Raw genomic sequence first — 72,089 nt, forward strand, 5'->3', positions numbered from 1 at the left:
ATTGGCAGTCGAAGAAAAGCATTTATAAGAGGCAGGGAAGCACACACATATATTGGCACACAGAGGAAAAGACCCTCTACAAGGAAGATTGGAGGCTAGGAAAACCAGAAACTCCTTAAGGGCTGGGGTTTTCAAGCCCCAACAAGTTGTCCTCCCCTCATTTAGGGTTGATCAGCTTGAAGAAAGCCAGAAAGGATTGGCCCACAACTGTTGTGTGACACACCCTGAGCAGGCCTTTAACTTGTTGAGCCAGTCCATTGGGTGAAATAGGGGGCAGCTAGTGAGACACAAAAGCCCACAAGACCAATGTTTTAAGCTGCTAGGCTTTTGTCCCAAGTCAGGAGGGTGCAGAAGATGCTGGCGATCTTGAAAATGTATTCCTTTATTACCTAGCCATGGCCCCCCTCTCCCTACCTATCTGACTACCAAAGATACTGTTTAACACCTCCTCTCTCAGCATGGACACCTTCTTGTGACAATAGTTTTGCATCTTGATTCAGTGTCACCCACAGGTACACCCCTAGGAGGAGAAGCCTGCTGTAATAGTATGCACTCCCTCACACCTCTACTAGTTTTCTGGTTGACAGTATTGTATTGTTTTGGAGGAAGCTTCACCCCAGACCCTAGCATCCATATACTCAAAGAGGATGGAATATTCTGGTATAAGTTCCACCCAAGCCCTCCTTCCCTATCTCTCTCTCCAAACTCTGCTGCATCTCAGAAAGCCCAACAAATGATGACCCCTCCCCTACAAATGCCCAAGACCACAGGGCATTTGTGTTCCCTAGAAAAGAGATGCATGGTTTTCCAGCAGAGAGGCTTATCAGGGTGCAGAAACTTTTCCAGTACAATGTACCAATGTAAAGTCACAGCTATTCATGCATTTAAAGTACAGTTAGACAATACCTGGGTAAGCTGCTCAAAGTGCATATAGCCCTTCTCTGCACTACTGTCTTTCCTAACATATTGCCAGGGAGACACAAGGAGCTACTTTGGGAAACTCTGCTCTAGCCAGTTATCTCTCTAGGAAATCAACTCTTTTTAACTTGCTAAATTAAGTACAAGTTAAGCTGAAAGGAAGGTAAAAATGAATGAAATTGGAGAAATGCAGAGCAAAGTATACATCTGGATGGTAAAAATAACATCTAAGCAGATGGGAGCAATGGTGGTTTCAAACTGCCTCTGAGTACTCACAAGGAGACCTTGGGCAATGACAGACAGCCTAGAAACCCCTATGAAAGTGAAGGTTTATTCAATGGTAATTTCCTAATGAGGTAGAAAATTATCTAGTAACTACTTATGTTTTGAGCCCTCAGACACTGCCAGGGAGGGAGCAGGAACTCCAATCTCCTCCTGTGAATTATTCCTGAAATGGCTTTGGGATTGCACTGTCCATCTGCAAGGCTGACACTGCAGGAAAGGCTGCCGGCATTGGTCTGGACTAGGGCTGCAGGGGACACCTCAGAGAAGTCCCAGATTAGCACTCCTCAGCCATAAAATGGGAAAGCACTAGCCCCTCAAAACAGCCAGAAATCATATGAATCACTCTTAGGGATTTACAGAGATTAGCAGATACACCAGACAAGTTTTTCTCCTTAAAGGGTGTGAATTGGTTTTATATTTAGACTGTTTAAGAAGACAGGGGAAAGAAATGTAAACAAAGTTCATGGGAGGCTTAACATACCCTGCAATACAGGAAGGCTGGAGACCATCCTGTGATGATTTTTCTCAGCTGCACTGTTGATCTCATTCAGAAAAAATCCATTATTTAATATGTGGCAGAGTCCATTCATGAGAAATAACCATAACATGAATGGTTTACTTAATGCAATATGTAATTATTTCTATTTATAATATGTAGCTCAAACTGTACTTCTCAAACTTTACTATGAATTAACACTATATTTCTGAATAAATAAAAAGAAATAGCAAATAAATCTAGTTTATCAACATGGAAGAAGCTGTTTTTGCTATTATTCCTATCATATGTAACATTTTTAGAGTCTCAGTAGAACACAGCACTTTCTACAGAGCCCCAGTAGTGAAGATTTGAATGTCCTTTATTTCTAAGAATGGCCAGCTAAATTCCTTCATGGGTCACAGTAACTGGGAGTGTTCATTATTGCAGTGCAAACAAAAGTTGCTGTTTTCAATTTTGATCTCACTGGAACCTCCCTAATACAATAAATCAAAAGAAAAAAATAAGAGGGATCCACAGTGCACTATTCAGTCCTCATCACAGATGTTTCTGCTTAAAAGCAAAACAGAACAAAAAAAAACATTTGCTTTTACTGTTATCTGTGTTTTGCCTGCAAGGACGTACATATACCATGTGTGTACAGTCCCCTTAGAGGACAGAGAGAGTATTGGATCCCCTAAAACAGGAGTAACAGACACTTGTGAGACAGTATATGTGTGCTGGGAATCAAATTTGAGTCCTCAGCAAGAGCAACAAGTGCCCTTCAATGCTAAGGTATCTCTCCAGTCCCAGGTGACAATTAGTGCAGATATCCACAACTGGTCAATCAGTAGAGAATAAGAGATATCTGTGTACTCAGCCCTAAACAGAAAATTGATACTGCACCCTCACCCTCAAGGCTTAGAGATCTATATGGAAGAGGGACCAGAAAGGGCATAGGAACCAGAGGTGGTAGATGCTTTCACACAGGGCAGATGTATATACCAACTCATAGAAACCTGGACAGCATGCACAAGACCTCCACACACTCAAACCAGACAAAATCCCAACATGGAAGAGAGGAACTGGGCATGAAGACCCATCCCTGACTGAAGAGTTATTGGTATTTGATTGCTGCTGGGAGCAGGAGACTCAGTTTTTGTTGATGGTGTGACCCTTGGTATATTAACAACATCCCAGGTTCAGGCCTTATTGTGGGATATCCACCAGAGAAGACTGCTCAGATATGAGTTTAAGCCCACAGAAGTCTCTATTAGCCAGCTAGCATCTACAATGGGTGTTTATGATCTCAGTGAAGTCCTGAGCCTTTCTCAGGGTGCATTTTAAAGCATGAAACCATATTTCAGTTAATAAGAACAGTTATCCAAAAGTGTAACTATAGGAGCCAAAAAGCAAAGCTAGTATGTTTAGAGACTTTCCTAGAACTATGGACTTTAATGGATTGGGTCTTTGTTTTCATTTTGGCAGGAGGTATTGTTTATGTGTTGAATTTTATGACCTAAATGGTGTACTTCCATCATGGAGTCAGTTGTGCTAAGTTCTGGTGACCTACTAACATCTGTAGCCCTATTATAGCCCCAGATGCAGATAGCCAATAAATGAGATTCAGTAGGAGAGAGAAAGTGAGACGCAGACAAAGACAGAGTGACAGAGAGAAAATGAAGTTGGGTGGGTAAGACGATGAGGAAGAATCTGTGTGAAGATGGGGAAGACATTGAATTCCTTTCAGAACTAATAAAAACATTATAAAAAGATAAATAGGTTCTATCTTAGTCAGTGTTATATTACTATAAAGAGACACCATGACCAAGACATATCTTATAAAAGAAATTATTTAAATGGGGACTTGCTGACAGTTTCAGAATTTAGTTCATTATTGTCATGGTAAGGAGCATAGTGGCACATGGGGAGACATAGTGCTGGAGAAATTGAGAGGTCTATATTTATCTATATCTATATAGAATATAAGTATTCTATATCAGTGGAAAAAGAGAGATACTGCACCTCAACAGACCCAGCAAGTCCAGCAGCAGGCAGTCCAAAATAGAAATCACAATGCAAAGAAAAAGAAGATGGCTGACAAAATCCTATCTCAAAGGATTAGGGAATTTGTACCAGAATCACAGGCCTGTGTGGATTTCCTGGCTTTTGAAAGGAAACTGGACCAGATTATTATGAGGAAATGGCTAGATATCCAGGAGGCCTTAAAACATCCATCAAGCAAAAAACGGAAGCTGCTAATTTTCATTTCTAACACTTTCAATCCGGCTAAGTCAGATACAGAGGATGGGGAAGGGACTGTGGCTTCCTGGGAGCTCAGGGTAGAAGGATGTCTCCTGGAGGATTCAGCCTTGTCCAAATACAATGCTACCAAGCAAAAGAGAAAGTTCTCTTCCTTTTTTAAGTCTTTGGTGATCTAACTGGACAAAGACCTCTATGGGCCAGACAACCACCTGGTAGAAGGCACAGGACCGTCACTATCCAGGAGATCGATGGCTTCCAGGTGAAGTGACCAGGAGATGTGAATGTGTGGTGCACTGTCCTGCTGATGCTGGATTACCAGCCCCACCAGTTTAAATTAGACCCTTGCCTGGCTTGACTCTAGGGCATCCATACCGAGACACGTCCAGTGATCATCCAAGCACTGTGGCAATATAAAAACACACAAGCTCAGGGACCCTCATGAGTGAGAGTTTGTTATCTGTGACAAGTACCTCCAGCAGGTCTTTGAATCTCAACAGATGAAGTTTTCAGAGACACCTCAGCAGCTCCATGCCTTGCTTATGCCACCAGAACCCATCATTATTAATCACATCATCAGTGTTGACCCTGAGAGAACAGGTCACCAAGAGGACATTACAATTCTAATCATATATGCCCTCAACACAGATGCAGACAATTTCATAAAACAACTACATATTTACCTAATCATAACAGCCATGGACAGCTTCAAAACCCCACTATCATTCCCTTATAAGTCTTCCTAATGAAAACAAAACAGGAAGATATGTGAATTAAATGATATCATAGAAAAATGAACGAAACCAACACTTACAGAACATTCCACCCAAACATCACATGTCCTTCTCATCAGCCCATATAACATTCTCGAAAATAGTAACATATTAGGATGCAAAGTTTTAAAAAAGAAAACATTGAGATAATTTTTTTCTATCTGATAACAATGGAATAGAATTATAATTCAACAGCAAGAATAACATACACAAACTCACTGAGATTAAATAACACCCTATTGAATGACTAATAGATCATTGAGAAACTCAAGAAGGAACCCTCAAAGTTACTAGAATTCAATGATCATGAAAACATACATATCAAAATCTGTGGGATACAAAGAGCTCTGGTTTCATTTCTGCTTCTATGATAAAATAGCCAAGGCCAGGTGTGATGGAACATGTCTTCAATTCCAGTACTCAGGAGGCAGAAGCAAATAGATTGCTGTGACTTTGAGGTCAGTAACAAATATAAAAAGAAAGAAAGCAGAGAAACAATACCATTCATAGTTGTAAATCAATAAATAAATACACAAATTAACCCTAAACAGGGAAATGAAAAACCTTAAAACATTTAAGAAATAAACTGAAGAAGACATGAGAAGATGGAAAGACATTTCCTGTTCATGGACTAGAAGAATCAACATTGTTAAAATGCCTATCTTGGAGTCATTGTACTTCTCAATCAAATTCCAATACCATTCTTCACAGAAACGGAAAAAAAAAAACAACTTCAAGCATGGAAACACTGAAGACTCAACCACCCAGAGCATTCCTGAGGAGAAATGAAGATAGAGTATCATCACACTTGATTTCAATGGGACACAATAGGAGATCCAGAGAAATCCCTGTAGCCACAGGCACCTGGATTGTGACAAAAAATGCAAATAATAGTCTCTTGAGTGAAGATAGCCTCTGCCACAATTGACAGCAGAAAAATTGTATATCTATATGTACAAGAATGAAACTTGATCCTAATTATGTTGTACAAAACATAATTCCAAATGGTTCAAAGAACTGGATATAAAAACTGAAACTCATTTCTGCAGGTGGTGACCAGCACAAAGATAACAGTATAAAGACCCCAGACACACTTCAGGAATACAAAATAGTGGGGTGATGCCTACTCCCCTAGAAGTGTGACATGGCTCTGTTGCATGGTTTTTCATACCTGACCATGTGCCACCAAGTCCTGCTTCTGACATTTCCTGTTGCAGCTGAAGAAGATGAAGGAGAGGTCTGCGTTGGGGAGGAGAGGCAGGATGCTGGCATGTGCCTTCAATCTCAACAGTTTATAAAGAGATGGGAAAATCTCTGTGAGACTGAGACTAGCAATCTTCAATACTGCAACCTGACCGTGTCACATGGCCACGCAGTGATATTAGGTTATGGACAGCTGGCACTACACATATGCGCACTCCATACAGAACATGATGGTAGAAGATATGAGCCAGCAGGTGCTGCAGGCCAGTTGCCAAGCATTTTCACAATTCCAAAAGCTCCCACTGCCCCCTGTGTCTGCAGTGGTAGCACAGCCATGTTTCACCACCAAAACGTCTGACATCTTCTTTCAGATGTGGCCCTAGGCCACCAAATAAACTCCTCAAGAGAAAAACAAGATTTGAAACTCTTGCTAGAACAAGTATGAATAACACTCCAAGATCAAGGCACAGGTGAGAACTCTCCAAACAGAAATCCAGTCATCCAGGAAATAAGGCAACACCTGATAAATAGGACCTCATGAAATTAAACTTTCTTTGCAGCAAAGAACAAAGTTAGTGAGTGAGGAGACAGCCTACAGAACAGAAGAAAATATGTGCCACTGCCACATCCCATCAGAGAAGTCACATATAATATGTATAAAAGACCAAAAGTCTAAACATCAAAAAAAATAGCACAATTTTTAAAAAATGAGTTGTGGAACTATACAGAGAATTTTCCAAAGAAAGACAAATAACCATGAAATATTTTCTAATGTGTTCAGCATTCCTATCAGAGAAATACAAATCAAAACTATATTGAGATTGCATCTTTTCCCCCTTTTAAAATTTAAATTAGAAACAAGCTTGTTTTACATGTCAATCCCAGTTCCCTCTCCCTCCCCTCCTCCCCTGCTCCCCACTGACCCCCCCATCCCATCCCCTTTCTGCTCCCCAGGGAGGATGAGGCCTTCCATGGGGAAATCTTCAAAATCTGTCATATCATTTGGAGCAGGGCCTAGACCCTCCCCTCTGTGCCTCTGTGTCTAGGCTGAGAGAGTATCCCTCTAAGTGGAGTGGGCTCCCAAATTATGCTAGGGATAAATACTGATCCACTGCCAGAGGCCCCATAGAATAACTAGACCTCCAAACTGACATCCTCGTTCAGGGGGTCTAGGTTGGGCCTATGCTGGTTTCCCAGCTATCAGTCTGGGGTTCATGTGTTCCCCCTGATTCATGTCAGCTGTTTCTGAGGATTTCTCTACCCTGGTCTTGACTCTTTTGTTCATCACTCCTCCCTCTCTGTAACTGGATACTAGAGTTCAGCTCAGTGTTTTAGCTGTCGGTGTATGCTTCTGCTTCCATCAGCTACTGGATGAAGGCTCTAGGATGGCATTAATGAGTCATGAATCTCATTATCAGAGAAGAGCATTTAAGGTAGCCTCTTGACTATTGCTTAGATTGTTAGTTCGAGCCAACCTTGTAGATATCTGGACATTTCCCTAATGCCAAATTTCTCTTTAAACCTATAATGACTCCCTCTATTATGGTATCTCTTTTCTTGTTCTCCTCTATTCTTCCCCTGACTCGATCTTCCTGCTCCCACATGTCCTTCTCTCCCAAGTCTATCATTGAGAAAAAAGATGCTAGTGAGAATATGGAGAAGGGAGAAACTTGTTCACTGTTTCTGGTATGTAAACTGGTCCAAAGACTATGAAGATCAGAAGGTAGGTTCCTCCAAACAGTGAAAATAGAATTATACCACTTCAGAGCATGTATCCAAAGGACTCTATATATCATAGTTTAAAAAAAAAAGTAGTGCATGCGAGAAAGCTACCTTGTGACAGAGCTTGGGTAGAGAAGGCTTTTTGGGGGGAGAGAGCGAATGGGAAAATGGAGAAGGGAGATGGGCATCTGGGGACAGGAGAGGCAGAGGGGTTTGTAGAGAAGGAGAGACAGAGAGACAGACAGAGAAGCAGTGAGAGGAAGAAAGAGAGAAAAGTGGGAGGTGGGCAGAGCTCCTTTAAAAGGGAACATAGTGAATGTACACAGCAGGTGCTCTTAGTGGCTACAGCTAAGGGCATATCCTATGAGAGGCTCAAGGACAGGCCAGATGTCTAAATACTAAAATCCCTCCCTTTTTATTTATTATAAAATGGTGAGGAGTTGAGGAAACCAGCAGATCCAGGTAAAGAAGGCCCCGCATCCTGGCGTGACTTCCAGTGACTGGGGATGGCCACAGAGCTTCCCATTCTGGTAGGAGCACCCCAGATCCCAAGTATTCTCTTCCACCAAAGGGACCATGGGACCAGGGGACCAGGTGGGAGGCTAAGCACCCCAGATTCCTGGTCTCCTTCTCCACACACGGGGCCAGAACTAGGATGAGGAATAGAAGAACTACGAGAGTATTCGACTTGCTAGCACCCAACGAAAGGTAACTCTGGTCCCCTAACTACCAGACCAGTAAGGGGCTCTTTCTAGACCCACTACAAGAAGAGATGGGAGAGAGACAATACAAAAACACACTCAGCAACAGAAAAAAAAATGACACTGCCAGATTCAAGAGACTCCACACTAGTAAGACACCAACAATCCAATGCAAATGACACAGAAGAGAATGACCTTAAAAAGAACATGAAAATGATAGAGGCTCTAAAAGAGAATATAGGAAAATCTCTCAAAGAAATGGATGAGAAAACAAACCAAAAAAGGAAGGAAATGGGAGAAAAAACAAACCAAAAATGCAAGAAATGGAAGAAAAAACAAACCAAAAAAATACAAGAAATGGAAGAAAAAGCAAACCAAAAAATGCAAGAAATGAAAGAAAGTATAAACAAAAAATTCATTAAAATGGAAAAATGGATGAAAAGATAAAACAAAAATTGCAAGAAACAATTCAAAGAGTGCGAGGGTAGAAAAATGAAATAGAGACATTAAAAAAACACAATCTGAAGAAAGGCTGGAAATACAAAAGCTGGGCAAATGGTCAGGTACTACCGATACAAGCATTACCAACAGAACACAAGAGATGGAAGAAAGAATCTCAGGTGTTGGAGGTACACTAGGAGAAATGGATTTATCAACCAAAGAAAATCTTAAGTCCAACAAATCCTTAACACAAAACATCCAGGAAATATGGGACACTATGAAAAGACCAAACCTAAGAATAATAGGTATAGAAGGTGAAGAAAACTACCTCAAAGGGGCAGACAACATATTCAACAAATTCATAAAAGAAAACTTTCCAAACCTAAAGAAAGACGTGCCAATGAAGGTACAAGAAGCTTACAGAATACCAAAGAGAGTGGATCACAAAAATGTCCCCTCGCCACATAATAATCAAGACCCCAAATATACAGAATAAGGAAAGAATATTAAGAGCAGCTAAGGAAAAAGAGCAACTAACATATAAAGGCAAACCTATCAGAATTACACCTGACTTCTCCATGGAAACTCTGAAAGCCAGAAGGTCCTGGATAGATATTCTACCAACACTAAGAGACCATGGATGCCAGCCCAGACTAATATACCTGGCAAAGCTCTCAATCACTATAGATGGAGAAAACAAGAGATTCCATGACAAAACTAGATTCACGCAATACGTATCCACTAACCCAGCCCTACAGAAAGTTCTGGAAGGAAAACTCCAACCCAAGGAAGTTAATTACAACCAGAGAAACATAGGCATTAGAGAATCCCACTCTACCCACAGCCAAAAGAACAAAGGGGTGGAATTCCACACATAATTCCACGACCACCAACCATTCCTAATCAAAGAAAAATGAGCAATCAATGGCCATTCATATCCCTCAACATTAATGGCCTTAACTCACCCATAAAAAGACACAGGCTAACAGAATGGATTCAAAGACAGAACCCATCCTTGTGCTGCATTCAAGAAACACACCTCACCCTCAAAGACAGACATTACCTGAGAGTTAAAGGTTGGGAAAAGATTTTCCAATCAAATGGACCCAAGAAACAAGCAGGGGTAGCAATCCTAATATCTAACAAATTAGACTTTAAAATAAAATCAATCAAAAGAGATGAAGGAGATCATTACATACTCATCACAGGCTAAATCCACCAAGATGAAGTTTCTATCCTGAACACATATGCCCCAAATACAAAGGCATCCATGTTTGGTAAAAGAAATATTACTAAAACTTAAATCACATATAAAGCCCCACACACTTATAATGGGAGATTTCAACACACCACTCTCACTACTAGACAGGAATGCCAGACAGAAACTCAACAAAGAAGCAAAGGGTCTAATAGAAGTAATAACCAATGCTGGATTCCCAGGTATCAGCCTGGGATTCAAGAGTTAACCCTTGTCAGGTCAGCTGTTTCTGAGGGTTAAACCAGCCCAGTCTTAATCCCTTTGGTCATCAGTCCTCCCTCTCTGTTACTGGCTTTCTTGAGTTCAGCTCAGTGCTTAGCCGTGGGAGTCTGCCTCTTCTTCCATCAGCCACTGAATGAAGGTTCTGTATTCCAGACTCTCTGGCCATGGGATTGTAGGCTGGCACTCCCCAGATCTATGTCTAAATTCCATGTATGAGAGAGTACATGCCATGTTTCTCTTTTTGTGACTGAGTTACGTCACTCGGGATGGTTTCTTCTAGTGTCATCCATTTGCCTGCAAATCTCAGGATTCCATTGTGGGTTTTTTTTTTTTTTGCTGAATAGTACTCCATTGTGTAAATGTACCACATTTTCTCTATTCACTATTCAGTTGAGGGGCATCTAGGTTGCTTCCAGGTTCTGGCTATTACAAATAACGCTCCTATGAACATAGTGGAACAGACGTCCTTGTTTTATGAATGGGCATCTTTTGGATATATGCCTAAGAGTGGAGTTGCTGGGTCTTGTGGTAGGTTTATTCCCATTTTTCTGATGAATCTCCATACTGATTTCCAAAGTGGCTGTACAAGTTGGCACTTCCACCAGCAATGGAGGAGTGTTCCCCTTTTACCCCATCCTCTCCAGCATAAATTGTTGTTAGTGTTTTTGATTTTAGCCATTCTGACAGGAGATGGTCTCTCAGAGTTGTTTTGATTTGCATTTCCCTGATGGCTAAGGATGTTGAGCACTTTCTCAAGTGCCTCTCAGCCATTTTAGACTCCTCTATTGAAAATTCTCTATTTAATTCGGTATCCCACTTTTTAATTGGATCTTTTGGTGTTTTGGAGACTTGCATCTTGAGTTCTTTTAAATTTTGGAGATCAGCCCTCTGTCAGATGTGGGGTTAGTGAATATTTTTCCCATTCTGTGGGCTGCCTTTTTGTCTTGCTGACTGTGTCCTTTGCCTTATAGAAGCTTCTCAGTTTCAGGAGGTCCCATTTATTAATTGTTGATCTCACTGTCTGTGCTACTGGTGTTACGTTCAGGAAGCTGTTTCCTGTACCAGTTCGTTCAAGGGTACCACCCATTTTCACTTCTAACAGGTTCAGTGTGGCTGGATTTATGTTGAGGACTTTGATCCATTTGGACTTAAGTTTCCTGCATGGCGATAGACATGGATCGATCCGCATTCTTCTACATGCCAGCATCCAGTTATGCCAGCACCATTTATTGAAGATGCTTTCTTTTTTCCATTGTATATTTTTAGCTTCTTTGTCAAAGATCAGATGTTCATACATGTGTGGGTTAATGTCAGGGTTTTCATTTCGATTCCTTTGGTCTACCTGTCTATTTTTGTGCCAACACCAAGATGTTTTCAGGACTATAGCTCTATAACAGAGCTTGAAGTCAGGGATGGTGATGCCTCTAGATGTTGCCTTGTTGAACAGGGTTGTTTCGACTATTCTGGGTTTTTGTTTTTCCATACAAAATTGATTATTTTTCTTTCAAGGTCTGTGAAGAATTGTGCTGGTATTTTAATGGGGATTGCATTGAATCTGTAGATTGCTTTTGGCAGGATTGCCATTTTTACTACATTGATCCTACCTATCCAAGAGCATGGGAGATCTTTCCATTTTTAGAGGGCTTCTTTAATTTCTTTCTTTACAGATTCAAAGTTCTTGTGATACAGGTCTTTCACTTGTTTGGTTTGCATTACCCCAAGGTATTTTATGTTGTTTGGGGCAATTGTAAAGGGTGATGTTTCTCTGATGTCTTTCTCAGCCCTTTTATCATCTGTATATAGTAGGGCTATGGATATTCTTGAGTTGATCTTGTATCCTGCCGCCACTTTGCTGAAGGTGTTAATCAGCTGTAAGAGTTCCCTGGTAGAGTTCTTTGGGTCATTTATGTAAACTGTCATATCATCTGCAAATAATGAAAGTTTGACCTCTTCCTTCCCAGTTTGTATCCCCTTGATCCCCTTTCATTGTCATATGGCTCTGGCTAGAACTTCAAGTACAATGTTGAAAATGTATGGAGAGAGTGGACAGCTTTGTCTTGTTCCTGATTTTAGAGGAATTGCATTGAGTTTCTGTCCATTTAGTTTGATGTTGGCTGTGGGTTTACTGTATATAGCTTTTATTATGTTTAGGTATGTTCCTACTATCTCAGATCTCTCCAAGACCTTTATCATGAAGGGGTGGTGGATTTTGTCAATGGCTTTTTCAGCATCAAGTGAGATGATCATGTGATTTTTGTTTTTGAGCTTGTTTATATAGTGGATTACATTGATGGATTTTCATATATTGGAACCATCCCTGCATCCCTGGGATGAAACCTACCTGATCGTGGTGAATGATTGTTTTGATATGTTCTTGTTTCCGATTTGCCAGTATTTTATTGAGTATTTTTGCATCAGTGTTCATGAGGGATATTGGTCTGAAGTTCTATTTCTTAGTTGTGTCTTTGTGTGGCTTGGGGATCAAGATTATGGAAGACTTGTAGAAAGAGTTTGGCAAAGACCCTTCTGCTTCTATTGCATGGAATACTTTGAGAAAAATTGGTATAAGCAGTTCTTTGAATTTCTGGTAGAATTCTGCACTGAGGCCATCTGTCCCTGGGCTTTTTTTGTTTTGTTGGGAGACTTTTGATGACTGCTTCTACTTCCATAGGGGTTATAGGTCTATTTAAATTGCTTATCTGTTCTTGATTTAATTTTGGCAAGTGATATCTATCCAGGAAGTTGTCCATTTCCTTTAAATTTTTGAATTTTGTGGAGTACATGTTTTCAAAGTATGACCCGATGATTCTCTGAATTTCCTCAGAGTTCATTGTTATATCCCCCCTTTTCATTTCTGATTTTGTTAATTTGCATGTTCACACTCTGCTGTTTGGTAAGTTTGGACAAAGGTTTGTCTATCTTGTTGATTTTCTCAAAGAACCAACACTTCGTTGCATTGATTCTTTGTATTGTTTTCCTAGTTTCTACTTTATTGATTTGAGCCCTCAATTTGATTATTTCCTGGCATCTAGTCCTCCTGGGGGAGTTTGCTTCTTTGTGTTCTAGAGCTTTCAGCTTTGCTGCTAGTATAACTATTCTCCAGTTTCTTTATGTGGGCACTTAGTGCTATGAACTTCCCCTGTAGCACTGCTTTCAAAGTGTCCCATAGGTTTTGGTATGTTGTGTCCTCATTCTCATTGAATTCTTGGAAGTCTTTAATTTCTTTTTTTTTTATTTCTTCTTTGACCCAGGAATGGTGCAGCTATGCATTATTCAATTTTCATGAGTTTGTAGTTTTTCTGCAATTTGTGTTGTTGTGGAATTCTAATTTTAAAGCATGGTGGTCTGATAAGATGCATGGAGTTATTCCTATTTTTTTTTGGAGCTTCTGAGTTTTGATATGTTGCCAAGTATGTGGTCGATTTTTGAGAAGGTTCCATGTGGTGGTGAGAAGAAGGTATATTCTTTTTTATGTGGATGAAATGTTCTATAGATGTCTGTTAATCCCAGTTGGGTCATTGCTTCTATTAATCCCTTTGCTTCTTTGTTGAGTTTCTGTCTGGCATTCCTGTCTAGTGGTGAGAGTGGTGTGTTGAAGTCTCCCACTATAAGTGTGTGGGGCTTTATATGTGATTTAGGTTTTAGTAATGTTTCATTTACAGACGTGGATGCCTTTGTATTTGGGGCATAGATGTTCAGGATAGACACTTCATCTTGGTGGATTTAGCCTGTGATGAGTATGTAATGATCTCCATCTCTTTTGATTGATTTTATTTTAAAGTCTAATTTGTTAGATATTAGGATTGCTACCCCTGCTTGTTTCTTGGGTCCATTTGATTGGAAAATCTTTTCCCAACCTTTAACTCTCAGGTAATGTCTGTCTTTGAGGGTGAAGTATTTTTCTTGTATGCAGCACAAGGATGGGTTCTGTCTTTGAATCCATTCTGTTAGCCTGTGTCTTTTTATGGGTGAGTTAAGGCCATTAATGTTGAGGGATATGAATGGCCATTGATTGCTCATTTTTCTTTGATTAGGAATGGTTGGTGGTCGTGGAATTATGTGTGGAATTCCACCCCTTTGTTCTTTTGGCTGTGGGTAGAGTGGGATTCTCTAATGCCTATGTTTTTCTGGTTGTAGTTAATTCCTTGGGTTGGAATTTTCCCTCCAGACCGTTCTGTAGGGCTGGGTTAGTGGATACGTATTGCGTGAATCTAGTTTTGTCATGGAATCTCTTGTTTTCTCCATCTATAGTGATTGAGAGCTTTGCCAGGTATATTAGTCTGGGCTGGCATCCATGGTCTCTTAGTGTTGGTAGAATCCAGGACCTTCTGGCTTTCAGAGTTTCCATGGAGAAGTCAGGTGTAATTCTGATAGGTTTGCCTTTATATGTTAGTTGTTCTTTTTCCTTAGCTGCTCTTAATATTCTTTCCTTATTCTGTATATTTGGGGTCTTGATTATTATGTGGCGAGGGGACTTTTTTTGTGATCCACTCTATTTGGTGTTCTGTAAGCTTCTTGTACCTTCATTGGCATGTCTTTCTTAAGGTTTGGAAAGTTTTCTTCCATGATTTTGTTGAATATGTTGTCTGCCCTTTTGAGGTAGTTTTCTTCACCTTCTTCTATACCTATTATTCTTAGGTTTGGTCTTTTCATGGTGTCTCATAATTCCTGGATATTTTGTCTTAAGGATTTGTTGGACTTAAGATTTCCTTTGGTTGATAAATCCATTTCTCCTAGTGTATCTTCAACACCTGAAATTCTCTCTTCCATCTCTTATATTATGTTGGTAATGCTTGTATCAGTAGTACCTGAATGTTTGCCCAGCTTTTCTATTTCCAGCCTTTCTTCAGATTGTGTTTTTTAAATGTATCTAGTTCAGTTTTCAACCCTTGCACTGTTTGAATTGTTTCTTGCAATTTTTGGTTTATCTTTTCTTCCATTTGTTGCATTTTATGTATTTTTTGGTTTTTGTTTTCTTCCATTTCTTGCATTTTTTGGTTTGCTTTTTCTTCCATTTCTTGTATTTTTTGGTTTGTTTTTTCTTCCATTTCTTGCATTTTTGGTTTGTTTTTTCATCCATTTCTTTGAGGGATTTTCCTATATCCTCTTTTAGGCCCTCTATCTTTTTCATGCAGGTGTTTTTAAGGTCATTCTTTTCTTCTTCATTTGCATTGGAATGTTGGAGTCTTGCTGGTGTGGAGTCTCTAGAATCTGGTGATGTCACATTTGTTTTTGTGTTGCTGAGTGTGTTTTGTATTTTCTCTTTCCCATCTCTTCTTGTAGTGCATCCAGAAAGAGCCCCTTACTGGTCTGGTGTTTAGGGGACCAGAGTTCCCTTTCGGTGGGTGCTAGCAAGTCCAATACTCTGGTAGTTCTTCTATTACTCATCCTAGTTCTGGTTCTGGATCTGCTGGTTTCCTGGTCTCGTTGGTGGGAGAGAAGACCTGGAATCTGGGGTGCTTGGCTCGCACTGGGATTGGAAGCTGTGTGCAGTTCCCAGGCAATCCCCAGGTACTGGAATGCAGGCCCAGATCAGGGCCTATTTTACCTGGTCCCGCTGGACCAGCTGGTCCCCTGATCTCTTTGTTGGAAGAGAAGACCTGGGATCTGGCATGTTTGGCTCCCCCCCGCTCTCTGGATGAGAAGCTCTGCGGCCTTCCCCAGTCACTGGAAGGCAAGCTGGGATGCCAGGCCTTCTTTACCTGGATCTCGAAATAGCCAATTTTTAAAGCAGTTTCTTGTCCAATAACCCATCCAGAAATTGAATCAGCACTGCCATCTATTGGTGGATTTGTGTCCCAATCGAGTTCTTCCCTGCACAAAGACTAACATTTTACAGGACAATAACAGTCCCTAATCCATGGGGAAGGAAGTCCAGGACATCCAAAAGAGATCTAGCACCACAAACAGTGCAGAGCCACATGCACGCAAGTGAGTGCACACATGTGAGTGCACACACACACACACACACACTTCTTACACATACATGGCTGTGATAAAGTTTAATCTATGCATTAGGCACAGAAAGAGAGCATAACTAACATAGAGATTATAACATAACATAGCACAACAGAACAATCATAAGAACACACTGTAGTACAAGCCGACTGGGTGTACATTCTGTCACCTGGTATCTTCTATACAATACTTGCCCTTCCAGTGATGGTGAGATGACATGAAGCCCATGAGATGGAATGAAATGGGGAACAGCTTATTATCTTCAAGTAGAACACATTTTCTACAAACAAACAATAATTTGCCAACTTTTCTCTGAGACAGAGCCTTAATAGGCTCAAACTCATAACCCTCCTGTCTCAGACTCATGGCTATGATGTCAAGGGTGCTTCATCATGTCAGTTTTGCATTTTTTATCTAATTAAGCCCTTAGCACCCATCGAGGCTACACCATTTGCTGTCTGAAATAGTACCAAGTAGTACAAGGAACACCAGTCTTTTGTTCTTTATCTTTCTTCTCGCCTGGCTGTTAGCAGCATCAGCATATCACTTCTACCCTTATTTCATCAGAGTTCTTTTTAACACGAGGAAATACATATGCTTTCTCTGACAAATCAGAATAGCCAGGATCACTCTGTTTGTGTTTGGGGGCATTATTAAGTTAGACTGGGTATTACAACAGCTAAGTGGCTAATACATCATCAGCATGTGACTCAAATTCTGGGCAGGGTGCAGCAAGATGACTTGAGATTTCTTCACACTGTAGAATGTCACTTAATTTAAAATGAGTTGCTTATTTCTGATACTTTCCACTTAACATTTTCAATGTGACTGACCATGGGTAACTATAACAAAGGAAGAAAACTATATAGAAGAGGATGTTTCTATATATCGACAAGATTGTTGTTTATGTCTCTTATCCCACCTGGCCCTCAAAATGAAGAGGAATGCTTACTCTTCAGGCTGGAACAGTTGAATAGCAATACTTGTGAAACATCCATCTCCTAACATATCTGAGGCAGTGTGATGTCCCAGAAAGGAATTTAATGGGGTGAGTTTTCCTTGCACTGACTGAGGTGTCCCCCAGAAAGAACAATCACAGAAAGGCAAGATACAGAGTTATTCACATTGGAACCCACACATCCACTGTGGTGAAGAACATTCAGCCTTAGAGTCTTCTGTGTCTAACACATGGTTTAACAGTCAATTGTGCAAGCTTTAAACAGGGCATTTCCTGAGAAATATGGGAAAATTAAAACTCATATGCAAGTAAAAGCTTTCCTCAGACACCTTCTTAAATGTCGGGGATATGCATTTATTAAGGAATCAAGCAGAAGCAGTGGTTTTCCCAACCCCAGCAGAGGACAGCAAGCTCTGAATTGGTCATCTGGATATTATACTGGAGTGGAGACTTAAAAGGCAGTGGGATCCAGGGATGTCTGCCTTGGAACTTACTTTAATGTAGGCTAATACTAGGTCTAACCTAGGCACATCAGGTATCTGAAATTAGTGGCTTAGCACTCTTGTTTACAGGGAGAGAACTGAGACCTTGCGGTCTCATCACCATTGCATGACAGCTGAGATATGAAGACTCATTTGTGGTATAGTGCTCTGAACTGCCATGTTTGTCTACTCCTTATATTCTACTATAATATGGTTTAACAGCAGCTAAGTGACATGAGTTGTTGGTGCATATATTATGACTAATTTTTCCATTATTTCAAGTACAGGGCAACAATATTTAAAATATTCAAGAGCAGTGTTAACAGTAGATTTTTAAGGTAGCCACAAATAGGAAAAGCATAAAATTAAAAATGTTCATTATATGTATTCATTAAGTACACATGTGTTTGCATCTGTGTGAGTATATACATGCAGAGGACAACTTTGGGGACTCAGTTCACCCTTCCACCATGTGAGTCCCAGGGATTATACTCAGGTCCCCAGATTTGGCAACAAGTACACTTTCCTGCTGAGCTGTCTTGCTAGTCCCATAAACATTACTTATGATGTTAATGATGTGCCTATCCAATGTCTATGTCACCAAATGCAGGAATCATTGCAATGTGGTCTTGGTTCTCCTCCTGTCTCTTAGGTTTCACTGTCATTGTGCTACCTAATAATACACAACAAGTGCTTTCTTGTTTTGCCTTCAAGATCTGGGTGGTATAATCTTCTCTGGGAAAGCACTTTACATTCAGAAACATTTTAACTGAATTCCAATCTTTTTCTTATAAAAATCATCCTAGGCAGAGAGGTTGATAGGTTCTCAGAGTAGAGAGATCTTTAATGAAGATTGTAACTGTGTGTGTGTGTGTGTGTGTGTGTGTGTGTGTGTGTGTGTGTGTTTCAGTATCTGGCCTGAAAACTCTGGGTAGTATGCACTGGGATAGACTCCCTGTATAGTTACAAATGTTCCTTCTTCCCACTTCATTTTATTATGTTTCTTAGTTACTGCAGAATCCTAACAATGATGGAAGAATGTCAGAGACTAACCATGGAGGATTTCATAGCTGTGGAAAAGTAGGGCTTTTTATAACTCTGATGAATTATTCTTAAAATTGCCTCTATGGTGGCATATACCAGTCATCCCATCCCTTGGGAAGTAGAAACAGGAAGAACAGTAGTTCAAAGTTATCCTTAGCTACGTAAAGAATTAAAGTCCTGTCTGGACTACAGGAGGCCCAACTCAAACAAACAAGCAGACAGACAAACACACAAATGCAAAATCTAGAAACCTACTCCCAATGTACTCACATAGGCTGCTTGGAAAAGAATTTTAATCTCTGTATGGATGTAACTCTTCCAGTCATCTCTGTGGTGTATAATGAAATATTTGAGCTATTTACCAGGTAAACAGAAGTTCATTTGGACTCACATCTTCAGCCCAAGGACAAGGAGTCTAATACTTTGGGCCTGTGGCAAGGGTGGCCAACCCACAATGCTCTGCATGTTAGAGCAAGTGCTCACATCCAGAAAAGGGGGAAATGAGACAGAAGTGGGGACTGGGAGACATACTTGGCCCTTCAATTTCTAAGGGTTCAAGGCATCTTCTGATATTGCTGCTCCTATAGAGATCAAGTTTTTGGTTATGGGCTTGTGGGGAATCTAATTCCTAACAGAAACTGGAGCAGCTTTCCTGTAAAATGCAGTCGTTTCACCCCTTGGAGTGGGGTGGGGGACATCAACACGCAGTCAATAAGCACAGTTCACCTAAGGAGAAACACACAGCATTTATATACTGGAAGATCACTTCCTTCCTGATCTCCATTAGAGAGGGAATATGAATAAAGAATGCTGTACAGGGAAACAGCAATTTGATATCTTTGCCACCAAATGCATTTCATTTAGATCTTACAAACAGGATGTCTTCTTTTTCCTAAATCAGTTTGGAGGGAGAGATGGGCAGAGAGAAAGAGGGTGTTACTATGAAGCTTATCAGAAGGGATCATGGGGGAGGCATATATTAATTATCCAAGAAAATGTGCTCCATTTTGACAGCTTCATTTAAATCATATTTATATTCAATTTCCCTCTCTTGTCATTCTTTCACTCCTACTTACCCCTTTCTTCTTCCAAACTAGTCTTCCTTCTATCTTCACATCTTTTTTTGATGTTGATAAACCAATGGGCTTAATTAGGTTACTTACATGAGTGTGGGTGAGGGGTATTGACAGTAATATGGGCAACTTACCAATGGCTACATCAAAGAAGGACTGTCTCCCTCTGCACCAGCAACATTCAACTCCCAGTCTCCTTGGGGAACAGAAGGCTTCATAACCCTTCTTCCACTCATGACACAATGTTGTTGGGACCAAGCTTCTGTAGTTCTTATATAGGCAATCAAAGTTGATGTGCCATTCCCTGGGCTAAGATCCTAGACTACGTAAGTGGAAAAGACCTTGCTGAGCACAGACATTCAGCTCTCTCTGCTTCCTGACTATAGATGTGACATGGGCAGCGGCTGCCGGCTCCTGCCTAGACTTCCCTGCCATGATGATAGAATTGTGTGTGTTCTGTGTGGAATTCAGAGGGAAATCCAGATTCAGTGAATAACAGCCTGAAATATACTAAAATATGTATCCACTGTTGAAATGATAGTGGGGACATGTGTCCCTTTAGACTCATTTTCCTCAAGTAGTAGTTTACTGAGTGTCAGAACGCAGTTCAAGAATGAAATCATGTTATGAGATTTCTGTGCACTTGTGAGAAATTTCTGGGAAATCTCAGTTTCTTGAAAAACATGGAATTGTTCTTCAGTTATGCTTTCCAGGTGTGCAGACAGGTGTGAGGTTACTTTAGATTACTCAATACTGGCTGTTGTAACTGTTTCTTTGCCTCGGTGGAAAAACATGATTTTGCTGTGTGCAGCTTGTCTGCCACCTGTAGCTTGCCCTTGTCATTGGATACCTCACTCATGTGACTCTTCATGACCTCAGAGCATAAATCACCTGTACTCTGAATAAGGTACTATTGCATGGGATTTACTCCACCTCAAGTTTAGGCTCCCTTCTCCCAGGTGCCATGCTTTTGTAGTAGTAAAAATTGGGAACCCATATCCTACTTTGATTTTAATACCAGAATTTCCCCTAACTTTAAAGAGTTTCTGCTTTATTAAAAAAATAGGGAACTGGGTGGTGCTTCACACGTTTAGTTCCAGCACTCAGTAAGCAGAGGCAGACACATCTCTGAATTCAAGGACATCCAGGTCTACAAAGTGATTTCCAGGACAGCCAGGGTTATACAGAGAAACTCTGTTTGAAAACACCAAACAAATAGACAAATAAATTGAAATAGAAATGAACCTAAAAGTAGAGGCTATCTACCATTCAGTAACCAAGCAGAAGTCCCATGTTGTCTATGAAACTGTATGCAGCATTAATATGACTTTGCTAAAGGAAATATGATTATTTATAAATATGTCAAAAAGTTAAGTCATATATGACCTTTCTCATTTTCATATTACTTTTGTTTTTTCTATTATATAAACATTTAATTCACTTTTACACTATATTTTGGAAACCGTGTAGTTGATAGATGAAAAAGAGGAAGAATTAAATGTAATGTTTAAAACTTTAAGACCTATACAATTCAAAGTTAAGCTGTCAAGAGTCATACAAAAAAAACTACTGTTAGGTTGTACATTTTGATACCCTGTTTCATGTGGAGTGGTCTGACACTGATCCCTACTGATATCTCCAAGAGAAGAGCCTGGTCAGGCAGTAACTACCTAGACACCTCCACTGCTGGGAGGTGAAGGCTCTTTGTACTGGTGATGTAGACAGCTGAAGAGCAGGGATGTGGAATGGGGGTTCCTTCTGACCATCTGCCCTTGAATATGCTATCCTCTATTGCTGAGATAATCCACCTGAAAGAGTACCCATCTATTTACCTGTTATGGAACGTTCTGGCCCATTGCTGTTAGGCCTGCACTGGGGCAGTGAATTACAGGGGAAGCATGAGGCCATGGAAGCTGCTTGTTTCCTGCCCAGGGAGGCCTGAGAGCAAGGAAAAGGGGTCAGAAAGTCAATACTCCCTCTTGAACAGGCATCCAGTGACCCACTGCTTCCCACCAGGACCCATATCTTAGCAATTCTACCATTTCCTGATGTCATACGGAGCAGATTAAGTCTTCAACACACAGGCTTTGTAGCATGTAAGAACTACAGCAAGTAGTAATGAAAAGTAAAATTCTGGGAAGATTATTATGAAATTTGATTATATTAAAAAGGGAAAGTGGACAGTGAATGTAGCCCAGTGATAATCCTTTGTCTGACACAAGAGAGACTTTGTTTCAGATCCTAGAACAGCAAAATGGGGGGGGGAATCTATGATATAATAAAGGAGAGAGATGATATTTTAAAATTGTACTCATAAGAAAATGCTCTGTGAAATGGCATGTACGGCTTTGGGGTTCACCTGACTGGGACAATGAGAAAGCAAAAAGGACAGACACAGACACATGTACAGAATAGCTGGGATTGCATGTGCTGTGTTCTCTGATAGAGACACATTAGCACTGCTGACCAAGCAGGCAGGGGCATTGTTTATAGATGAACAAAGAGGTGAGTTTTTTCTATACAGCTGAATGAGGCAGAGCTGACTATGGCTGATAGTTTTTGCATGCACTGGTTCTAGCTAAAGACCAATTGTTCCTAACATCCATACTCAGACTAGGTGAAGTCCTGAACATTGCCCTAGCCAGACTTAGGGAAGGCTTAGCCATTCATAAGGGTCAGAGGCATTGGGATCCTTGACATGATTTTGCTCAAGCCAACAATATTCATTTACTGAGGACTTCATCTGCTCCCCACAGTCATATTATTTACATTATTTCTGTTAAGTGAAATTCAATTTTATTAGTAAGCAATCTTGCAACTTCGTGTGTGTGCATGTGTGTGCACACACACAGGATTCCATGAACACAGACATGAGAAAAATGGTGAAAGACATTATCTTACAGTATATATATAAAAGATTTCAGTTGATAAGAAAGGAATGATAGAGTGAAATGGAGCATACCATTAGAGCAGATGTAGGTAACTAGAGTGTAATTGCTGTTAAAAGAACCTGCTTCAGCCAGATATTGGTGTGCATGCCTTTAATCCCAGTATTCAGTAGGCAGAGGCAGGTGGATATCTGTGAGTTTGAGGCCAGCATGATCTACAGACTGAGTGCCAGGACAGCCTCCTAAGAAATATAGAGAAACCCTGTCTCAACAAAAAAGAGCCTTCGTCTATAAACTTCACAGTATGATTTTATATTCTTGGAATTTCTCCTAGGTTCTTGTTTAAATGGCCTGTTCCCCAAACTTATAATGAAACCAAAGTCTTAAATTTTAACAGATAAAACCTCTGATCAATACAGTTAACCAGCCTGAAACAGGACTGTGGCGATATATTATTTATGATTTATTAAGGCTTGCCTGAGGATTCAGAAAACAAAGTCTCAAGTCATAGAGTCGGGCAGTGGTGGTACACACCTTTAATCACAGGACTCAGGATTAAGAAGTAGATAAATCTGTTGTTCAAGGCCACCATGGTCTACATAAGAGTGAAGAGTAACACAGCTCACACACACCTTTGATCTCAGCACCTGGGATCACATACTTTTAATCCCAGCATTAGGGAGGTATATAAGATGGGAGCAAGGTCTCAGTGCTGGCATTCAGTCTAAGTATTCTCCAGCCACACTGAGGAGAGCATAGCAGTCTGGGATTACAGTCTGAGGTTTGGATGACCTTTCAGTCTGAGGTAGAGGTAAGAGCTAGTGGTCTGCTGCTTTGCTTTTCTGATCTTTGGGAAAGCTTTAATAAATCATAAATAATACATCACCATACAGGACTGCCCCACTCATGTTGTTCAGAAAACTGACGCTGGAAGATACAGAGAGATGATGACATTTTTAAAATTTTAGCTAGACTAAGAAACTAAGACACTGTTGTTCTAGTTTGCTTTCTTGCTGTGATAAAGACCATGACCAAAGCAACTTGGGGAAGAACGGGTTTATTTGGTTTCCGTCCCTTGAGTCACAGGCCATTAAGGAATGCCAACACAGGAACCTGGAGGCAGGTCCTGAAGCAGAAGCCATGGAGGGACACTGCTCACAGGCTTGCTCAGCTGTCTTCCTAATCCTACCCAGGACTGCTTGACCAGGTGGGGAACTACTCACAATAGGCCCGGGGCCTTCCTACATTAATCATTAATTAGGAAAATAACCCACAGAGTTGATTACATGACTTCCATCTTCCCTGATGGCTCTAGCTTGTATCGAGTTGAAAAACCAACCAGCACAATCGTCTTTTTTCCATTGTGCCAGAAGATGCTCTTCAGGCAGCTGTGGAGAAGGGATAGCAATGGTCTTATATGTCACTGGACCCTGTGTGCTTCAAGCCAACCTGTCAGGCAAGAAGCACCTACTGGTACAATAGTGGTACAACCATTATGGAGCAATTAGCCATACTCTGATTGGATCTGAGCCCTTCACTACAGGAAGTAATTTCTTACCTAGTACTATAATCCTAATCAAATTTACATGACTGTCCCAGGATGTCATAGGCCAAAATGTAGAACCACTTGTTGTTTTTCTAAATGATTTTCCTTTCAAATTGCCTTTAAATACACGTGTCCATATGCATAGATAGACCTGGGCTGTTCTCAACCTTAGTCCGAGAAGCTTCTGGTCAATTTGCCAAGAAAAAGAGACTAAGTGCTCAGTTTCTTCTCAACAAAGCTCACTGCCCACTGTCATCACAACTCAGGGGATATCACAGAAGAGGTAGAAAGAATGTAAGAGTCAGATGATGGAGAAGAGTGGTGTGAAATCCAAACTTTTGGACTTGACATGGGTACCACACTCATGAACTCAGAACAGTCTGCCTGTGAAGTGCACAAGATAAATTTAGCCAAAATTAGGGGAAGCGATATTGGTAGCTGGTAGCTACCAGGGAACGTTATTTTCCCTCTATTTTTTCTTTTAAATTTTTGCTTTTGACGTATTAAATTTGTGACCATCATTTGCAATGGTGAATGTAGTTTGTGCAGTGCTATATTATGTATGTTTTAGTTGTTACATGGGATTCTATTGTCTTCCATATCAGTCTTCTGATGAGCACTTGACCACAACAGGAACGTGGTTCAGACACCTTCTCTGAAGGAGACACAGCCTTTTTTTTCCCATTTTGATTTTTTGATTTTACCACACAGAGGGCAAATGCAATTATTATGTTGACTGAATTCACAGATCTCATCCTGCATTTTCCAGGGGAGGTGCCACCATTGGCTTGGCATTTCTGAATGATTTGGCTCTTTGTTGTGTTTTGTCATGTAGTACCAACTGGGTGTCAGCCCAGAGAGCATTGGTGCCAAAAATGTAGAGGAATGTACTTGTTTTATTTATTTGATAATTTAAAAGAAAACAAATGGCTGGGTTTTATGGTACACACTTATAATGCTAGCACTAAGCTGCTGATGTAGAATTACTTAGTGTGAGTGTGGTAGACAAAAAACAAAGAAACTTTGAGCATTGATTCTTTCAAAAAACATATTTTTGTGACTGGGGTGATGACTCAGTGGCTAAGGAGACTAGGTGGTCTTACAGAGGTCCTGAGTTTGATTTCCAGCAATCGCATGATGGCTAACAACCATCTGTAATGAGATTTGGTGCCCTCTTCTGGCCTGCAGTGATACATGCAGACAGAGCACTGTATACATAAAAAATAAGTAAATAAATAAATAAGTAAATAGCCCATCAATCTTTAAAAACAAAAAAAAACATATTTCTAAATGTACACTTCAAAGTTTGAATTATTTAGCTGGGTGCGTTTGGGGCACTTCTATAGTTCCAGAACTCAGTAGGCTAACACTGAAGTTATTTCCCTGACTTCAGGGCCACCCAAGTCTTTATGGAGTTCCAGTCTATCCTGAACTACACAGGGAGATCCTGACTACAAAACAAGAATGTAGAATTATTAAAACATGAGCTATCATCTTGGTGACTGTTCTATTACTGTGAGGAGTCGCCATGACCAAAGCAACTTTCAAAGGAAAGCATTTAATTGGGGCTAGCTGGCAGTTTCAGATGGTTCATTCATGAGCTCAGCAGAAACAAGCAGGAATGGGGTTGGAGAAGCAACTGATAGCTCACATGGCCCACAAATTGCAGGCAGAGAGGCAGAATGAGAGAGAGAGAGAGAGAGAGAGAGAGAGAGAGAGAGAGAGAGAGAGAGAGAGAGAGAGAGAGAGAGAGAGAGAGAAGAGGGACCTGGTGTGGACTTTTGAAACCTCCAATCCACCCCCAGTGACACACTCCCTCCAACAAGGCCACATTTCCTAACTGGGGAACAAACATTCAAACATACATTCAAACATATGAACCTATTGGGGCCATTCTAGTTCAAACCATCACAGTTGCTTAGTGTCCTTTTCTAAACAGACACCCCTTTCTTTATATGAGAAATACCATACATGGAAAGTTGGCAACTCTTGTGAGATTATGTCTACACCAAAACTTCAGGAAGCCACAGAACAAACCAGCATTGGTAGCAAGTAGCACTCATGGGGACAGCAAGAAGTCACAAAGTACATTCTCAAAAGAGATAGCTACTTCACTATGGGCAATCTGCTTATTCAAGACAAGACCATTATGCTGTGCAGCTAAGTCCATGAAGCTCAGGCTTCACAGAGACAAGGATTTTTGTCTAATTTCCAGCAGTGGTTCCTTCTGTGCCTGGCCTATGATTTGCCTTCAAGTAATTTCTGTTGAACTGAAAGCCTGTTTGCTTTAAAACTGTCCTGCCAACCCTGAAATATGGATGCATTGGTCCCTCCAGAAGAACTGAATGCCAGGAAGAGTGGAAGTCTGCTTTTAAAAATACCCTTCAGTTTTCTGATGATTTTTAACCATGTTGCCCAGGCTGGTCCCAAACTCCCAAACTCAAGGGATCCTGACATGTCAGCCTCCAGCAGGGTACCACGGGCCTGTGCCACCATGTGGAGCTCTGGAATCTGCCCTCTCTCCATGAGATATAGAAAGCCAATAGAGTTCAGAGAAAACTTGGGGCTTGTTCTGACTCACACTGCCCAAACCTGAGCAATAAGCCCTGCCAACAGCCAGGATCTGTGAAGTTCCTTGGTTTGCTGCCTTCCCTTGAATTTGTCCTGGAGAAGAGAAAAAAGCCATCAGCTGTCTTCACTCGCAGAGACTGGAGGTGCATGTCTGTCACTTCTGGTTTTCTCTGGCATCACTTCACACTCTGGCGCCCCACTCCCTGCTCTTAGTGCCTTGTTTTGCAGAGTAATACCCAGCTTCCAATATCTCTCATTAAGTTTAAACGTGAAATTCTTCACATTTCATTATTTCACTTGAGTTGAGACGTGAGAAAGTTTATTTCTTCCTCTAAGGTCTCTTAAGGACTCGGTAAGGCTGCCTGGGAAATGGAAGCCATCCCTACACTCTGTGATCTGCTCAGGAAACAAGGGGTTTGTGTAACAGCTTTCTTGAGAGACTTACCGTCAAAGGCACGACTTTATAAAACCCTGAGAAAAGTGCTTTGTGCTTTCCACCCAAATTCCTGTGAATGTTTGAAAACAGCTTAGGGCAACTGTATGAGTAAATTGAGATTATTTTTTTCAGTTTGAGACAGACTAGGTTTTTGAAGAGAAATTCCATGTCAGTCAATGACTAAGGAACCACAGAGCCTTCTATTGCCCTTATTGTGAGAAGATAATTACCAATCAAGCCACGTGTATGTCGACATATACACTTAACACAAAGTAATGAGACAGGCAGACGAAATAGCTCAAACATTAACTGACATAGTACTGCTCTATCAGAAAAGCTCTCATTTTAAAGGAATGGACCGGGACTCCCTCCCATTACAGATGATAACACCTCCATAACTTTGTGATGAGAGACCCATAACTTAAATATCTCAGCCAGGTGGGTATCTGCACAGAAAGACCCGAGTGTGCCCTGGTGTGGGGACTCCTGGCTTATAGTAGTCCTGAGTGCCAATCCTTGGACCTCCTGGGGCATCCCAGCTCTAGATCCTCCTCCTTGGACAGATGGGGACTCTGGTACTTGAGCAGGAACAGCTAGGGTGCCTACCTGGCCAGCCCTAGGGCAGAACAGGGCTCCTAGCCAAAGAGTTCTGCACCTTGTTTCCTCCAGCAGAAATTCCACCTTGCTTTCTCGCGCCCAGAAGCAGAAGTCGTGAATTCTTTCAAACCTGTGGTCAGTGGAATTCATGACCCAGAGACCCACAATCTAGGGCGTGAGGATCCCGCCTTGGCGCCATCTCTGCCCCTAAACCCTGGGTGCAAGGAAATAGTCCCAGGGAGGTGGCTTGTGCTTCCTAGGGTCCTGTGCCCTGACCCTCCCTTGTCCCGGGTTCTCGGGTGCCCAGTGCAGCCCCGCCTCCGGTTCCCGCCCCGTGCCCGGGAGCGCATAGATCTCGCCACCGCGCCTCCAAGTCCCAGTGCCGCCCAGCCTGCCAAGGCCATGCGGCCCGCTAAGCCCAGCGCCCGGCTGCCCGCGCTTCTGCTGTTGGTGCTGGCTTTGTCCCCGCCGGGGACCCAGGGTCGGCCTCGGGGACGCAGGGCGGCGCGTCCCGCTGAGCTCAAGCCACAGCTTTTCCTCCCAGTAACAGGGACTCGGCAAGCTCCCAGAGCCTCCGGGAGCTCAGGTAAGCCCTTCCAGCCCTCCAGACCTGCCCTTTCCTGTGTCTCACAGCTCTTGCAGTTGGGCAAGTTCCTGTTGGGAAGGCTGAATTCAGCACAGCAGAGGGTGGACACCTGTAGATTCCTGGGAATCTTCTCTGGGAAGGAAGTAACAGGCGTACTGTGTTTGCCTCTTCAACAACAAAACCCAGCTGGTAAAGAAATCAGCTTTATGGGCTCCTTTCTAACTGCGGGAGGTCTTTTGGATACAAATTGACTCAGCAGTGGAAAGACCTGGGTTGCAGCCTCACCTGCTAGTATGATGGACAACCTGTGCATGTCAAAACCTTGGCTCTAGGTCTTCTTGAGTTTAACTACCATGGTCATCCTTAGTCACCTGTGTATTCTGGAATGTCCCTTTTTTCCCTTTCAAGTTGGCCCCAGGGAATGGGTAACTGGCATGCAAATTTCAATAAGCTCCCATGGCTGGTGTTGGATTGCATTATTCCTGGGTCAGTGAGAAGGGCCCATGGCTACTCTGGACATTCCTGCTCCTAAGATGCCTAGGAAGAAGGTAGGAAAAGTCAGGACGGAGGCCCATGAGACACCCACACTGAGATGTGTGAATGCGAAGGAAAGGGAGAGAGACTGGGGAGCAGGGGGTGTAGGGCTGCTCGGGAGTGTGCAAGGTGAGGGCAGGAAACAAGGTGGTGAGGGAGAGAGAAGCCACTTGGCTGTCTCTGCTTAAGCCTGTTGTCGCAGAGTGAGGTAAAGGCAGAGCAAAGGGCCTGTCTCCCTGGCCTGTCCTGAACTTACTGAGAGGACACAGCATTGGGATAGCTTGGAATGCCCTGCATGCAAGATCTCTCCTTCACTACAGTCCCTCCCTCCCTCCTTCCTTCCTTCCCTCTCTCCCTCTCCTTCCCTCCCTTGCTCCCTCCCTCCTTCCTTCTTTCCTTTCTTCTCCCCTCATCCATTTCATTTTTCCCTTTTTTTTTCTGAAGCAAAATCTCACTTTGTAGCCTTGAACTCCCCATCCTCCTGGTTCAGTCTTAGAGTCATAGACACATACCACCATAAGTAGTATAGGCTTCACTCTTAAGAAAATATGGGGGTATTCTGCTCTCTCTCTCTCTCTCTCTCTCTCTCTCTCTCTCTCTCTCTCTCTCGTCTCACTGTACACCTCATGTCACTTGGAACTCACTCCATAGTTCAGGCTGGTCTAGAGTTTTAGAAATCTTCCTGCTTCAGCCTCCCAAGTGCAGAGATAACAGATGAACCATACCTATCTTAACAGTTGTGGTGGTGCAAGTGTATACTTAGTCACTACACAGCTTCTACTAAGAACTTACCTTACTGTGCTACACACCATGTAGCGAGCTGACCGGAGGAGGCTGGGTGTGTCTGTGCTTACTGCACATTTCAGGGAGGCAGGAGAAGAGTGCACATGGACGAACTGAGTGAGCCAGGTCGGAAAGCTGCAGAGGGAAGTGATGGGAAAGCATGGGAAGCTAATGTGTAGGTCCAGCCCAAGCCTGTTTATCTGACAGTCCTCCAGAAGAGGGTGTGTGGGGGTCACCACAGGAGAGAGGATTCCAGGATGTGATGGCATCAGTTATACACTTTGACTTAAAAATTACTGCTAATGAAAATATTTGCCTCAGGATCCAGTGTTACTTTGGGATATAATAAGATTGTGAGAAAATCTCTAACTGCCATATCATTTATGGCAACACATGAACTTCACCTATTTTATTTTAGTTTAACAAGTTTTCTCTAGTTAGAGACAGTGGAGGGAGTTGGGGGATGCAGCTCAGTGGTACAAAGAACATTTTCCTAGCATATGTGAGGCTCTGTGCTTAACCCGAAGTACTCCCTTTCCCAAATGACAGAGAAGACTTAAAAATAACGTAGCTGGGGAAAAAAAGAGCTATGGCTTACCCTCAAAATCCATTGCTTTCTACAGCTGTTTGATGCAGCCTAGTATTTTGATTACTGCATTTTGTTTACACAGGGAAAGAAAGGGTGGGTGGTTACATTTGAGGCTGTTTGTGAATGGAACTCTTGACATGGATCAGGGAGAAATAAGGACATTAGTACAGAGAAGACAAGTTCCTATCTGGATGTTCTTACAGAAGCATCAGGGGTCATAACTCATCCAGGAGGAAACATCTCCCAGGTCCTAGAGGCCAAGGACTGTCATCCCTGTAAAGGAGCCTGGAATTGCCCCTTTGGTTTTTGAAGGTGAATCTGTAAAAGAAAGGCCCACGCCCAGGGCTGGTTTAGCTTCCCCGGGAACTCCTGCTAGGCTGTCACGTGAGGGTAGCAGATGGTCCTTGTGCTCCACATCTCGTTTTTCCTTCTTCCTTCTCCTCCCTCCAACCCCACGGTTTCAGGCTTAAGTTCTGGAATCCTTGCTGTACTTGGAAGTAGAAAAATCTAACTCAGACCCAGTTTCTCCTTCTGTTCCATGACTACGTAGCTCATCCCTGCACTGCACTGTGGGAGATTCCCCTGCATACCACAGGAGCAGTTCTGCCTTAAACACCAGCTGGGGTTCTAATTTACCTTAGTACTGGCATTTACTATCCCCTGAAGATGGGCCTCAGACCCCACAAGTTGAGAACTGTCTTCAGTGTCAAATGCAGTCCCTTGGTGGTTGTACCTGTGTTTTCTGCACCTCTAGCTAAGATTTAGGTTTCTGACACTCTCCTTGGATTTGCACTAATTTGCTGGAGTGGTTCATAAATGGTAATACAAAGGATACTGTTGAAGAGATGTGTGGGATGAGGTATAGAGGAAGAGCATGTTTGAGCAAACATCCCACCCCACCCTACCCCCAACTCCTTGAATTTGTATGTTCAGCTATCCAGAAACTCTGAACTCAGTGCTTTTGAGTTTTTGTGGAGGGTTCATTATATAGATAAGATTGAATCACTTGGCAGTGGTGATCAACTAACCCATCAGACCCACCCTGAAGCTATTCAGAAACTGCCAGCCCTCAGCCAATCTTACCCACTATCATTTCCCAGATTTCAAGGGGTTTATGATTTATACCAGTAAGGGCAACTATGCATTTCACAGTATCACAACATGGAGTTGTATATCATTCCTTTTCAGTAAGTTGGCCAGTTTCCCTAAGTCAGAGGCAAGGCTGGAAGTAGGAGGGCCATTCCTGGCCAGAAGAGACAGTAAATCCAAAGCCTGGGATAAGAGTTTCCAGCCAGGATTTCCTCCCTAGAATTGTTGTTGTATGAGCAAGGGGGAGGGGCTATTAGGCTCCCAAGAACACAGCTAATTAGCCACCTGTGGTATTCTCTTCCTCCCCATACTAGATCTGCCATCCACGAATGGATTAGCCATTCAACAATGTTTGAGATCACGTTCATAAACTTTTGATCATGAGTGCTTTTCATTGTCGTTCTTCAGCTCAGTTCAGCTAGTGCCTCAAATGCCTAGAATCTGTTGTTTCATTTTATTGTCTTTCTCACCACCTGGATCGAAGGCCTTGTGTTACAGTGACCTTCCAGATTGTCTCCCAAGCCTGCCTCTGTGTGACTTGGGTAAGAATTAAATGTGTGTGTTTCCATAGCCTTTCCTCCTGCCCTCTGAAACCAGTTCTTATGTCCATCATCATAGTAGTAGGAAGGAACATAATGGCAGCCTGCCCCAAACTTTGCAAGGAAAAAGGGTTCTAGGCTCTCAAGCACAGACATGTGGACAACCTCAGAAAGCTGAAAATGGGCTGTGATGGAATAGGAAGGAGATTTGGAAGATTTTGGGAACAGAGGAAATAGTCATGAAGTATGGGGAAAAAGAAGAACACAGGGAAGTTTGGACTTTATTATACCCCTTTATGACTTATATACACTTCCATTATTTCTATAGAATTTGTCAAGCTGGAGTCTTATAGGGGTTGTTTAAATGTGAGGCCATTCTGACACTGAAGATCCCATTGGGGAGGTCATTCTAAACAATTGCAAATGACGTTTTTTATTAAGTAGTGTGGGATTTGGCCCCTCCCCAGTAATAAATCTGTACTGGTTTCTCGGACTTCCCCCAAGAAGTCCTAAATCCTCTCAAAGGCAACAAGGGACCAGGAATCAGACGGGTCTCCTGCAGGCAGACAGAAAGGGAAAAGAGGCTCTAGGAAGATGGATGGACATTTCACTGAGACATTTAAGAAGAGTGAAGGAGTCTGCTCCCTCTCCTGGACAACCCCATCCTTTGTGACATTCTCTCTCCATGGCTGTGGAAGTCTCAGGCTCTGTACAGATGCTACCACTATCCCACCTCTGCCGTTTAGTGTGTCCACCAACGAGCTTCTCTTATCTTTGTCTGATAGAATTCTGTTTGCACTTTTGGATTCTGTGGTAAAAACAACTGCCTTTCCATACCCTTCTGCCCAGCAACCAAAATGGAAGACTTCTGTGACATTAAAAGGCATTGGTTTTCTCCCCCAAAGCAGCATAATTCATTCTGCAGTGGACACCAGCTGGTGTCCTTGAATCTGGCTCAATCCTGATGCTCTCCATGTAGAGATAGGGTTCAACTCCAAGAGTGATCCCACTTCACACCTAGTCTCCGAATCTGGTGTTCTGACTGTTGAATGTGAGCAGAGTCAACCTACTCACAGAGAAAATTAAATTCATTTGCACCTAATTTGGATTGCAGTGTGTGAAAATACAAAATCAAGACATCTTGAAAATGTGCTCCAAGGTTTTACAAAATATTGTATTTACTTAACTCCAAATGGGTCATTTGTAAGGCATTATGGCTTGAGCTGGCAGAAGCTGCCATATAAGAAAGTAACTGGTCTAGGAGAAAGGAGCTGCAGTACAAAGGCAGGGATTAACTGTTTCAGGAAACTGGCTTGGCCCGTGTGTGTGTGTGTGTGTGTGTGTGTGTGTGTGTGTGTGTGTGTGTGTGTGTGATATGACATTCTGTGTTGGTTGGGGGTTGGAAGGCACAATGTCTGCAGCCTGGTTCTAAGGCTCAGGCTTGCACCTATCTGAGATGTGATGACCTCCCAGCTTCACTTCAAGCGCTCTGAATAAGTGCTAACTCCAGTCTGATATTCCTAACAACCAGCTACAAACTGGGTTCTAAACAGTTTAATTTGCTAGAGCAATTAGCAGATGTTAGGGAAAACTGTTCCTGCCTTTGTTTGTTTCTAATAAAAGGTTAATGAGATGAAGAGTGGGGAAACCACTCACCTCCATGCCCTCTGATGGTAGTTACCCTTCTCTGCTTTCCGTGTACACAGCTACCTGGAAGCTCTGAGACCCACCATCTTGCAGGTTTGGTGGCAGTTTTATTAATAGATAGGAATGAATGACTCACTGAACATTGATGTTCACTGAACTTTCAGCTCTTCTCACTCGCCTGGGACCAGCCCTCTATGTTGCCATGTTGTTTTTGGTGACCATTTCCCATTCTGAAGCACTCTAAAGGCTTCTAGCATGCAAAGACAGGGTCATCTTGGAGATTCCTAGGACTGAACTTCAGGAAGCAGATCTAAAAGACAGTATATATTTCCTAGCATCATATTTCTCTTCCTTTATGATATCTCTCTCTGTTCAAAAATAGCTTAAATATGTCCCATAGTTACCTTTATAAAAAATCTCAGACAACCCTAGATACATTTGGATAATGCTGGCATTTTCTTAATAGTGGAATTCTATTTGTACAAGGCAATTTTTCTTTATTGTAAATCCATAAGGATTCCTTCTGCCCATTTAGACACTCATACTTTAATACCTGGTTACTAACAATGAAATTGGGTTTTTTTTGCTACTTTGCATATTATCAACATAGAAGGTATAGTTGTTTGTGTTTCAAAGACAGTCTTGCTATGTAGCCCAAACTGACTGTAAGCTCCAATATTTCTGCCTCAGCCTCCTGAGTGCCAGGATTACTGGCATATGCCTAGTTATGGGAATTCTTTCCTAAAACATTTTTATTAGACATAACGAAGGTTCATAGCCTGATGTTTACTATACATCTACAGAGGGAAATGATTACCATAGTCAAGCAAGCATGTCCCTTTCCTTTGGTTTTAACACATGGTAATATTTTGTTTGTGGAGTTGCTTAGAGTTATTTGTTTCACTAAAACTGTTAGTGTGGCCAGAGGTCAAGGTGGAAAGGATACATATGATTTCGCTCCACTTTCATATTTGGCAGGTGCTATAACCAGATGTCTGCTGTCTGTTGGGCTCAGTAGCCAGATGCTCCAAGCATAAGCACTCATTATGAGCAGCCAGAGCTCACTTACATGAATGGATTTCTCCCCATTCACAGTAACGTTATCTGATTGAAGGATCCACTTACCTCACTGGAAAGCAGAGAAAGTCATGTTGCTTCCTTTCCATAGAACATTACCTTTTAATCAGAGATCACCCAGGGAAGCTACATATTTCAAATTCCTTTAAACTTTTTATTATATTTATTTATGTGTGCATTTATGTGTATGTATATGCATTCTCTGGGGTACACATGTGGAGGTCAGGGAACAACTTGTGGGAGTCAGTTCTATCACGTGGGTCCCAGGGATTGAACTCATCAGTCACCGTGCTTGGCAGCAAGCAACTTTACATACTAAGCTATCTTGCTAGCCCTAAAATTCCATTTTAATCATACTTATTCTTCTTTGCTTTTCATTCTTATGGTTGTAAGTAAACTCTCGAATGTTAGGCGCAGATTTTGAGGATTTCTGTCAGGAGGCAGAGAGGCAGGTGATGTTTCCTTCCTGTCTCTGGCAACATGCAGCACTGTGGATGTGAAGTACAGTGGACCTGGCCTTATACTTAGTGTCACTTTTGAAGTGTATAGGTGCCTATGGCTAACCAAGGTTTGAAAGTATTACATGGGGACTGGAGAGGTAGCTCAATGGAGAGGACACAGGATTAAATTCCAGCACCCTCAGGGTGATTCACAATTGTCTACAATTCTAGTTTCAGGTGATCCAATGCCCTCTTCTGGTATCTAAGGGTACTGCATATATATAGAATACAAATACACATGGGGGAAAACACCCACGCATATACAATAAATAAATGAAAATTTAAAAAGAATGTATTAGATGGAAAATTATAGCAGTGACCATTAGAGAGATGGTCCAGTGGCAGCAATCATGAGGAGGCAGCCTGCTCAAATCCTCAGAACCCATGTACAGCCAGGTGCAGTAATGTGCATCCCTAATCCTAGTTTTCACAGACAGAGAGAGCCTGCCCCGCCATCACCCAGTCAGTGTTCAGTTCTGAAGGTGATGCTGGGTGTTCTGTGCTCTCTGTTGTGTCCTGGCTGGCACGGGCAGTCCAGGCAGCCTATGTTGCTGCCTGGTACCATACAGGAGTCCAGGGTTGTCCCAGAACCCTGCTGGTGCTCGTCTTAGGGGAATTGTGCAGGTTATGGTACTGTTGTGTGAAGACCAGACTATAGTCCCTAACATTTCTCACAGGAATTGATCCTTTGTGTTGCTATTGTTTACTGCTCTCTTGGTTTTATGGAAAGGCTTTCCACCAATTAATATGCTGCTTCATGTGGAAGGAGAACAATGCTTGTTCTACAGCTTTCAGGACTCAGCGAAGAAAGCATGAAGAAAAATATGAACTACTTGAGAAAATTAGGACTGCTTGAAAAGGACAAGAAGGCCTAGAGGCATCAGGAAGGAGTCAATAGAAGCAGAAAGTTGGAGACAAATGGAGAGAATCTAGAAAGAGGAATCCACACTGAAATATAATTTCTAGAGAAAAAACTAAAAGATGTCTGAAAATTCTGCACAGAATGGATTGACGGTCTACATTTTAAAAGGATACTGTCACTAGTAGACACGCTGAAGCTCAGATCATAAGCAGCTGATGTTCAGGGTAGTTTAAATAAATGAAGAATGACCTAAATGGATCACTGGATAGGACTGGTAATGGGAATTACCAACTTCAAGAAAGCCAGAAAAGGCTTCTACAAAAAGCTGAAATGTGGGAAGAACAGGTGATCTGAATAGAGACAAAACACACTCAGAGTCCAAACAATGTGCAGAAAAGCTGTCACAATAAAGAAAGCAACCTCTAGGCCACCATATTTGAAGAAGGTGTGACCGATGACAACAAACTAGAATCAAATGTGTAGCGAGTCACAAAATTGTGCTCAATTCAATGCCAAAAGGAACACAGAAGAGAGTCAGGCAACTGAGTTAGACGTTTCTTAAAAATCTCCAGAAGGAGGATAAAGGGCAAGTTTCATACAGGTATCTGAAGGACCTAGAACGAACCAGTATCTTACTGAGAACAGTAAAACCTTTCAGACTAAAGAGGCATCTTCGCAACAGAAATGTACAGAGACAGTGAGGGTCAGAGGCCTCACCAGAAATAAAGTAGAGGCTGAAGTGTTTACAGACTCCAAAAAAAATCCCACAGCAAATAAAGAGAGGAAATTTCCAGATAAAAAGAGAAACTTTAAAATGTATAACAGAGCACCAAGCAGCCGAAGAGCTGGAGAGCCACAGAGGGTGAAGCCATGGTCTTGAGGAATTGGAGAGAGCCGTTTCTTCCTTTCAAGGGCATCAAGAAGAGGAAAAGATACACTGCCACTGTTGTAAGACAAGAAATTCTCACAACAGACAAAAATTGGCTGAAATGGTCTTTACATTTGAAGTTTTAGGAAACATCTTTATGCACTTGATGTTTTAAATGCAGTGTGTGTCAGGGTGACTTCCGCTCACCCTGCCTGCAGTCCTGCCCTGTGGAGGCTCCCTCCAGCTTTCCTGGGGAACGGAGGAAGAGGTGGAGAAGCAGCAAGGGTTCAGCTCCACCTGATTAGCAACCAAGGAGGCCCCACCTGCCCTGGGGAAGCCCATCCTCATCCCCAGACAGCGCCTGACACTGCACCCCCATTGGCTCCACAGGAACACAGCCAGATGATGAAGCCTCAACCACACCAATCACACCCCATTCCAACTCCACTCTATGAAACACGGCACACTTTAGTCTAATTCTGGTAGCTTTCCTAGCCCTCCCCCTTCCCCCCCGGCGGGGGGATAAAGTCATGGGCCACTGTCTCCAGAGCAGGAGTCAGCAGGCAGCAGTGACAACAATGGTGATCTAGGTAGTCACATGTGCCCAATGTGCCCTCTCCCTGCTGAATCAAAGCATCTGGTCCTGGCCTTATTCTGCCAACTCAGCTCTTCATCCCATCTCTGACCTACGGTTTCCAAGGATCCTTTTCGTGAGATGGGGTCCTCCTTGCCCTCAGTCTCCCCTAGGAAACATGTAGGAAGCTTCTATAGATGGCTTCCTACCAAGGATTTCTGTGAACCACCTCGGTGTGCAATGGAATCTGCTCACTGTGAGGGTTCCTCCTGCCCTCCTCAGGCAGGCCTCTTCCTCCCAATCTGAATTCCCTTCAGGGTGGATCCCACCTCCAAGGGAATTGGAACTGGAGCCTTCAGAATCACAGCTGGAAACCTGACAGCATTTGGCCTCTTCTCAGAAGTAGTTTTGACTCCTCTTCCATTTTCAGTGAGTGACTACAGTCACGGATGGTTATACTCTTGGCCATGACCAAGGTAATGGAATTATAATTATTAGGATGGTGATTTATAAATAAAGATGATTAAATATGAGTCTTGTAGTTTATCTTATTTTAGATGGTATAGCCATTGTGTTTGATTATCTAAGCCACTTACATAAAAAATAGAGGTGAGTGTGTGTATGGGTGTGTAAACTTCCAAAGGATGTATCTTTATGCCACAAAATATACTTAGCATGTTGCAGACAAATGTGACTAGCTCTATACTCATCTAAATTGTAATTGTTTTTTTAAAAGGAAATCTAGTAAAGAAAACAATGTTTAAACCCTTCACAGGACAAACTCTGGTCTTCTTTGCCACTTTCACTTACGACTCTATGCAGCAGACTGTCTTTGCATCACCAGGTCCCAAATAATGACGCAGAGCCTTCTTGTTAACTATGGAAGTTCAGCCTTAGCTTAGGCTTGTTTCCAAAGAGCTCTTATAGCTTAACCCATTTATATTAATCTGTGTTGTCATGCGCCTCATTATCTCTCCTCCATACTGTACACCCGACTGGCTCCGCATCTCGCTGGCAAAACTCTACCTCTCAGATTCTCCACCCAAGTTCTCTCTCCCCAGAAGTCCTTCCTCTCCTACAAAAATTGGTCATTTAGCTCTTTATTAAACCAACAAGAAGTTGCCTTGGCAGAGACACATCTTAACAGTGTACAAAAAGATTACCCCACAAGTCTATCCTTCCCCCTCCTGTGCCTGGATGTGAGGTTGGCATACTGCTTCACGGAGTGGGCATGGCCTCACTCCTGGTGGGCAGTCGGTCTCCATCTCCCTTGACCTCCAGGAAGTTTTGGTCCTTTTGACCCTCCCTGCCATCATTAAGTGAACCCCTAATTTGATGCCTGTTCCCACTTGCTCTTCTGACAAGCCTTCTCACAGCACCTGCATGAAGCCAGATGTGTGTCTCCAGTTTCACCCATTGTCTCCATGGACATCTCCTTTTCTCTTTTCTCCCTTACTCTCCAATCACATAGTCATGTGCTTTGTGTCTTCAACCCAAGGACCTTATACCTGACCTTTTGTCTCAGGAACCTTCACACTTACTTTCCATTCTTTATTTCTGGCCCCAGTAAACTCAAACCTTTGCTTCTTCGACATTGTGGTTGTCTTAGTTCCTTTTTAATTGTTGTAACAAAACACCATGACCAAGGCAACTTATAAAAGAAAGCATCTAATCGGGGTTTATGGTTTCAGAGGGTGAGCACATGACCATCATGGTGGGGAGCACAGCAGCAGGATTGTAGGCATGATGCTGAGATAGTGCCTGAGAGCTTACAATCTGATCCACAAGTACAAGGCTGGCATGTGGGGAGCTATGCGTGCTGTGGACTTTCAAAACCTCAAAACAGACCCCTAGTGACAGACCTCCCCTCACAATGCCACACCTTCTAACCCTTCCCAAGCAGTTCCATCAACTAAGGATCAAACATTCAACTATATAATCCCATGGGGACCATTTTCATTCAAGCCACACGGTGGTTCTAGAGTGGGCATGTTATTTCCTACTGGATCAGTAGCCTTTTCTGGTTTCCTGTGGCTAAGTCTGTTGCTAAGGCTTCTAACTACTAGGTCTAATAAGAGCACCCTCAGCACTGGGTTATGTGGTTGCCCTGCAGTGCCTTGTCCTACCCTGCCCTCCCTCCCTCCCTTCCTTCATTCCTTCCTTCCTCCCTTTCTTTCCTACTCCTCCCCACCCCTTCCTCATTTTTTGAGACAGGATCTCACTATGTAGCTCTGGCTGTCTTGGAACCCACTATGTAGCTTTGGGTAGCCTTGAATTCACAGAGATCCACCTGCCTCTGCCTCATGAACACTGGGATTAAAGGAGCATGCCACCGTATCTGGCCTGTTTCTGCGGTTTCTGATGCACAGCTTTATATTGTCAGTTATTTGTAATTCCTGTTGGTTTGAAGTGTTTAACATTTTTATAAAACACTATTTTTAAGAGTCTGTAGAGATGATAATTTTTAATCAAGAGGGAGGGGTCTAACTGTTAAATTAGTAACTTAAAAAACTCATTTTCATGAAATTAGCCTTCTAATTAAATGGTGAAAGTTTAAATTATACATGAATTATCCTGTAATTTAAAAACAAGAAAATTTATATTTAAACATCATTGTGCATTTTTAAAATAGTCTGGTCTATGTGCACTAGGATTTAGAATTTTGTCCTCATATGTTTGTTGTACCACAAGACTTGGAAAGACTTGAAGAGAGCCAGAAAGTAGAAAGTAGTATATACAAAACAGTAACAATGACAAAACTCTTACCATGTCAAATGTGTTAAAAACAAAAATGGCCCAAATTGGATCTGTTTCATTTCAGCAACAGAATAAAGGAAATCATATAGATTATAACCCAATATAAAAATAAACATCTACTGGTTCACATTGGAACAAATAGGTGACTGACCGAGGGAGAAATATTCCATGCAGGATTCTAAATTGTTCATATAAGCATGCTCAAGGGAAGAAAGAACCCATCTCCCCAACATGTAGACATAATACTGTGATACCATTCTAGAGAAGGGCAAGCGTAAACTCTATCATGGAGACATGCCTGACAAATATTAACTATACTAGATGAGCAAGGTTAACATCAGCAGCCATAATTATGATGACTACATGTACCCTTGCTCAGATCAAAATGATATCTTACCTGTGAGATATTCCTTAAACCTATAACTCCAGTCCAATCATGAGAAAAATGCAAATAAAAAAGAACGTTCTGCTAAATTCTTTACCAGGACTACTTACAGCCATTGAAGTCATTCAAATCCTGGAAAATAGCAGATTGTGATATCAACAACCCAAGATCTCAGGGGCTGAAGTACAAAGATCACAAGAAGAAGCCTAACCTAGTCTGCATAGCAATTTCCAGATCAGCTGAGTGTCCTGTCCAAAATAGTAACAACAGCAAAAGGAAAAACCATCAGAGCTAGAAGAACCCAAGAAGACGTGATCATTGTAATTAACATGAAACCCTAGGATGGAAAAAAGAGTCTGAGTGAAAAGTGAGCATACCTGAAAATTCAGAATATATGGACCTTAATGAGTGATCCGGTATTTATCTATAGGTTCATTAGTGGCAAGAAAGTACTGTATTCACACATGGTGTAGAGTGCTTAGGAATACCGAACAGTGAAATTTTTCTGTACCTGTAAAACTGTTAAATAATAAAACGTTTAAATATATAGCAGTTTTGGACTGGAGAAATGGCCGCTTCCCCACAGGTGTGCATCCTTGTGTATACATGTATAATCCAGAGGAAGACATTGAGTATCTCCTTCTATCATTCTCTTCCTTATTTCCTTGAGATAGGGTTTCAATCAGAAGCATAGTTTTTTTGGTTAGGATGGCCTGTCAGCTCATGAGTACCCATGACTTGCCCATCTCTTGCTACAGTGATGGGGTTGTAGGTTTGAACATCAATGCTTAGATTTTTACATGAGAACTGGAGATCTGAACCCAGTCTTAATGTTTGCACAGAAAGTGCTCTTACAGATTCAGTCATCTCTCCAGCTCCCAAATGGTTTTTAATTATTTCTAAAATGCAGGTGTCTGTTGTCACATAGAAGCAAAGTTTGGATCCCTGCACTCTTGCTCTCTCTCCCTTCTCTCACTTAGACTCTGAACTAACACACTGCTGGCAACCATAGCTATTACACAAGAAGGGGTCTCATCCACTCCCTCCCTCCTGGGATGTTCCCTGAGACTCCATCAGCATTTCTCAGTCTCCTTGAACTCTGTCATCTATAGGTGATAAATGTGCCTTCCATGCTGCATTCATATTATGTGGTTTATAAATAAGTCCGTATGTAAGGAAAAAATTAGAAGTCTAAATGTACAATTGGCAGGGTCAGTGAGATGGCTTAGTGAGTAAGACTGCTTGCTGTCAAGCCTGATGACCTAGATTAGTACCTGGAACCCACAAACTGGAAAGAGAGAGCCAAACCCTTGAAAGTGGCCATTTGACCTCCATATGCACGCTACATCACATACACCAGCACAGATAAAATAAGTGAGGTAGTTTTAATGCAATTGACCACCATGAGCTCATAGACACCATTAGGAGGTGTGGCCTTGTTGGAGGAAGTGTGTCACTGTGGGGATGGACTTTGAGGTCTTCTATATGCTCAAGCCACACCCTGTGTCTCAGTTCACTCCCTGTTGCCTGCAGATAAAAGATATAGAGCTCTCTGCTCCTTTTGCTGCACCATGTCTGCCTGCATGCTGCCATGTCTCACCACAATGATAATGCACTGAACCTCTGAACTGTAAACCACTTCAATTAAGTGTTTACCTTAGTAAGAGTTGCTGTGGTCATCGTGTCTCTTCATAGTACTAGAAACCCTAAGACAATATATAAGCAAAAATCATTTTTTAAAAGAAAAAGTGGCCAGGCGTTGGGGGCGCATGCCTTTAATCCGAGCATTCAGGAGGCAAAGGCAGGAGGATCTCTGTGAGTTCGAGGCCAGCCTGGTCTACAGAGCTAGTGCCAGGGTAGGCTCCAAAGCTACACATAGAAACCCTATCTAGAAAAACCAAAAGAAAAAAATAAAAAGAAAAGAAAAGGTAAATATACAAGTGGTAACAAACCTTCAGTTTCAAGTATCCATTGAGTTTATTTTCTCCTCTACTACATTTATTGTGTGTGTTCCTAATGCATTATACACTGTGTTTTCTGGACAGCATGTTTTAATGAATATCAGTGAAGTCTTGAGTGAAGCCTTATCTTTAATTTGTATTTCATTCCAAGAAAAAGCCTTGTAAGTGGGTCAGTCTTATGAGACCTCAAGAGTGTCTCAGCTCACTTACTCTGGCTGCTTTTTTGGAGAAAGCATTTCAGGAAGGACAAGACAGGTTAGAAGGCTGTTTTCTAAACATACTCACAGAAGTATGATAGCTGGGCCAGCCAGAATCAGTAGAAGGTAAAAATGCAAGACCCCAGATGAATGTTTTGAAGTGGAGTATGCAAACTAACTCATGGTTTGACAGAGTGGAGAGGAAAAAAACAGTCAAGCATAACTTGTTGAGGTGGGCTATTGTCTTAGTTTGGGTTTTATTGCTGTGATGAGACACCATGACGGTGACAACTCTTATGAAGGAAAACATTTAATTGGAGGTGGCTTATAGTTCAGGGGTTTAGCCCATTGCCATGGTGGGTAGCATGGTGGAATTCAGGCAAACATAATTCTGGAGAGGTAGGTGACATTGGCAGGCAGAAGGAAGAACAAGTGAGCCCCTGGGCCTGGCTTGAACTTCTGAGAACTTAAAGCCCACCCCCTAGTGATGCAGTTCCTTCAACAACACCATACTTACTCCATTAAGGTCACATTTCCTAATAATGCTACTCCTTGTGGTCCTATGGGGGTCATTATCATTCAAATCACCACAGCTATACAAAGGTTAAAGAATGATGCTATTCACTGAGGCTGGGGAACACGGGATAGGGGAAACTCTGGAAGCCAGAAAATCAGATATTCAACAGTAGCTCATACAGAGAGGTCTGTATGGTTTCCTGGGAGAGGGTTGGGGTGCTGGGGTAGAGAAAGCAAGAAGTTCTGCTAGAGCTCCAGAGCCCTGGAGAATGGATAGGACCTGAGCACAGGGATTTGAGATCTGCTGTATATACTGCATGGATCTATGCCTTTAGTGCTATAATTATGTTTTAATAGTGGAAATTCATCCTGTAAATTACGAAGTCTTTTTTTTTCTTTTCAGAAATATTCCCAAGAGACTTGACCCTGAAAGACAAATTCATAAAGCATTTCACAGGTAAGCATACATTATTTCAGTGACTCAGTTACAAAAAAAAGGTTTATATAGAATACATCCATAGATAATGGAGCTATGGAGATTAATGTATAGAAGAGGCCTGAATTCAGCTGGGTTTTCAGTCAACTATTAGTAAGTTGTATGATCTGTAATGGACACTAGAACTTGATAAGCAATAGGACATAAATATATTTTAGAGAAAAATAAAAAGTATGACTTGCTGAGAAAATGCTGAGTTTGGCTTTTAAGTAGGAAAGTCTGGTCATGTGGAACCAATTCAGCAAGGCTTGAAGGCTCTTGTGGGAGAAGAGAGGCCCATGGTGTGGGTGAACTGGGGATGAAGGGTGAACTTGGGAAGAGGATGCATTTAGCTAGTGGGCTAGGAGGGTGTGTGAACAAGCCAGATGGCAAACAACCTTCAGGGGCCCACTGAAAGATTTAGACTGTGCTATGGCCAGCACAGCATTACAGCATTGAGGTTTTATAAACAGAAGACAGATAAGCATATGTCACACACGCACACACACAGACACACACACACCTCTTGTGTGCTTTGTTTTGTTTTGTTTGTTTTTTAAAATAGCAGTTTAATTATAACCCTTCTCCCTTTCCTATCCTCCCTCCAAACCCTCTCATATACCTCTACTCACTCTCCTTCAAACCAATTGCCCCATTTTTCATTAAGTGGTATTGCATGCATATGTGTATATACAAGTACATTCTTTTTTTTGTTCGTTTGTTTGTTTTCGAGACAGGGTTTCTCTGTATTGTTTTGGAATACATGTACATTCTTAAATATAACTTATTGAGTCCATGTAATGTTACTTGTATGCATGTTTTAGGGACTAATCATTTTGACATTGAACAACCAGTGGCGTTCTCTTTTCTGGGGAAGGCCACATTTCCTATTCCCAGCTTTTCTCAGTTGCCTTACAGTTCTTTGTGCAGGGTTGAAACCTCAAGGTCTGCCTTCTTATCCCAAGTACTGGAATTATAGTCCAATACAGCCACACCCAGCTGTTAACTTTCAAAAGGTGTTTCTGTGTATCATACAGAGACACCTGCAGATAAGGAAGGCAGCCCGGAGTGTTGGGGAGCTGCCTGTGCACCAGATGGAAGGAGGAAAGTTTTGTTGCAGTTTCAAGGCCCTATTCCCTTCACAGTAGTTCCTTACACTAATGAGCACACCTTGCTTCAACTAAAAACAAATGTTGTCACTAGAAACATTACTTCCCATTGAGTAGAAAAAAGCCACTCCCTCTTGGTTTGCTCCCTGAGGTTCCCTTCTGTCTGGAGTGCCCCCTTTCAGTTCCTCCAGAGCTCTACTAGTCAGAAGGTTCCATGATGTGAGATACTGAGAATGTGGAGTGAATTTAGATCAAAGTTCAGTGCCTCCCACAGAGTCTGGGTAAAGGAAGGAATCCTCAGGCCAGTTCTTTAAAGGGAAGGGAGGATGGAATCTACAGTTACACTGTCTCCATCCATAGAGTGCTAGAAACATGTTTGGGAAACAAGCCCATGTTTATAATAAGCATTCTTTCCCTTTCTCTAGGGCCTGTCACGTTTTCAGCTGAATGTAGCAAACACTTCCATCGACTTTATCACAATACCCGGGATTGCTCCATGCCAGCTTGTAAGTTGCCTGGACAGATTTAGAAAAAACAAAAAACTGATCCAACAATGAATGCATATAATTTCAAACTTCAACTGTCTTTGGGTGGGACACAATAGACTAAACATTGCATGGGTTGCTATTTATAACTTTTCAGTACTCAAGGTTGTGTGGTCTGTTAAGACTATAAGGAACGAGAGGCCACATTCTGGGTGGGAACACTTCCAAATCTGAAAATAGCCAGGTTCTCTTAAAGACTAGAAAGTTTGTCAGGATGGAAACCTTTTATCGTTATTCAAATTCCTTGGTAAAAATAAAATTATTTCTTATATGAATGAAAAAAAGAAATTGGGCTAACTGTGAAGTGCAAGTTGACATCTCTTCCTAAGTGATTTTGAAGTAAATGTTTTTTATATCATGTCATTTGTGCAGTGTGTGCTGGGTTTCCCTGAATGATGATAGCCTATTGTGCAATGAGCCCTTTTGAATACTTAAGTTAATGGAGTTAATAATAATTCCAAGCATAGCACTAATGGGCTATCATTCAAAATACAATGATGTATGGTAGCCGAGTCACCTGTTTCAAATTCCTTTCTAAGTCTAAAATTTCCTTTTAAGGTGATACTGACCACTTCGTTTCTTGGCATCTAGATGGTCTTGCAGAGTATTTTACTTTACTTAGGATGTTGAGTCAGATTTTTATGTTTTATTTTTTTCAAAAAAAGAAACACCTCAAAACCTTATATTTAATGACTAGAGAAAATTAAGCACATTAGATTCATTCTAGCTTGCTTCTCTGTTGATGTGACAGAATGCTGACCAAGAGTGATGTGAGTAGGGATTTATTTCAGCTTATACTTCCACATCACACTCCATCACTGATGGAAGCCAACAGGAACTCAAGGCAGGAACCTCAAGGCCAGGACTGAAGCAAATACCATGGAGGAAAGCTGCTTACTGATTTGCTCTCCATGGCTTTTGCTTTCTTCTACACTTCAGAACCAACTTCCCAGGGTTGACACTACCCCCAGTGGTCTGGGACCTCCCAGATCAATCATGAATAAAGAAAATATCCCACAGATTTACCTACAGGAGGCTATTCATCAACTAAGGTTTCCTCTTCCCAGTTGACTTTAATCTGCATCACATTGACAAAAACAGAAACAACAACAAAAACAACTCAATTTGTCAGCAAGAGATTCAAGGCAAAGACACTGGATGACAGCCAAGTTTGGTGGAGAAGAGGCAGTTTTCAGATTAGCTGCTATGAGATAAGTTACATTTAAAGGTGTGTCTCCTCTCTAACATGAAGGCATCAGATTTCCATATCTTTTCAGAAGAACAAAAGAGCAAAACCCATGTTAAGCACCTAATATGTTAGGGGCTTTTAAAACCATGGTGGTTACATGAATCAATGATAATAATATTATTTCTTTCTCATTCATATCAATTAACTATATGTATTATTATCTTGAAATGCCTTTTCTAGATTATAAAAGGTGTGCTAGATTGCTGATGAGATTAGCTGTGAGTCCACTGTGCTCCCAGACCTAGGAAACTAACCCTGTGAGTATTTTTATTTATTTTTTTTTCCTAAGAGTATTTTTGTTCTCCATTGCCTTTCCTTCCACTCACACCCCCTCTTCCCCATGGTGGTGGGGATCAAATGCAGGGTTACAATCCCAGATTCCAAATTCTGGCACTCAAGAAACTAAATTCAGGGGAGTCTGAAGGTGACTTCATTACTTTATTAGTGAGACCCTGTCTCAAAAACTCAGAACTTAAACAAAAATATTTTTTCTTTTTTTTCTTTTATTTTCCAGTTTAAATTTAGATAACAAGGTTGCTTCACAAGTCAGTTCCAGGTCCCTCTCCCTTTCCCTCCCCTCCTCCTGTGCCCTCCTCCCAGCCCCCCCCCCCCGTTATCCCCTCATTCCCCCAGGGAGGGTGAGGCCCTCCAAGGGGGTGTCAAAAATCTGTCATTTCATATAGGGCAGGGCCTAGACCCTTCCCCAAGAGTTCAGGGTGAGAGTGCACCTCACAATGTTCGATGGAAGTCCAAAGTCCGTGTGTATACTTGGGATGGGTACTGATCTGCTGCCCAAGGCTCAATAGATTACCTAGGCCTCCTCACTGACACCCACATTCAGGGGGTCTTGATCAGTCCCATGCTGGATTCCCAGGCTGATGCCTGGGATTCAAGAGTTAACCTTTGTCTGGTCAGCTGTTTCTGGGGGTTAAACCAGCCCAGTCTTAATCCCTTTGATCATCAGTCCTCCCTCTCTGTTACTGGCTTTCTTGAGTTCAGCTCAGTACTTAACCGAGGGAGTCTGCCTCTTTTTTTGATCAGCCACTAAATGAAGTTTCTGTTTCCCAGACTCTCTGTCCATAGGATTGTAGGCTGGCACTCCCCAGATCTATGTTTAAAATCCATATATGAGAGAGTACATGCCATGTTTCTCTTTTTGTGACTGGGTTACCTCACTCAGGATGGTTTCTTCTAGTGTCATCCATTTGCCTGCAAATCTCATGATTCCATTGTTTTTTTCTGCTGAATAGTACTCCATTGTGTAAATGTACCACATTTTCTCTATCCACTCTTCGGTTGAGGGACATCTAGGTTGCTTCCAAGTTCTGGCTATTACAAATAAAGCTTCTATGAACATAGTGGAACAGACATCTTTGTTGTATGAATGGGCATCTTTTGGATATATGCCTAAGAGTGGAGTTGCTGGGTCTAGTGGTAGATTAATTCCCATTTTCCTGAGGAATCTCCATACTGATTTCCAAAGTGGCTGAACCAGTTGGCACTCCCACCAGCAATGGAGGAGTGTCCCCCTTTCACCACATCCTCTCCAGCATAAATTGTCATTGGTGTTTTTGATTTTAGCCATTCTGACAGGAATTAAAGAGAAAAAGTTGAAGAGTCCAAGAAGCCCAGTAGCTAACATTAGCACAACACAATGGCAACAGCACTTACTAATAGATTTTTTACTCTGCTCCAAACTTGATTTTAAATATGCTGTTCTGATGAGTTGACTTAAAATGTCCTCTAAGCTGTTACATCAAGTAAGATAAGCAGCTTTTCTCAAAGCCTTACAAACCCTTGGTGATTAAAAAGACTTCAACTGTTTTCAGTATCATTATATTGTTTTACAGAAACATTCCACAGGTACACACAGGCAAACAACCATTATCAGGTCTATCATAAATTGTCAGATATATAATAGAGAAAAAGTTGGTTTTTTTACATTTTTTATTTTAATTCTAAAGAGCTTGTTTTACATGTCAATCCCAGTTCCCTCTCCCTCCCCTTCTCCCGCACTCCCCTTTCCCCCCCACCCTCCCACCCTATTGCCAAATCCTTCCACATAGGGGATATCTAGAGTCTGTCATTTTACTCTGGGTAGGGTCCAGGCACTCCCCTAAGAGTCCAGGCTGAGAGAGCATCCCTCTTTGTGCTATAGGCACATGAAGACTGTTTGTATACCAGGGATAGACACTGATCCACAGCTCAGGGCCCCATAGGTTGCCCAGGCCTTCTCGCTGACACTCACATTTGGGGGGTCCAGATCAGTCCCATGCTGGCCTCCCCACTGTTGGTCTGGGGTCCAAGAGCTCTCCCCTGTTCAGATCAGCTGTCTCTGCTGGTTTTGCCAGCCCATTCTTTGCCAATTTGCTCATCACTCCCTCTCTCTCTGTCACTGGGTTCCTTGGGTTCAGTTCAGTGATTAATTGTGTGTTTGCCTCTGCTTCCATCAGATGAAGGCTCCCGGATGGTTATAGACATCAAGTTCATTATCAAGAATGGGCATTCGAGGTGGTCTCTCCACTATTGCTTAGCTTGCCAATTGGTGTTATCCCTTTAGATCACTCGAGGTCACTCTGGTACCTGATCTGTATTCGATCCTATGATTCCCTCTTCCCCCTATTCTACCCCCACCCCCTCAACTTCCTGTTCCCCCATGACCAACTCTCCTCCTCTTCACCCCCTCTCTTCTTCCCAGGTCCCACTCCCCCCCACCCCTCGCCGTGTTCCCCATCCATTCAGAGGATCTTGTCTCAATCCTCTTCTCTTGGGTACTATGCATATATGCATATCTTTTAGGTTCTTTCCTGTTTCCCAGACTCTCTATCGGTGGAAGTGCAGACTGGCACTATCCTGATCCATGTCTAAAATCCATATATGAGTGAGTACATACCATGCTTGTCTTTTTGCAACTGGGTTACCTCACTCAGGATGGTTTCTTCCAGTGCTATCCATTTCCCTGCAAATTTCAAGATTCCATTGTTTTTTTCTGCTGAGTAATACTCCATTGTGTAAAAGTACCACATTTTCTCTATCCACTCTTCAGTTGAGGGGCATCTAGGTTGCTTCCAGGTTCTGGCTATTACAAATAATGCTGCTATGAACATAGTGGAGCAGATGCCCTTGTTATATGAACTTGCCTCATTTGGATATATGCCTAAGAGTGGAATTGCTGGGTCTAGTGGTAGATTAATTCCCATTTTCCTGAGGAATCTCCATACTGATTTCCAAAGAGGCTGAACCAGTTGGCACTCCCACCAGCAATGGAGGAGTGTCCCCCTTTCACCACATCCTCTCCAGCATAAATTGTCTTCGGTGTTTTTGATTCTAGCCATTCTGACAGGAGTAAGATGGTATCTCAGAGTTGTTTTGATTTGCATTTCCCTGATGGCTAAGGATGTTGAGCACTTTCTTAAGTGTCTCTTGGCCATTTTAGCCTCCTCTACTGAGAATTCTCTATTTAGCTCTTTTTACCCCACCTTTTAATTGGATCCTTTGGTGTTTTGGAGACTTGTTTCTTGAGTTTAACACAGTAGTACACCTGAAAAACAGAGAGGATATTGGTAAAGTAGGAGAACAATTAGGCGGGCATAACAGTGCATGCTATAATCCAAGCACCTGAGGAGCAGAGGCAAGATTGAGTTCAAGGCCACCCTGGTCAATATAATGAAAGCCAGTTTCAAGAACAAAGAAAAAAATCCCAATTAGACATACATGGAAGATGAAGTGATAAAATTATCATGCACTTTAGCTTAGCCCATTGCCTGGTAAAGTGAAATGCTGCCTGTATTGTGTTCTGGATCAATGATAAAAGTTGTATTCTAGAGCCCAAAGAAAGAAAATATTTATGTGTACAACAATAGCAACTCAATATAAAGTATAATTCTGGTTTAAAATGTAGACTTTACATGAAACATACTGAAAGATACTCACGTCTTTGCTACATGAGATTGATTCTGTTTTAAGTTCTTTCGCAGCCTGGTACAAAGTCAATATTTTAGTGTAAGCATTCAGTACCACGGACAATTCCCTATAAGGAACGTGGTGCTTCAAGTCAAAAAGGTGGGGAATGAGAGTTATGAGCACCAGCAGTTTAAAAATATCCCAAGTGTCTTTCATTGGTCAGTTTAACTCAGTCTATCTCAGATGTTTGCACACCTCGCAGACATATGACAAGTGTGGAGACTTCCCAGTGTTGAAGATAATAAAGTATATAATTCCACTTTTAATACTAAAGTGCTAGCATGCAAAGTAACCAAATTGTGTGTGGTGACTCATTTGAAACTGTCTTGTGTCATTGTTGTTATTATTATTATTATTATTTTAAAGCAGCAATTAAAAATTAGAAAAAATAGGCACTGTGAAGTCTGAATAGTCACAGGCACCACATTTAAGTTTTTCCTTTGCATTAGAGGAAGAAAATGTGTTAACTCAGTATTCAGTGGTAGTTACACGAGTTAGCTACATACAAGTTGTCCCAGCCCTTTTGAATTTTCAAAACATAAATACATAGGAAAATCTATCAAAAAAAGAGAAAGAAAATCCACCTAGCTATTGAAAAGTACCTACATGAACACACACACACACACACACACACACACACACTCTTCCCTTTTTGGTTCTTAATATATTTATGAGCATGAAAATTTATATGAAGTTCTTAGATTAAAAAAATAATTGGATTTGTTCCTCCTCCAACATTGTATGAATATTTAAAACATGGGACATGGGATGTAGTTTAATGGTAGAGCCTGTATTTGTGTGTGTGTGTGTGTGAGTTCCTGAATTTAATACCAAACACCACCCAAATATAAAGGTAATATAATATTGTATTCAAATTATATTTGCCTGGAGATTTTTTAAATTGAAGGGTTTAAATCATGACTAAAACAGTTTTGAGGTTCAGCAATTTCTTGTGTAATATTCTGTGTAAGTGTCTATTTCAAATTATTATATATTTGAGGTTTTATTTACCTTTATTTTATGTGTATGGGTTTTTTGTCCTTGTGTACGCCTGGCACTGGAGTTGTGAGCTGCCATGTGGGTGCTGAGACTAGAACCGGATTCCCTAGTTGAGCAGCCAGTACTTTCAGCTGATGAACCATCTCTCCAGCCCTGTTTCAGATTATTTATCAAGCAATTATAATTACAGTATTCCAGTTTGATATGTTTTAGGAACATCTTCTGAGTTATTTGTTTGCTGTCACTAGGAAGATCAACATTTCCTTCCTACTTTCTGTCAGCACACAAGACTGCTTTCTCAGGTTTATATTAAAAAAGATAATATAAAATGTAACTATTAAAGTATTAAAATATTTTACGTGGATTGAAACCCATGTTGTTAATATTTTTATTCTCTTTTTCACTTCAGGTATTTCATAAGATGCAAATCTAATTTGAAGAAAAAGTACCTGGAATCATATTTAATGCTTAGTTCCACATGATCCTGCATAAAGTAACTTTCCAGGAGTAACTGATGAGTGGTGTCCTGCAGGAGGATGGAGGCTTTCTTGGCTTACCTTTGTGTAAACAAAAATTCATATTATTTTTTTAAGAAATAGATTTTAAATCATATATTGTAAATAGAATATTTAAAACTTTATTGTATTTTTGCTAGAAATATTATTTTTGTATGGTTAACATTGCATAACAAACATTTAATTATCCAAATTGTATTTCAGTACCAGTGAAAAATAATAACTTTATTGTACATGATTTCAGTGATATGTTTGGCAGATATTTGTGTTCAATTTTGTAATTCTTATTTAATATTTAAAAGCCTGTATTAAGAATTTGTTGTATTTATTTGTATTACTATGAACTGTGAATTTTATTAAAACGGGAATATGAAAAATTTGTCATTTATTTTAATGAAAGTTATTTGAGTAAAACACCACTGTTGAAACCTGACACAACACATACACATACATACACAATTTATCAGGAACAAATATACTGAGATCATTTTTGTTTTTAGATATTCAATCTCATGGTTTTGACATTTCAAATAGAATAAAATCCAGGTGTTCTTGGACAGTGGGTATGTGTGTCAGGGAGATGAGTATGTGCTTTCTGAATTCATTCTTTGAACAGAAGAAAGTCATACTTGGATGCATTCATTTACCTTCACTTAATTACAACAAGAAAAATTCACAATCAAACACTTGAGAAGACCTATCCTTCAAAGAATAGACAAAAGCTTAGTTTCTTAGTGATACACCAATATTACAAATGCTGGCTATTTGTATTTTGAGAAAGGATCTCAGGTATCCCAGGACAGCCTTGAACTTAGTTTGTAGCCAGAGATGACCTCTAGCTCCAGATTCTCCTATCTCTTCCTCCTAAGCGCTGATATTATAAGTGTGAACCAACATGCCATACTCAGCACAAATATTGGTAGTTGATTTAATCACCTTTCAATTGTTTACATTGTATCGAAAAAAATCTATAGGTGTATGTCACATGGGAGTCCCCACTCCCACTTTCCAGTACCTTTGATTTTGTCCATCACTGAGTATTTGGTATGTATTTGTGTGCACACTCTTTTATCCATCAGAGAAAGAAAGAGACAATCACAAATGCCTTTGGCTTCAAAAATATTATGGAAGTACATTATAAAAATTTAAACTCTATTTTCTTTGGCCTATAGGCAAATATTTACACATAATCATATTCAAGAAGCCACAGAGAAGTCATACATGAAACTCATACATGAAATACCATCCCTTAGAAACTGAGGCAAGAGGGTCATAAGTTCAAGACCAATGTAGACTATGTAGCAAAACCCATCATCCTGGTTTATTTCTCTTTTGATGTAATGAAACATTGAACTTAAACAACCTGGGGAGGAAAGGGGTTATTTCTTCTTACATGTGATCACTGAAGGAAGCCAAGGCAGGAACTCAAGGCAGGAGCTTGAAGCAGAAACTGAAACAGAGACCATGGAGGAACACTGAGTGTCTTGTTCCTAGTCTTACATTCAGTTAACTTACTTTCCCTTCCCCCCTCATCTCTTTCTTTCTTAAAGACATTTTTATTTTATGCATATATGGTGGTTGAAAGGAAATGGTTCCCAAAGGTAGTGGCACTATTTGGCCTTGATGGAGTAAGTGTGGTTTCATTGGAGGAAGTGTGTCACTGTGAAGGTGGGCTTTGAGGTCTTACATATGGTCAAGATACCACCCAGTGTCTCAGACCATTTCCTGTTGCCTACAAGATATCTGTAGGACTCTCAGTTACTTCTTCAGCATCATGTCTGCCAGGATGCTACCATGTCCCACCATGATGATAATGGATTGAACTTCTGAACTGTAAGTGAGCCACCACAATTTAATGTCTTCCTTTATAAGAGTTGCCATGGCCATGGTATCTATTTCACAGAAATAGAAACCCTAACTAAGACAGCATGAATATTTTTGCCTGCATGTATGTAAATGCACTGCATACATGCCTGGTGCCTGCAGAGACTAGACTAAACCTGGTCCTCTACAAAGGTAACAGGTGCTGTTCTTAATGTTGAGACATTGTAACATGAATAAATAAAAGACCCAGAGACTAATATTGAGGTTCAAACTTCAAGCTGAAGAACAGAAAAGCAAAGTAGCAGGCCACTAGCTCTTACCACTACCTCAGGCAGAAAGGGTTGATTTTGCTGTCTTTCCTCAGTGTCACTGGAGAATGAATGCCTCCTACTTTCAGTGTGGTTAGAGAATGAATTCCTCCATCTTTAGTATGGCTAGAGAATGAATGCCTCCTACTGCATACTGAGACCCTACTTCTATATTTTATACCTCTATAGTGCTGGGATTAAAGGCAGCTGTTACTCTTTTAGATTGACCCAATCTCGTGTATCCTTGGGTGGCCTTGAACTCAGAGAGATCCATCTACATCTTAATCCTGAGTCCTAAGATTAAGGGAATGTGCTACTACCTCTTGGGTTCTGGTTGTTAAGATTAAATGTGTGTGCCTGGCTTCTGTGACTTGTGGCTGACTTTACTTTCTGAATCCTCAGGCAAGTTTAATAATCATAAATATCACTACAAGCTATCTCTGCAGATCCTAATCTACCTTTCTTATACAGCACAGGTCTAATGGGCTGGGTCTTCCTTAGCAATCAAGAAAGTGCCCACATGCCAATCTGATAGAGGCAATTACTCAACTGAGGGTCCCTCTTAGGTGTCTTGAGCTGAAAACCAAGATTAGCCATCACATACAGTCTCAAAAGTAAGAGATGTGAGTGGGCATTATATCTGCAATAATGCTATATAACACAGACGGGAAAGAATATACTTTCAATTTAACTACACTTATCACAGTAACTATATTTACTACTTTTGGAAAATGAAGTAGTTTTACATATAACTATCTAGAGAAATGAAAAGGCTGTTGGTTAATGGAAAATAGGAGCTTATTGGTGGGATGTATCTGACAGAGATAGAAAGTAGCCTAAAGGGCTTTGTGATTAGTATAGTTTCAAGTGGTAAGTTATTTGAGAGGTAAGCCTATAAAATTGGATTACAAACATTCTCATAGATGACTAGTATACTTCAAAAATTTATTCTATGCTATATATTTTTAAAAAATCCACTCAGGTTAATTAAAAATACCCGCTAAGATGCTTTTTATTTTACTTTATGATACAGTTTCTCACGGTACTGACTTCAACATAGATAGGTTGGAAGCTAGCAATTGCAATGAGTTTAGCAAGGGTTCCAGGGTAGGGCCGCTGAGGAATGAGTATGGATAAGAAGTGGGTCATGAGCACAGGATGATGGTTAGGGAGCAGGAACTGTGAATAAAGCAGGGATGAAGCAGTGGGGTCGAGTCAAAGGCATGGCTCAGAGAGTTCTTGGTAGCCTTGTTGGTGCTAATGAGAGCAATGCAAAATAGAAGAGGCATTTCCTGAGGAGTGGGGAGGGATGGATTCTAGAACAAGGATGGAAGAACTAAGATTCATTGTAGGTGTTCAAATCAATCAAAAAATGCATGTGAACAATATTAAATTTGGAGGTAATTTTTAAGTGTTCATTTCATGAACAAATTATCAAGCCACTGTACGTTCATTTTCTCATTCAAATAGGAGTGCAAACAAGTCCTACCACATGAAGAAGAAGATAAACTAGTACTAAAGTACTTAGAAAGGAGCCCAGCACTGAACGCAGGCTGTGGATTGTTAACCAGACCTGGTATCTAATCTGAATTGTGCCAACCTTACTGAACAGGAAAGGCATGTCCTAAGGGACGGCCCTCATCCTCTGTGAATGTTTCTGTTTCCACTAGCCCATTTAGACATTGAAGTTCAAGAGGAAAGCTGGCTCTTGTAATTGTAATGTGCTGCACTGTTGCTGAAAAACGTGTTGTTCCTTTTTATCTGCTCAGCACCCAAAAAACAGCCCTGACCTGTCTCCAGTTACTAGCAATGTGTGCTGGAAGTGAGGCAGCCCTGATCTGCTCAAGCTGATATGAAGATCAGAAACTTTAAGCACTTCCAAAAGCTGATAGTTTTTCAATGTGGACATGGTCACACATGAGGAATTCCATACCTGGCCTGTGGGTGTGTCACAGACAAAGTGTAATCAGACTAAGCTATCATATGAAGTTGCCTTCTGACTGTCTGCAAATCATTCCATTTGCAAGGTCTTGCATTATAGGTATGCAAGTATTAGAGACTTGGAAAAGATCCAAACAGCAAGCTACAAATCACTTCAGATCAGGATGATCTGACTTCTTCCAAATGCCTGTTTGGGAAAGAAAATATCAGTTGACAAACCTAAAATGACTCCACAGATCAGTGAAAGACTGAGTTCCTGTCGAACCCAGTCCGGTCATCCTCACTGAGTCAGGCTAAGGCAGCACACAATGACAAATGAATCTATTGCATGAACCCTTTCTGTGGAAAGGTGAACAAAGGGATACCCACCCCAGATAAGGCATAAACAGAAATAAAGATTCAACTCAAGTATATCCCAGTGAGACAACTAATTTAATTGAGGTTGCCTACAGGGACATAGGCATAGACACTACAGGAAAAAAATAATGTCTCTTAGTAATCACTACCTGTCTATAAATCTTTGGTGAGGGGTGGAATCTTGTATGCCCCACTCCCCTCCTGGACAGAAGGTTGATGACAGAATCTTGTGCAGGTTCTACAGCTAATCACAGCTGCAGTCAGTTGAAGAGGGCGGTGGCCAGGTCATGCTTCAAGAGCAGTGTTTTATTTAGGGTTTCTATTGCTGTGAAGATACCAGAACCACAGCAGCTTATAAGGAGAAACATTTAATTGGGTTGCTCACAGTTCAGAGGTTTAGACCATTATTGCCATAGTGGATGGCACACTTCCTCCAACGAAGCCATGCCTACTCCAATAAGACCACACCTCCTAATAGTGTCACTCCCTATAGGACCATTTTCTTTCAAACCACCACAGGCAGTCATTTATAAACAATCCATATATAAAATGACATTTTCTAAGTCATTGTCAAACAAAAGTTTCAGTGTTAAGCCTTCATTCAAAAACACTTTTTTTCCTGCTTTTTGAGACAGGGTTTCTCTGTGAAATAGTCCTGGCTGTTCTGGATCCCACTCTGTAGACCAGGCTGGCCTTAAACTCATGGAGATCTGTTCTCCTTTACTTCCCCAAGAGTCCTAGGATTAAAGACACGAGCCACTACTTAAACTTAAAGTGTGCTTTCATTGATAATTAAATGTTCCACTCCAGAAAATGAAAATAGACAATTTTCAGAATTCATTACTGGGTTATGTTTAAGTTTTTAAGCTTTCATGAACACAGATTTTTCTTTGTTGGTTCAAGTCGTACTTCAAGCTTGGCCAGGGCTTGTCCTTCTATGGCAGATTTCCTCCCATCTGTTCCTATCTGTTTTCTCAGAAACACAAGGCTATTCTGCAACAAAATAATTGTGACTAAGGTAATTACGTGAAGAGTAAAAGTTCAGAAATCAGTTAGAAGATATTAGTGAATATTTACTTATGATCTCTCATTAAGATTATATTTTAAGACTCAGGCATAGTGGTACACTGCTTTAATCCCAGCACTCAGGAGGCAGAGGTAGGTGAATCTCTGTGAGTTTGAGGCCAACCTGGTCTATGCACAGAATTGCAAGGACAGCCAGGATTACATAGAGAAACCCTATGTAAACAAAACAAAAATCCAAATAAACAAAAAGTATATATTCTAAGGTCAGTGAGATGACTTGTCAAGTAAATTTGCTTGTAGAGTAGTGTGGGGACCTGATATCCATCCCAAAACCCAGGTGAAGATGGAAGGGGAGAAAAAATTACACAAAGCTGTCCTATGACCTTCACATGCATCCAGTAGCATTCATCCTTCTGCAAACATCATATGTATACAATATCAATAATAAAATTTAAATTGGAATGTTTTGTTTCATAGATTCACCACTGATTTTATTATGTCCTGCCTTAAGACTTAGGAATTTTGGGGTAGACAATTTCTGTTCTGGATTTTGGACATTATGCAATACAGGGTGACCCAGCAATTAAGTATCTTGAGAAAGCCTGGATCTTGGATCCTCTGGCCTTAGCCACTTGAGCACTGGGCTTGCAGGAGCATCTCCATGCCTAGTTCTAGATTCTGTATCTTAAAGCTTACTGCATACAGAACTGCTACTCAGTTTTGACAGATGGTCGTCTAAGAGGAGTCCAGAAAGATACTTGTCCTCTTCTCTTCAGTTAGAATACCAGCTGTGCTATTACCAAGCTGGACCTAGAGCTTTGGAGGCCGTCTTCCTGTCTCTACCATAGGCCCTGGTGAATCTCCATAGGTCACTGAAGGTGGAATCTGTGACAGTAAAGTGTAGTGTGTTGTGGTAAGAAGAATGACAAGTGTTGTATGTTCTCCTCCAAAATCCATGACTTCACTAGCCCTAGGTTGTTGAATAGGTTCCCACTATTTTACTAAACCTATGTAATCACTAACTATATTCTAAATATTTGTCCTATACTCACTGATAAGTGTAGTTCTCACCCCTCATCAAGGAAACATCTCTTTGAAATAGATACAGAGAACTACAGAAAGCCTCAATCAATCAAAATGCGGAGTTGTGGAGCTCACTCCTGATATATATATATATATCACAAACCTGCATCTAAGACTCAGGGAACATTGTAAAAGATGGGATGGAAAAACTGTAAGACAGAGGACTAGGGAGTTTGTTATAAGGTTGTGTATCCTAGAAATGTCAGAACCTACAGCTATGAAATATCACCAATATGACTGCTTAAACATGATCTGAGCAGAGTTGATACCAACAGACATGCTAAGATAGAAAGTAAAAGATCGTGAAACTTCAACCCTAGACAAAGAGCTAAGGAATGCTAAGCATAGGAAGTAGTCTTCTGAAGAGAAACACATCAATGGTTTATCTAATACCAAATGCTCAGCCCTGAAAACACATTATGGGGATTGAACAGTTTGTATTTATGTATTTAAGAACACAATATACAGATCGCACATGTTATATTTATCTATTTAAGAACACTCACTTTTGTTCATGTTCACATGTGCACATGCACACGTATAAAACAATTAAAGAAGAAGAGGCCATGAATTTGAAAGAGAGCACAGTAGGGTAAATGGGAGGGTTTGGATACAGGAGAAGGAATGGGGAGATGATGGAATTATGTTATAATAATTTCTTAAACAAAATATAATGTAAGATATAAATGCATAAATAAATAAGTGAATAAATGAATGACCACAACTCGTGAGGGGCTCAGGATGATGGACAGTCTGTGCAGCAAAGCTCACTACAGTTCTAGGCAGCAAAGAAAGGTCTAGAGTGAGGTACTGGTAACACCATTATTTGACCGCAAAAGAAATAAATTATTATTATGGTAGTTTGAATGTAATTATCCCTCATAATCTCATAGGGAGTGGCACTACTAGGAGCTGTGACCTTCTTGGAGTGTTAGAGGAAGTGTGTCACTGTGGGAGTGGCTTTTGAGGTTTCTTAAGCTTGGGATGCTGCCCATTGTCTCAGTTGACTTCCTGTTGCTTGAAATATGTAGGACTCTTAGTTCTAGCACCATGCCTGCATGCACACCACCATGTTCCCCACCATGATGATAAGCCTCTGAAACAGTGAGCCACCTCAATGAAATGTTTTCTTTATAAGAGCTGCCATGGGCCTGTGCTTGGGGACTGCCACAGTGGCTTCCATCTTGGCAGGAGGAGCCAAGGCATCCCAGCAGCCTAGTCTCCTGCTCCACCCTCAGACTAGGGTGGCTGCCTGTGCTTGGGGTCTGCCATTGAGGCTTCCATCCCACCTGTGGGAGCCAAGGCACCCTAGTCTCCTGCTCCACCCACGGGACTAGGTCTAGGCTGGCTGCCTGTGTTTGGGGTCTACCACTGTGACTTCCATCCCAACGGCAGGAACCAATACACCCTAGTCTCCTGCTCCACCCATGGGACTAGGTAAGTCTGGGCCCATTTCTGGGCCATCTGCCTGTGCTTGGGGACTGCCATGGCAGCAGGAGCAAAAGCAACCCAGCATCCTAGTCTCCTACTCTACCTACGTGACTAAGACTATCAGGGCCTGTCTCCAGGCCATACTCCTGTGCCTGGGGTCTACCACATGGGCTCCCGTCCATCCCAGAGGGATCCAAAGTAACCCAGAATCTTAGTCCATTTCTCCACCCACGAGACTAGGAAGTACAGAGTTACCAGAGCATTGGACTTGCCTACACTCACCAGAAGGGAACCCTGGTCCCACAACCACCAGGAGAGGAAGAGGCACCTTCTGGAACCCACTGCAAGAACGGATGAGAAGGGGATAATATAAAAACACAAGGAGCAACAGAAAAACCAATATGACCCAGCCAGAGTCCAGAAACTCTACACCTGCAAAACTGGGACACCCCAACACAAATGAAGCAGAAGAGAATGACATAAAAAACAACTTCATGAAAAAGATAGAGGCCCTCAAAGAGAATATGAGAAAATCCCTTAAAGAGATGGAAGAAAAAAAACATTCCAAAAAATGCAAGAAATGGAAGAAAAGACGAAGCAAAAATTGCAAGAAACAATTCAAACAGTGCAAGGGGTGAAATAGGAAACAAACAAAAAAACACAGTCTGAAGGAATGCTGGAAGTAGAAAAGCTGGGCAAACAGTTAGGTACTACAGATGCAAGCATAACCAACAGAATATAAGACATGGAAGAGAGAATCTCAGGTGTTGAAGATACACTAGGAGAATTAGAGCAAAGAAAAATTTAAGTCCAACAAATCCCTAACACAATATATCCATGAAATATGGGACACCATGAAAAGACCAAACTGAAGAATAATCTGTATAGAAGAAGGTGAAGAAACTCACCTCAAAGGGGCAGAAAACATATCCAACAAAAGCATAGAAGAAAACTTTCCCAACATAAAGAAAGACATGCCAATGAAGGCGCAAGAAGCTTACAGAACACCAAATAGAGTGGATGAAAAAAAATCCACTCAACACATAATAATCAAGACGGCAAACATACAAAATAAAGAAAGAATATTAAGAGCAGCTAGGGAAAAATGCCAAACAACATATAAAGGCAAATCTATCAGAATTACACCTGACTTCTCCATGGAAACTATGAATGTCAAAAGGTCCTGGATATATTCTACCAACATTAAGAGACCACGGATGCCAGCCAAGACTACTATACCCAGTAAAGCTTTCAATAAATATACATGGAGAAAACAAGATATTTTATGACAAAAGCAGATTTAACCAATACATATCTGCTAACCCAGCCCTACACAAAATTCTGGAAGGGAAACGCCAACCCAAGGACGTTAACTACAACCAGAAAAACATAGGCAATAGATAATCCCACTTTACCAATAGGCAAAAGAAAAAGTGGTGGAAATCCATATACAATTCCACCACCAAAAACCATTCCAATACAAACGAGAATGAGCTATCAATGGCAATTAATTTCCCTCAATATTAATGGTCTTAACTCACACATAAAAAGACACAGGCTAACAGATTGGATTCGAAGACAGAATCCATCCTTCTGCTGCATACAAGAAACACACCTCAACTTCAAAGACAGACGTTACTTCAGAGTTAAGGTTTGGGAAAAGATTTTCCAATAAAAAGGACTCAAGAAACAATCAGGGGTAGCAATCCTAATAGCTAAAAAGTTAGACTTTAAACTAAAACCAATCAAGGAGGTCACTTCATACTTATCACAGGAGAAATCAACCAAGATGAAGTCTCAATTCTGAACATCTATGCCCCAAATACAAAGCCATCCATGTTTGTAAAAGAAACATTACTAAAACTCAAAGCAAATATAAAATCTCCCACACTTGTAGTGAGAGACTTCAACACCCCGCTCTCACCACTAGACAGGACCACAAGACAGAAACTTAACAAGGATACGAAGGATCTAATAGAAGTTATCACCCAATTGGTTTTAACAGATGTCCATAGAACACTCCACCCAAACACAAAAGAATATATCTACTCAGCACCACACGGAACCTTCTCAAAAATTGACCACATACTTGGCAACATAGCAAACCTCAACAGGTACAAAAAATTGGAATATCTCCATGTATCTTACCAGACCACCATGCTTTAAAGTTAGAATTCAACAACAACACAAATCTTAGAAACCCTGCAAACTCATGGAAATTGAATAATGCACAATTGCACCACTCCAGGGTCAAAGAAGAAATTAAAAAAGAAATTAAAGACTTCCTAGAATTCAATGAGATGAAGACACAACATACCCAAACTTATGGGACACTTTGAAAGCAGTGCTAGGAGGAAAATGCATAGCACTGAGTGCCCACATAAAGAAATTGGAGAATAGTTACACTAGAGAATTAACAGCACAACTGAAAGCTCTAGAACAAAAGGAAGCAAACTCACTCCAGAGGAGCAGATGCCAGGAAAAGATTAAATTGAGGGCTGAATTCAGTAAAGTAGAAGTTAGAAAAACAAGAACCAATGTAACAAAGAGCTGGTTCTTTGAGAAAATCAACAAGATAGACAAACCTTTATCAAAACTTACCAAACAACAGAGTCTAAACATGCAAATTAACAAAATCAGAAATGAAAAGGGAGACATAACAACGGACAGTGAGGAAATCCACAGAATTATCAGGTCATATTTTGAAAAGCTGTACTCCACAAAAAATTTGAAAATTTAAAGGAAATGTAAAATCTTCTGGATATTTACCACTTACCAAAATTAAATCAGGAACAGATAAGTAATTTTAATAGATGCATAACACCTAAGGAAATAGAAACAGTCATAAAAAGTCTCGCAATCAAAAAAGCCCAGGGCCAGATGGCTTCAGTGCAGAATTTTTACCAGAAATACAAAGAACAAATTATACCAGTTCTCCTCAAAGTATTCCATGTAATAGAAGCAGAAGGGTCTTTGCCAAACTCTTTCTATGAGGCTTCAATAACATTGATACCCAAGCCACACAAAGACACAACTAAGAAAGAGAACCTGAGACCAATATCCCTCGTGAACATTTATGCAAAATACTCAATAAAATACTGGCAAATCAGATGAAAGAACACATCAGAAAACTCATCCACCATGATCAAGTAGGATTCATTCCATGGATGCAGTGATGGTTCAACATATGAAAATCCATCAATGTAATCCACTATAAAAACAAGCTCAAAAACAAAAATCACATGATCATCTCACTAGATGCTGAAAACTCATTTGACAAAATCCAGCACCCATTAATGATAAGGGTCTTGGAGAGATCTGGGATAACAGGAACATACCTAAACATAATAAAAGCTATATACAGCAAACCAACAACCAATATCAAACTAAATGGACAGAAACTCAACACAATTCCTCTAAAATCAGGAACAAGACAAAGCTGTCCCCTCTATCCATACCCCTTCAATATTGTCCTTGAAGTTCTAACTAGAGCAATAAGACAACAAAAGGAGATCAAGGGTATACAAATTGGAATGGAAGAGGCAAAACTTTCCCTATTTGCAGATGATATGATAGTTTACATAAGTGACCCAAAAACTCTACCAGGGAACTCTTACAGCTGATAAACACCTTCAGCAAAGTGGCAGTATACAAGATCAACTCAAGAAAATCAGTAGCCTTAATATATACAGAAGATAAAAGGGCTGAGAAAGAAATCAGAGAAACATCACCCTTTACAATTGCCACAAACAACATAAAAGACCCTGGGGGTAATGCTAACCAAACAAGTGAAAGACCTCTATAGCAAGAACTTTGAGTCTTTAAAGAAAAGAAATTAAAGAAGACACCAGAAAATGGAAATATCTCCCATGGTCTTGGAAGGTAGGATCAATGTAGTAAAAATCGCAATCCTGCCAAAAGCAATCTACAGACTCAATGCAATCCCCATTAAAATCCCAGCACAATTCTTCACAGACCTTGAAAGAACAATTCTTAACTTTATATGGAAAAATAAAAAACCCAGGATAGTCAAGACAACCCTGCTCAACAAAGCAATTCTGGAGGCATCACCATCCCTGACTTCAAGCTCTGTTATAGAGCTATAGTCCTGAAAACAGCTTGGTATTGGCACAAAAATAAACAGGTAGACCAATGGAATTGAATCAAGCATCCTGAGATCAACCCACACACTTTTGTTCACCTGATATTTGACAAAGAAGTTAAAACTATATAATGGAAAAAGAAAGCATCTTCAACAAATTGTGCTAGAGTAACTGGATGCTGGCATGTAAATGACAGTAGATAGATCCATGTCTACTGCCATGTACAAACTTAAGTCTAAATGGATCAAATACCTCAACATAAATCCAGCCACACTGAACCTGTTAGAAGAGAAACTGGAATGTACCCTTGAACAAATTGGTACAGGAGACCACTTCCTGAATATAACACCAGTAGCACAAACACTGAGATCGACAATTAATAAATGGGACCTCCTTAAACTGAAGCTTTTGTAAGGCAAAGGACACAGTCAACAAGACAAAAAGGCAGCCCACAGATTGGGAAAAGATATTCAATAACCCCACATCTGATAGAGGGCTGATCTCCAAAATTTACAAAGAACTCAAGAAGCAAGTCTACAAAAATTCCAAAGGTTCCAATTAAAATAGACAATTCTCAATAGAGGAGTCTAAAATGGCTGAGAGACACATAAGAAGGTGCTCAATATCCCTAGCCATCAGGGAAATGCAAATCAAAACATCCCTGAGATATCAGAATGGCTAAAATAAAAAACACCAATGACCGCTTATGCTGGAGATTATGTGGAGAAAGGGGAATAATGGTCCATTGCTGGTGGGAGTCCAAACTTGTACCGCCACTTTGGAAATCAGTATGTAGATTTCTCAGGAAAATGGAAATCAGTCTACCACAAGACCCAGCAATTCCACTGTTAGGCATATACCCAAAAGATGCACATTCACACATTAAGGATGTCTGTTCCACTGCATTATATGTAATAGCTAGATCCTGGAAATAACCTAGTTGCCCCACAACTGAAGTGTGTATAGAGAAAATGTGGTACATTATACAATGGAGTACTACTCAGTGGGGAAAAAAACAATGGAATCTTCAAATTTGCAGGCAAATGGATGGCACTAGAAGAAACCATCCTGAGTGAGGTAACCAAGTCACAAAAAGACAAGCATGGTATGTAATCACTCATATATGGATTTTAGACATGGATCAGGGGAGTGCCAGCCTACAATCCCAGTGCCAGTGAGTCTGGAAAACAGGGTTGTTCCCAAGAGAGATGCATGATACCCTAGAGAATTGGTATGAGCCAAGATCTCCTGAGCAGTTTGGCAACATCGGGGGAGGAGAGAGGGAACCAGGAAAAAGAGAGGGGGATAAGAGGAGGGGAGAAGAAGGCAAGGTGGAGCAGGAAGTTTGAGTCGAGGTAAGAATAGAGGAGAGCATAATGAGAGATACATTAATAGCTGGAGTCATAGGTTTGAGGATAGAGCTGACACTAGTGAGATTTCCAGATTTTTACAAGGATAACACCAACTGGGAAACTAAGCAATAGCAGAGAGACTACATTAATAGCCCCTCCCTGATGATAAGGTTGATGACTACCTTATATGCCATCCTAGAACCTTTATCCAGTGACTTATGAAAGCAGAGAAAGATCACACAGAGAAACACTAAACTGAACTCCTGGGACCCAGTGACAGAGATGTAGGAGTGATGAGCAAAGGCATCAAGATGTGCTGGTGAAAACCACAGCCAGCTGATGGGGCAAGGGGGAGCTCTTGAACCCCAGATTGATGCCTAAGTGGCCAACAGGGGACTGATCCAGACTCCATGAATGTATTGTCAGTGAGAAGGCCTCAGAAATCTCTGGGGCCTTGGGTAGTAGATCAGTGTTTACCATGGCGTACGAATGAACTTTGTGAGCCTATTCCACATGGAGGGATGTTCTCTCAGCCTGGACACATGGGGAAGGGCCTAGGTCCTGCCATGGATGAAATGACAGACTCTGGACATTCCCCCCAAGGAGGGCCTCACCCTCCCTGGGGAATTATGTGGGGATTGGGTGGGGAGGGATGGTGCAGGGACAAGGGAGGAGGGGTAGGAGAAGGATCTGGGACTGACATGTGAAGCATGCATGCATGTTTCTAAGACATAATTTATTTTAATAATTTTTAAAAGTCATATAAAAGAGTTTCTGTGGCTATGGTATCACAGCAATAAATACTCTAAGACAACTATATCATTAATTTGTTTAAAAATATCACATGCTTTCCAGTGCTAGGTCCAGGCTCACTGCAAGGCCAGTCGTCTCCTGCCTCAACTTCATAAGTGCTGGAATGACAGGTTTGAGCCACCATGGCTGGATTTAATGAAGGAAGGGTTTATTTTTTCTTCATAGTTTGAGGGCACAGTCATTCATGATGGGAATTTAAGGCAACTGGTCTCATAGTCAGAGAGCAAAGAACAGTGGGTACTAATACTAGGCTCACTTTTTCTTTTTTATACAGTCTAGAACAGTAAGTCCATGGAATGGTGGCACCTATATTTAGGGTGGGTCTTTCCATCTCAATTAACCCATTCCACTAGCTCCTTCAAAGATATGCCTGGAGATTAGCCTCCAGGGTGGTTTTTATTTATTTATTTATTTATTGTTAATCAAGACAGTGATTCTCTGTGTATCTTTGGAGCCTGTACTGGAACTTTCTTTGTAGACCAGGCTAAACTCATACTCACAAAGATTAGCCTGTCTCTGCCTCTCAAGTACTGGGACTAAAGGTATGTGCCACCACTGCCACCCAGGGTGATTTTATGTCCCATTAAGTTGACCATCAAGCTTAACTGTCACAGTGGCATGTAAGTGACATCTAGCTAACTTTTCTTTCTTTTTTCTCTCTTCCTTCCTTCCTTCCTTTCTTTCCTTCCTTCTTTCTTTCATTATTTCATAATATAATTTTTATTAATTCCTTGGAAATTTCACATCAGGTACCCCAATCCCACTTACCTCACCATTCCTCCATATCTTCCCCTTACCACTGCAGCCTTCCTCCCCCCAAATGACTCCCCCAAATTAATTAAAAGCAAAACAAAGCAAAAAACAAAATAAAAAACCCTTGCTCCTCCATCTTTCCCATCTCTCCAACACCTTTCCATTCATTCTAGTGGCACTGGGGACTGCAATGTGCCATGCATCGTACTCTTTTGTCCAATCAGACCCACTGGCAAATGTTCATTGCAATGAGTCACTGTCTGGCTCAAGTTCTCTGGCTTCTGGTACACCATCATCAATGCACCCTCACTGAAACTCCTCTTTCATATCCTGCTGCTGCCCAGAGTCTTGGGGAACCCGTGGCTATTGTTTTGTAGGACCAGTCCCTTCAGGTGCTCCAGCAGGTCATAGATGGGGCAGATGTTAGGGATGGGCCAACCTAAGGCCCAGGAGGTGGGCCTGGGTGGTAACTGAGCTGGTCAGTCTGGGCCGCTGGTACCACCTCTCTTAGGTGAGGTGTGGAGTTAGCTCTCCTAGGCCAATGTCATTGCGGCCATCTCTCCTGAGTGCAGGAGCCCAGATCTCCTGCTGCAGTGTCCAGTTCAGGGCAGGGCCAGTTATCCAGGGCCAGTGAAGGGCAGGACTGAATCAGCACAGCCCTTAGATTTCTACACAAGTTTTCTGTGACCCCCCTGTGGTGTCAAAGGCATGGACATTAATCCAGACCCCAGCAGCAGCAGGACCTTGGACCCACACATGACCCTTGGCAGCAGCTTGGTCCCAGACATCACCATGGCCTTGGTGGCAGCACAGACCACCTAGATCAGTATGGCCCTGGTGGTAGCATGGCCCTCAGACATGAACATAGTCTCAGGTCAGACCCTAGGCATTCACACAGCCCTTGGTGGCAACATAGGCCATCAACACAGACCATGATTATGGTAGAGTCATGGAGCCAGACTTGGCCCTTGGCATTGGCATAGCTTTCAATGGTAACAGGAGCCATGGGCATCAACACAGACCCTGACTGCAGTAAGGCCACAGGCCCAGACCTTACATGGTCCTTAGCTGCAGCCTGGGCCCAGACCTTACATGGAACCTGTGTCAGTATCAGCTAGTCAGATCTGTATGGCCCTGGCTTCAACATGGCCCTCAGACCCCAACCTGGCTTCATGTGATAGCCCAGACCCTGAATATTTACATAGCCTTCAGTGGTAACAGAGCCATGGATATCAGCACAGACCCTAGCAGCAGTATGGCCATGGCTAGCTTTCATTTTTAATATATATAGTGAAGGATGGTGAATTGGAAGAAAGTAGAAGCACAAATATACTTTTGCAAATGAGTCACCCAAGGAGGTCAGCACTCCAGTGTAGAAACAGGGAACGACCAGAGGACCAGAAGTTTCCCACTCCCCACTCAGTCTCAACCTCAGCTCCAGAGTAACATGCTAATCTTTGTATGAACAGAGCCACTCAGAACATTGGTTGGGGTTTGCCTTCTTTGCCTCATCATCATGCTTATCCTCTGGATAGAAGGGAGACAGACATGGCCCATAGGAAATGGCCGTTTATAACAGTGAAATGGGAACCCCTGTGTCAGGATGAGATGTTTAATTTTAATTGGGCCAAAGGGAGCTTCTGATTGCTGGATTTTGGTAGTCAGTCTCAGGAGGAGGAAGTGACTTTGGGAATAGACCTTGGTGACTAGCTTTAGGAATATCATCTAACCGTTTGTAGAAAGGCAGAGGGAATGGGGGAGAAGGGCAAGGCCTGCCAGAGTCAGGTGCTTGAGTGGGCTAGTGTCCCTTCATGGACTCACTCAAGTTTTTAAAACAAAGACTTGAAAACCTGTTTGAATCAGAGAATTGGATGTAAACTCTTTTCATCTATCAACATGAACTTCTTTCCTCCAGAACTACAACAGTGAAAACTCTGATTGAAATAGAACCAGCTAATCATTTAAAATGACTCACAATGGTCTGGGGAGATGGTTCAGTTCCCAGAACCTATGTCAGATAGTTCAAAAGACCCTGTAACTCCAGCCCCAGGGCATCTTCCAGCTGGCACTTACATCCACAGAGATACATACACTTAAGTAAAAACACATCAAAACAGAAAAACCCAGGCATAATCAACTGAACACTTCTGCTGCCTCACACCAAAATGAAGCAAACCCAACGTGTGCAGCAAAGTCTCTTATATTTATAAATGCTTTGTTTTTGAATTCCATCAAATATATGTGTGTAAATGCTCAAATATCACAAAGGACAAAATTTAGACTAGGCAAAAAGAGACAAAGAGAAGGAGAAGAAGAAGAAGAAGAAGAAGGAGAAGGAGAAGGAGAAGGAGAAGGAGAAGGAGAAGGAGAAGGAGAAGGAGAAGGAGAAGGAGAAGGAGAAGGAGAAGGAGAAGGAGAAGGAGAAGGAGAAGAAGAAGAAGAAGAAGAAGAAGAAGAAGAAGAAGAAGAAGAAGAAGAAGAAGAAGAAGAAGAAGAAGAAGAAGAAGAAGAAGAAGAAGAAGAAGAGTTCACATTCTGGGGCTGACCTCCAGTTCCAATACTGGCCTGGGAAACTGCTGAATCATGCTAGCCAATTTCCAGACCAAATCATGTGCCTCCCTCTAACTTCAAAGAATGAGGTTCTCACTGATGTCCACCAGGGACTTTATTGCTGGGGAATACACTATTCCAGCAATTCTTTGAAGTTTGCTTATGAGGGAAAAGAGAGAAAACAGACATTTATCATGCTATATTGTCCAGGTTGTCCTCAAACTCTGGGCTCAGGTGACAATTCCTGCTTCTCAATACTCAATATCTAGAAGTACAGGAAGCTACCCCAGTGCCATTCTGTTTCTTCTGAGAAACACAAACAACTACTTTATCCATTTGATTGAATTTATATGCCAGGAAGAGTGTAACAGTAGTTTTTAGTCTGGATCGTCAGCCTGCAAATAATGACACAGAGACTTCTTATTAATTATGAAATTAGGCTTAGCTTAGCCTTTCTTTTAACTAGCTCTTATAACTTAAATTAACCCTTTTCTATTAATCTTCATCCTGCTACGCACCACCCGTCTTGCTTCTTCCTTATCTGCTGTCTCTCTTGCACCTAGCTTCTTCTTCCTCTTTCTTTCTCTCCCCAGAAACCCCACATTGGGCATTCAGCTTTTTATCACAACAGTACACTTTCACACAGTTTACAAATATCCCACAACAAAGCAGAAGTACACTAGAGGCAGGAAGCATGGGCCTCTTTATTTTACTGGTTCTCGCTGTCTGGGAGTCACACGGCAGACTTGGTTCGTAAAGTTGTTTGCATCTCTCTCTATCAACTCTTAGAATTATGTTATTGTTACTAAAATGGCAGCTTCCAAAATTAGAACTGTTGCTTAGCAGCTGTAAAGCATTTGTGGAATGCTTTAAAATAAGAAAACAGTCCCTGGCGTGAATCTGTCCTGCATGTGTGTTCTGACGAGTAGCAGGCAGTTTCCTAGTCCGACTTCTCTCACACCAAAGTGCGCACCTCCACCTCATGGAAAACTCGATGGACATGGACATGAGCCCTCTTAGGCCACAAAACTACCTTTTCGGTTGTGAACTAAAAGATGACAAAGATTACCACTTTAAGGTGGATAATGATGAGAATGAACACCAGTTGTCACTAAGAACGGCTAGTTTAGGGGCAGAGGCAAAAGATGAATTACACATCGTAGAGGCAGAAGCAATGAACTACAAAGGCAATCCAATTAAAGTAACACTGGCAACTTTGAAAATGCCTGTACAATCAACAGTTTCCCTTGGGGGCTTTGAAATCACACCACCTGTGGTCTTACGGCTGAGGTGTGGTTCAGGGTCTGTGCCCATTAGTAGCCAGCACCTAGTAGTGTAGAGGAAGATGCTGAGTCAGAAGATGAAGATGAGGAGGATGTGAAACTCTTAAGTATGTCTTCAAGCGATCTGCTCCTGGAGGTAGTAGCAAAGTTCCACATAAAAAGGTAAAAATCGATGAAGATGAGGGGGAGGATGATGAGGACAATGATGACGATAAAGAAGATGATGATTTCGATGAAGAAGCTGAAGAAAAAGTTACACTGAAGAAATATGTACCAGATACCCCAGCCAAAAATGCACAAAATGAGAAAGACTTAAAACCTTCAACACCAAGATCAAAAGGTCAAGAGTCCTTCAAAAAACAGGAAAAAACTCCTAAAACCTGCAAAGGACCTAGACGACGACATTAAGGCAAAAATGCTAACAAGCATAGAAAAAGGTGGTTCTCTTCCCAAAGTTGTAGCCCAGTTCATTAATTATGTGAAGAATTGCTTCTGGATGACTGACCAGGAGGCTATTCAAGATCTCTGGCAGTGGAGGAGATTTCTCTTTTAGAAAATGGTTTAAACAGTTTGAAATATTCTGTCTTACTTAATTTCTGTAACACTTGCTATATCTGGCTTCCCTTTTTATAATGCAAAGTGAGAACTTTCCCTACTTTGTTTGATAAATGTTGTCCAGGTTCCATTGCCAAGAATGTGTTGTCTAAAATGCCTGTTTAGTTTTCAAGGATGGAACTCCACCCTTTACTTGGTTTTAAGTACATATGGAATGTTATGATAGGACATAGTAATAATAGTGATCAGATGTGGAAATGTTAGGGAGACAAAAATATACATGTGAAATAACCTCACTGTTTTAATACAAAATATGAAAATATTCAATAAATGAATAATTTTCTAACCTGTATTTCAATGGAAACTCTTTATGGTGTCTATTAGAGTGGAGACACCTACTACTTTATTTCTGAATGCACAACATGTGGCAAATTGAGCAGTTTCTTGTATTATTTCATTTTGTTTAATTTTTTTCCACACAAGGTTCTCACTATGAAGCCATTTGCTTCAAACTTGCATTCCTCTTGCCTTAGCATCCAGTGTCATAGGCACATGACATCACATAGAGCACGTATTTC

At 41.4% G+C, this 72,089-nt stretch overlaps 1 protein-coding gene and 2 pseudogenes across 1 annotated transcript; all 3 read left to right on the forward strand.

Moving 5' to 3' along the window:
* Window positions 1-1,210: 1,210 nt before the first annotated feature.
* On the forward strand, window positions 1,211-4,686 carry LOC101844877 (annotated as a pseudogene).
* Window positions 4,687-28,215: 23,529 nt separating this feature from the next.
* Window positions 28,216-52,493, forward strand: Alkal1 (ALK and LTK ligand 1). The gene is made up of 5 exons (XM_005086492.3): window positions 28,216-28,399; window positions 43,681-43,734; window positions 45,287-45,367; window positions 46,836-46,912; window positions 52,027-52,493. Exons 1-4 carry the CDS (start codon window positions 28,216-28,218, stop codon window positions 46,898-46,900), a joined length of 384 nt encoding a protein of 127 aa, XP_005086549.1. The 3' UTR covers window positions 46,901-46,912; window positions 52,027-52,493.
* An 18,150-nt stretch (window positions 52,494-70,643) lies between these two features.
* Window positions 70,644-71,589, forward strand: LOC101844615 (annotated as a pseudogene).
* Window positions 71,590-72,089: the final 500 nt, after the last annotated feature.

This window comes from Mesocricetus auratus, unplaced genomic scaffold, assembly GCF_017639785.1.
Source record: "Mesocricetus auratus isolate SY011 unplaced genomic scaffold, BCM_Maur_2.0 Super-Scaffold_6730, whole genome shotgun sequence".
In the NCBI taxonomy this organism is placed as follows: domain Eukaryota; kingdom Metazoa; phylum Chordata; class Mammalia; order Rodentia; family Cricetidae; genus Mesocricetus; species Mesocricetus auratus.

Bases quoted from the DNA above. Each gene is read 5' to 3' on its own strand.
- Alkal1 (XM_005086492.3), top strand. From the start codon at position 28,216: ATGCGGCCCGCTAAGCCCAGCGCCCGGCTGCCCGCGCTTCTGCTGTTG. The intron at 28,400-43,680 runs GTAAGCCCTTCC...TTTTCTTTTCAG, and splicing joins CAGAGCCTCCGGGAGCTCAG to AAATATTCCCAAGAGACTTG. The intron at 43,735-45,286 runs GTAAGCATACAT...CCCTTTCTCTAG, and splicing joins ATTCATAAAGCATTTCACAG to GGCCTGTCACGTTTTCAGCT.